The sequence below is a fragment of the Malania oleifera genome, chromosome 5 (genome assembly GCF_029873635.1).
Source record: "Malania oleifera isolate guangnan ecotype guangnan chromosome 5, ASM2987363v1, whole genome shotgun sequence".
Lineage (NCBI taxonomy): Eukaryota > Viridiplantae > Streptophyta > Magnoliopsida > Santalales > Ximeniaceae > Malania > Malania oleifera.
Window position 1 is genome coordinate 48,071,709 of NC_080421.1, and position 72,089 is coordinate 48,143,797.

The following is a 72,089-nucleotide window of genomic DNA, read 5'->3' on the forward strand; positions in this document are numbered from 1 at the left end:
GCAATTGTGAAATATTGAAATGTGGAAATGAGAACCCTGATGGATAGATATATTGTTGAAAAGAGCACGGTATTGCTGCTATTGGTGATTAAGTGCAACCACATGGACTTGTGGTGCGTGTGGCGTGAGAGTTTGAATAAGCCAGTGTGAAGGGTAGTTTTGCCTCCTGAGTTTGAATCTGGGTATATGGAAGGTCATTCGTACTACAGACGAGTATATGGTATGATTATTTTGATCTAACCGGATAGGCCAACAGCGGTTAGGTCCAACCTTCGGGCCGTACAACCTTGACCATGTGGGGAAGCATGGCATGGAGTATGGAGAGTGACCTTGACCATGGGGTGAAGCATGGTGTGGAAAATATCCTCAAGGTAGCCATGAGTTATAGTCGTGGATGTATTGGTTATCGAGGATACTCATGAGCTAGATGTGAAATGGAAATGGAAATGAAATGGAAATGGAAATGAAAATGGAAATGAGAAATGATATAGCATGAGTTAATAATATAAATAATAAAATTGAAGTAAAACACTTCACCTGACGGCTTACTAAATAAGGTGAGTGCCCTGATGAGTATCAGTAGTAGTCGAACCCAAGTTATTTGGGCAAGGATACAGACAAGATCAGAGCAAATGGGAGCTACATGTTTGGGTGTGTATTCTCCCCTATTCTCAGGAACTTCGTTCGTAAACATAGGTGGCATGGGAATGAATTTGGAAATGGAATTAAAAGCTTATGAAAGCTTGTGTTTTATATTTATATGTTTGTGAGTGGAATGGTGTATTTTCTCATAAGATATTATCACCGAAATGAATATTTGTTATGATATAATGAAACTCAAACTGCCACACACTGTAGATAATTTATTCTGTCCTACTGAGATGTGTCTCACTCAAACTTCTAAATGTTTCAGGAAACTGAGATAGGCTAGGTGATTGGGGTCCATGATGGAGGGGGGGCTGATACCCTGAGTGGACAAGGTGAGTGTTCTGAGCTAGGGATGGAGGATTCCCCTCGAGTATTTTGTGTTTCTTTTTGGAAATGTGTTAGAAATGTATATATGGATGGTTTAGTATTATGGTATGTGTATTCACTGTGGTATGTATAAATACAATGACTTCCGCTCTTAGAGTTGTATATATGAGAATGGCTGTGTACCTGGTACCCACTTCGGGTCAGGTTATATATAAATGGTATCAGAGGTGTTGACGTGGCCGATATATGGTTTGAATATTGGTTATTTATTTATTTTTAAATGGTAAGAAAAATTAGGGCATCACAGTTTGGAATTTAGGGTTCTATCTTGTGACCTGGAGGTAGGAGTTCCGTGGTTATTTTTGTGTTTTTCCTGGGGTGACGACTTCTGGAAAACTATGGATACTATCATCGATTATTTTTTCTAAATGGTAGGATTTAATCTTGAATGGGGATTGAGTATGTTAAGAGAAATATATGTAGGATAATATATTATGGGTTTTAGTATACTGGGTGTGTTAGTGAATTATGAGAGTAGTAGTGCTCAGGGTAGAGGGGATGATGCAGGGCCTTCTAGTATGGGTGGCGGAGACCCAGATGTTGTACTACGTAGCGTCACTCGACAAGTGATGGCAAAGATGGCTAATGGTTCAGGGGAGCGGAGATGTACGATTAAGCAGTTCACGCTTATGAGATCCCCATCATTATCTGGAGGAGCTTACCCACTCGTGGCTGATTGGGTCCAAGATATAGAGGATATGTTGGCAGTTCTTCCATGTACAGATGAGCAGAAAATACTGTTTGCGATATTTAAGTTATAGGGGAGGCAAAGCGCTAATGGAGATCAGCAAGATTGTTGGAGGAGCAAAGACCTAACCCTGTAGTGGTGACATGGGGCTGTTTGAGGGAGATATTTTTTGAGAGATATTTTCCTGCTACTGTTAGAAATACGATAGCAATGGAGTTTCTCCATTTGATGCAGGGACCGATGACAGTACGGTAGTATGCAGCTAGATTCATTGAGTTGTCTCGGTTTGCTCCGTATTTGGTACCGAATGAGGAAAGGAAAGTGAGGAAGTTTGAGGAAGGCCTGAGATAGAGTTTATTTGAGCAGTTTATAAGCTTCCTAGCCCAAACATTTGCAGAGGTAATGGATAGAGCTGCAGTGATTTAGAATGGCTTTCAGAGAGCCACCGTAGCACAGAGCCAGGGAAAAAAGGGTCATGCCTTCGGATTTTCAAGCAGGGTCTAGCTGAGGGCCTTGGAGGAGGTAGGATAGCAAAGAAGGGCGGAGATAGGTAGTGGGAGATTAGGCAGTACAGGATAGGCAGATGCCACCTTCTTGTCCCATATGCTACAGGGGACACCTAGGAGAGTGTCGGGTTAGAGAGTTGGTTTGTTATCAATGCCATCAGCTTGCCCATATGGTGAGAGACTGCTGAAAACTGCTAGTTGTTGCGCCTGCTTATAAACCATACCAAGGAGGTCATCAGGCACTTCGAGGTAGACAACAGAGAAATATCTCCTCAGTACAGGTTTATGAGCTGACACCGAGGGATGCTGAGGCAGCAGTAGATGTCGTGATAGGTACCGTTTCAATATTGTCATTTACGGGTATTGTTTTGTTTGATTCAGGGACGACTCATTATTTTATAGACCGAGAGTTTGTCAAATTTTGTGGGTTAAAAACATAGCAGTTGGGTGTCCTTTTGTCAGTGATTACGTCGATAGGGGCTGTGGGGATATGTGAGAAGGTACTCAAGAACTGTTCAGTATGCATTCAATTGAGGTATTTATTAGCTAATATGGTGGTCTTAGATAAACATGGGTTTAAGGTGAGGTTGGGGATGGACTGGCTAGCTGCTGACTACACTAGTATAGACTGTAATTAGAGAGAGGTTGTGTTTAGAGCTCCAGGAGGTGACTCACTCGAAAAATGAGCAGCTCGAAAGCTATCCCAAGTATGGGAGTTCTATCGTGTAATATTAAGCCCAAGGGCTAGATCGTCTCCTTAGGGAATGCATTTTAATTTAAAAATTTACGTTTATCAAATCAAAAAAAAAAATGCACTGAACTTGGTTCACATTCGGGATTTCAAGATTGTTTGATTTCATGCTTAACAAATTAAATAACATGCACATTAAACCCTAAAAACTAGCATTCATTACATTAAAAAGCAAAAATGGAAACCCTAGCCGACTTAAGGAAATACTGGAATACGCACTAATTAAAATGGTAACTTTGGAAACGAAATTAAAACACGCTATTGACCTTATTGGTCATGCCCGATTTTGATTATGACAAATACTCATTGTATAATGAGTGTTTGAGGTTTTGTGCAAGAACTAAAGGTGTTAAGATAAAGATGTGCACAAAGTCAAGAAAAGCCCGAAGACCAAAGTTTTATTTCATAATGTAATATATTTAATTGGTCTGTAATAGTAAGTAGGTACTTGGTTTGTAATAAGCTCACATCACATGTATGATTTACTACGTAAGCTCAAACAAACCATGAATAAGAAAGGACCTTAGAAAGACCTTAGGGTGTCGGTCGACCGACACCGGACTTTTTTGGTGTCTTCAATTTGGACCCCAAGTGCCCATAGGAAACACACATTTACACATATTTTTGTTAGGCACTTGAATAGGACTTGTTTGGTTCAATACGGGACTGAAATGCACACTTGGTGCACTTTCGGTCGACCGGCTAACACAATTCACTTTGGCTTGGTCGATCGAAACAGGCCCTAGGTCAACAGTTTGACCAAGGCCCGGTCAATCGAACTTCATAGTTCATTTCTTGCCGGTCGACCGAACCACATAAAAGTCAACATTTTGACCTCCTGGTCGACCGACCACTTTTGTACTCCAACTACCTAGTCGACCGAAGGGTCCTTAGGAGAATTCCTAGCGGTCTGGTTAACCGAACCATCCAGTTCAAAAAGGCCGGTCGACCGAACCTTGAAATTTGGAAAATCGCCTTGCCCTGGTCTACCGACCATTCGGTTCAAAAGTCCTCTGGTTGACCGAGCCATTTGAGTCCTGGTCGATCGAACCGTTTCAAATGGACTGGACCTCTCGGATTGCCCTGATTTTTTACCGCAGTTAATTTTTTTTAAACAGGATTAAAATGCCTTAAACGTCATTAAACTTTTCTAATAATACCCAATAGGTCCCCAACTGTCATATTTCCTTCCATGGCTATATATATGTGTTCATTTGCAAAGATTAAGGTGATTACCCACTTTGATTAGGGAAAATTCCTTAAAATATCAAAACCCTATAATACTAATTTCCAAGCTCCACACACTCAATCTTACCTTCCCATATTGCCTACATCATTTGTAAGTTGATTTTTAAGTGTTTGTATTGATTGGTTTGCTCTCTTATCTTTGGATTGTTTGACTTATTTTTTGAGAGCTAAACCTTAAGTATTCTTAGGGGACTTTATTAATAAGTCTCTCCTAAGAAGACTTATATAGAACTTCTGAGTATTGCATATTCATTGCAATGTCTTAAGAAGTTTGTATTTGTATTTTGGTTGCAAAATCATTCTCAAATATCTACTGTGTTTTTATCTTGAAAATTTGATGAGATATTTGCTTATGCGATAAAATCTTTGTTGCAATACTCGTTAACTCATATATCCTTAGCTGAATACAAAGATTGAATATCTTTTTGCAAACCAAACTTATACATTGCTAGAGCTTCATATACATATATATTGAGAAAACTTGTTGATTGAAATATATGAAGTTTGGATAATATCTTTGTTTGAGCACTTAGATTGAATATCCTGTGATACAAAGATCATTTACGTTTGCACTCTCACGCACTCATTACAACGATAGTAAATCTATTTGAGAGTTGACATCTTAGACCACATTGAGCTTACATATTGCATCATATTGTGGTGTATGTTATTGCGCGCATCTGGGTACATATCTGCTTTACACGAAAGCACAATCACTGTACCATTTGATTGTAATACACTTTGGTTGTATTTCCAGGCATGGGCTTGAAGAGGGAGACTAGCCCTAGAATAGTCCCGGATTGGCTTAGACCAGGTTAAGAAAGTTAGGTGCGTCGTCCTGTTAAGGCGTGTAGGTTGAGGTCAGCCCCGCTAATTGACCTGGCTAAGGTTGAGGTCAACCCTGTGTTAATTTGACCTGATTGTAAATGGTGACGCTCCACCTTTAAGTGAGCTATTAGTGGAATCCTCTAGCTTGCAAGCTTGAGGCGGGGACGTAGGCACAGTTGGCCGAACCCCAATAACATATCGTGTGTTCAATTACATTTCCGCACTTTATATTTACCGCACATGTATGTTATGGGTGAATGATGCGTATGACTTAAATTCCATATTATATTTATCTATACATTCAGAAATTGAATAGACTGACCCTAGGTTTTGTATATACTGCTGTTCATTTGGTTTAAGCTAGGCGATAAATTTTAAATTCCAATTCACCCCCCCTCTTGGGAATACACCAATTCTAACACACGCAATGGGAACTTAATCAAACACTCACGCACACAATAAAAACCGGACCCTTACCGAAACTAAGAACTCAAAATAAATTCACAATTTTTTGCAATGGAACACGATAAAAATATAAACTTAAATAAAATGGACCCTAAAAAAAACACTTTTATTTATTTATTTATTTTTATTTCATAACGAACCCAAACTTAATCCGATTAAACAAATAACTTAAACAACAGAAACTAAATACTAAAGCAAAACACGCTAACATCATATTAATATTCACTCAAATACTAATTAAAAAAAATAAAAGATAGAGAAGCAAAATTGCATAACTTGATAACTTAAAAATTAGAATAACAATCAACTACATAAAAAATTAAGAGAGAGAGAAACATAGAGTAAGGAAAACAAAAGATAAAATAAAAGAGAGAGAGAGAGAGTAGGGGAGGCTGGCTGTGTCTAGTGCAGAGGATGACTGCTCGGGTGGTTACTGGAGTTGCAGAGCTGCTAGTGTGCTGTGTTCGGGAACTGCTACTATGCTGTGTTCGGAGGGAAACTGGTATAGCAGCAAGGGGGCTGCTGTTTGGAGGCTTCTGCAGAAGAGAGCAGCTGCTGGCTGGAACAGGGGCTGCCATAGCTGCTGTTTATGCTCTGATGGGTGGCGGGTAGTTTGCTGCTGCAGCCATCAAGCTTTGGCTATGGCTGTGCAGAGTGGATCTTGGTGGAGGCAAGCTATGTTGCTGTGTGGACTAGCCGAGGGGTGACTTGCAGAAGTGCCATGGAAGAGCTCAGTTGTTTGCAAGAAGAGCTGTGGCAGTAAGAGGTCTGAATTTGAAGCTAAACAGGAGAGTTAGAGAGAGTTCGGGGGAAAGCAGGGGGAGTTTAGGGAAAAAACTTGAGTGAGAGAGAGAAAGAGAAGGGAAAAAAACTAATTGAGAAAGAGGGAGAGAATCGGGAAGGAGGGGCTGAGTGAGTGAGGAAGGGAGAGAGGGTAAAAGCAGTAAAGAAAAGAACAAAAAAAACAAACTAAAGAAGAAGAAGAAGAAGAAGAAGAAGAAGAAGAGGAGAATGGGGCCCCGGGGGCTGCCTGCGCAAAGGGAAGAAGCAGGGGAATAAAAAGGGAAATTGGGTGCCCTAGGATCCGTTAAGCCACGACCCGACCCGTTTGGAAAGGGTTGACCCGACAACTTGATTTTTTTCATTTTTTTTATTCTCTGTTCATCGCAAATATAACTCTTTTGGAGCCCGTATCTCACAAAATGCAAAACATAAAAGTTGTAGATAATCCTTTCTTATTTCTCTAGGAATTTGAATTGTCTCGATTGGAGTTTAGACGGAAAAGTTATGCATGAAATACGAATAGGTGTTGGTTTTAGTTTCTGAGATTTTTCCTGCGACAAAAAATTACTAAAACCTCATAAATAGTGCAATAAAGTTCAAGAATGACGATTTTGGCACTTCATTAAAATATTGGACAATTTTAGACATTTAATTAAAAATATAAATCGTAAAGCCCGGGTTAAGATGCCCAATTACGCAGTTTCGGCGCGTAATCACACCCCCCAACTAACGTTTTTCTAGTCTCTAGCAAATGACGTGAATGAATCTCAGGGTGGTATCTACAACTACAAACTCCAATAATCATGAAATTAATGCACATGCGACAATATTATACCACTTCACATACAAGAACATAACTGAATTTCACATAAGTTTGTTCATATTCAATGCACACGACTCCAAAGCACCTTATTCATGCAAGTTTCATCGTTTATATGTGATTTGAAAGTAGTATACTCATATGAAGTTAATCAGTGGCACATTCAGAGTTAATGCAATCATATAAGTTCGAGTATAAACAGGTAAACTCTCGAGGTGTGTGTGATGTGTATGACTTAGTACATCTAGGATACCAGTGGACACCTACAGAACGGTCGCTTTGACTCGGCCTAACTGGTATACCCTTAAGAACACTCAAAGAAAATGGGTTCACTCATCATATGTAAGGAGCAGTGTCGCGACCAAACATCCCACATATTAAAAGGAACAACGCTAAGTATATGGAGTGGACTAGTCTGGAAAGGATCTAGCCTATCTATGAGGTGTCGGGTCCTTCACCCTAGCATCTTCTCACCTACTCGCCATATCCAACTGAGACCACCCTAGATCAACTCATTCACAAACTTGTCGTGAATACATCTGAGGCATTAATCGGTTGAAGAATCTTCATACGTGGAAAATATGTGTCGTCCTTGACTTTTTGTGATATGTATGTAGACCAGCATTGACATTTCATTTCATGTGCATGTGTATTGCTTATTCTTTTTTCTGCTCATTCTTTATTTTCTGTTTTTTCTTGATCAATTAGGACAATCATAACACTTCTTTTATAATCTTCATACCATCAATGGGAATGAGCTCGAATAGTGGTCTATGAACTAAGTCTATCTCTAGGGGTGGCTCAACCTTCACATTTTTAGTAGGCTACAAGACCTAGGTTTTTATCTCCCCACTAGGTGTCACCTCTAGGCTAGCAAATCAAAAACAAAGACTAGTGTACAAAGGAATCATCTAGAAAAAGAGAATTGAGTTCTATGAACTCTGATTTGATATTAACGCTCAAAAGGATGATAAATAGCTCAAGGATATCTCACAAGGTGTCATAGTCACCACGGGTGCTCTCTCAATGCTCACAGGAAATCCTAAGTGCAATGAATCACATGAATGTGTTTATTCAGCCTCGTGAGATGCCGTGTAAAAACAGGAAATTGTATAGCCAAATTAACACGAATGTACTACCAATCGATTCTTCATAGAGTCATAAAATCATATAAAGAGAAACTATGCATGATTGACTCAAATGTGTCATTCTTAAGTTATATGCAAGTATGTGAAAGGTATGAGCCAGTGTTAAACATGGCATAATGCAATGTAATTCCTCAGTGCTCCTCTTTCCTTCTCTTTTTATTTTTGATTTATTTTTTATTTTTTTTGTTTTTTTTGTTTTTTTGTTTTTTTTAAACCCAGTACGTGTACGTGCACAGTGTCACATGCAAATGCTCATCCCCCCCCCCAACTTAAGTGGAACATTGTCCTCAATGTGAAAGCATAAGGGAAATAGAAAAGACTGTGCACGGGAAAAGTAAAGCATACCTAAGTGGCGAAATAACAAAAATCAAACTACGAGAAAATGGTCCTGAAAACTAACTAAAAATAAAATAAGATAAAATAAAAGGAAAATAAGGGAAAGAAAAACATCACAATTGTTTGGCGGAGGCTCAGGAGGAATTTCGTCTGGTGGCCGCAGGTCTATAAATTGCATCGGCGGTTCTCCAAATTTGAGCCGCCACAATCGATCAGTCGTCATATCTGCATGAAAATCAACCTCAAATGAATTAATGCGTGTCAAAATACCAAACAATTTGTGTGCAGGTCAACCCTTGTGTGTGGACAAGAAAGGGTCTTTATTCAACATCGTTTCCAGGAAATGTGCTTCTTTACGAACTAACGGTTGAGAGAAAGTGATTAAAATAATTACCTAGCAGTTCTTCAGAAGCATTAACATTAAAGGTTTTACTTGATTCTTTGAAAATTATATGCTCACCAGACTAGTCACCCTCTTTATCGGGTGTACATATCATCATACCACTGCAAAAGTCTGCCTCCACATTAGGCTCCTTAACATCTGATTCAGGCGGGAGTGGCGGTTTCACGATTTCTGTGCTCGGAGTATGAGGTACCACAGGTTGGTACTTCGTATGAGTATCATTCTCCTCATCAACTAACTGCTCTGCTTCTGGCCCCATTTCCTCTAATTTTTCTTTGACCTCTTCTGGTTCAGCCGTGACTTCTAGTGCTAGGACAATTGGTTGTCTGACGATAAGCATCTCAGGTTGGGGAAATTCTTTCTCGCTTCTCAAAGTAGTGGTGGCCTCTGCTGTCTCAATAGAAACATCATGTATTTGTTGGTGTGGCTGCTGGTACTCTTGAGGACTAGGCTGAGGTTTCACGGGCAATTCTTCATTTTCTAAGATGTCCAACTGTGTGCTTATCGCATTAATAGTATCCCGTAATTCATTATATTGATCGACTTGAGTTTGCATGAATTGTTGGAGCATGTTTGCCATCTGAGTTATGCTATCCTCGAAAAGGTCTGACGACGTACAACTTGGAGAGATCTGTTGTGGCTGATATTGAGGCGAATGGTTGTTTGGGCAGTTTGGTGGCTTGTATACATCTCCACCACTAATTATGCTGGTAGGATGTGCAGTCATGGGTGCTTGAGTGTATCGAGTATTGCACTGTGGGAGATTGTCAGCTAAGTAATCAAAGAATGATAATACCTGATCTGGATCCTCACTGACGAGCTCTCCATTAGACATAGTCTGGACAAAACACTTGCAATCAGGGGTAAGAGCAGTATAAAAACAATCACCTAACTTCCATGAGTCAAACCCGTGATGTGGACAAGTGCTTAGTAGATCCTTGAATCGCTTCCAGCAAGCCCGAAATGTCTCGTCATCCTAATGCACAAAATTAAGAATCTGTTCCTGCAAAAATAGAGTTCTCTGCGAGGAACAAAACGCATGCAGGAATTCACGCTCCATATCAGACCAATTAGTGATAGAATAAGGTCTCATAGAATGAAACCAAATCAGTGCCCTATCCTGCAAAATAGTAAGAAATAAATTCAGTCTAGTAGATTCATCAGCTCTAGCATGAGAGAAAAACATGTTGCAGGTCAACTCAAACTCTGTTAGGTGCTGATAGGGGCACTCAGATTCCAACCCGTAGAATTCAGGTAGCAATGACATCCTCCCGCGTTGCATCATGAAATTAAGCTCATCATAAGGCAAAACAGTAGAAGAGGATGCAGTGGCATATTCAAGCTGCAAAAATTTCATTATCGTACGCGGTGCAGGTGCAGCCATTCTTTAAAACTCGATTTTTTTTTCTATTTTTTTTCTATTTTTTTTTCTTTTTCATAAAACTAATAAAAATGATGGGAAAAACATAAATTTGAGACTAATAACGACATTTCCTGGCAACGGCGCCAAAAACTTGACTCACTCGAAAATTGAGCAGCTCGAAAGCTATCCCAAGTATAGGAGTTCTGTCGTGTAATATTAAGCCCAAGGGCTAGATCGTCTCCTCAGGGAATGCGTTTTAATTTCAAAATTTACGTTCGTCCAATTGAAAACAAAAATGCACTGAACTTGGTTCAGATTCGAGATTTCAAGATTGTTTGATTTCATGCTTAACAAATTAAATAACATGCACATTAAACCCTAAAAACTAGCATTCATTACATTAAAAAGCAAAAATGGAAACCCTAGCCGACTTAAGGAAATACCGGAATACGCACTAATTAAAGATGGTAACTTTGGACACCGAATTAAAACACGCAATGGAAACTTAATCAAACACACACGCACACAATAAAAACTGGACCCTTACCGAAACTAAGAACTCAAAATAAATTCACAATTTTACGCAACGGAACATGATAAAAATATAAACTTAAATAAAATGGACCCTAAAAAAAACACTTTTATTTATTTATTTATTTTTATTTCATAACGAACCCAAACTTAATCCGATTAAACAAATAACTTAAACATTGAAAACTAAATACTAAAGCAAAACACGCTAACATCATATTAATATTCACTCAAATACTAATTAAAAAAAATAAAAAATAGAGAAGCAAAATTGCATAACTTGATAACTTAAAAATTAGAATAACAATCAACCATATAAAAAATTAAGAGAGAAAGAAATAGAGAGTGGGGAAAACAAAAGATAAAATAAAAGAGAGAGAGAGAGAGAGAGAGAGAGAGAGAGAGAGAGAGAGAGAGAGAGAGAGAGAGCAGGGGAGGCTAGCTGTGTCTGGTGCGGAGGATGACTGCTCGGGTGGTTGCCGGAGTTGTAGAGCTGCTGGTGTGCTGTGTTCGGGAACTGCTGCTATGCTGTGTTCGGAGGGAAACTGGTATAGCAGCAGGGGGGCTGCTGTTTGGAGGCTTCTGTAGAAGAGAGCAGCTGCTGGCTGCTGGCTGCTGGCTGGAACAGGGGCTGCCATGGCTGCTGTTTATGCTCGGATGGGTGGCGGGTAGTTTGCTGCTATGGCCATCAAGCTTTGGCTACGGCTATGCATGGTGGATCTTGTTGGAGGCAAGCTATGTTGCTGTGTGGACTAGCCGAGGGGTGACTTGCAGAAGTGCCATGGAAGAGCTCAGTTGTTTGCAAGAAGAGCTGTGGTAGCAAGAGGTCTGAATTTGAAGCTGAGCATGAGAGTTAGAGAGAGTTCGGGGGAAAGCAAGGGGATTTTAGGGAAAAAAACTGAGTGAGAGAGAGGAAGAGAAGGGAAAAAAACTAATTGAGAAAGAGGGAGAGAATCGGGAAGGAGGGGCTGAGTGAGTAAGGAAGGGAGAGAAGGTAAAAGCAGTAAAGAAAAGAACAAAAAAAACAAACTAAAGAAGAAGAAGAAGAAGAAGAAGAAGAAGAAGAAGAAGAAGAGGAGAATGGGGAGCCCTGGGGGCTGCCTGCGCAGGGGGAAGAAGCAGGGGAATAAAAAGGGAAATTGGGTGCCCTAGGATCCGTGAAGCCACTACCCGACCCATTTGGAAAGGGTTGACCCGGCAACTTGATTTTTTTCATTTCTTTCATTCTCTATTCATCGCAAATATGACTCTTCTGGAGCCCGTATCTCACAAAACTCAAAACACAAAAGTTGTAGATAATCTTTTCCTCTTTCTCCAAAAATTTGAACTGTCTCGATCGGAGCTCAGACAAAAAAGTTATGCGTGAAATACGAATAGGTGTCGGTTTTGGTTTCTGAGATTTTTCCTGCGACAAAAAATTACCAAAACTTCATAAATAGTGCAATAAAGTTCAAGAATGATGATATTGGCACTTTATTAAAATATTGGACAATTTTGGACATTTAATTAAAAATATAAATTGTAAAGCCCTGGTTAAGATGCTCAATTACGTAGTTTCGGCGCGTAATCAAGAGGGTAGGAGTACAGATTCACGGGGTCTTGTGTGCGCACCCAACCACAATCGTTATCCATCATTCAGGTTAGGCGATTTTTGTTAGAGGGTTGTCAAGGATATCTGGCATATGTGAAGGAGATATCTGAAAGGGAGTGGAGCTTAGAAGACATCTAGATAGTGAGGATTTTTCCTAATGTTTTTCTCGAGGATTTTTTGGGACTACCTCCTGATCGTGAGGTAGAGTTTATTATTGATCTAGTTCTGGGAACAACGCCAATTTCGAAAGCGCCATACAAAATAGCATTGGCGAAATTAAAAGAATTGAAGGACCAGTTGCAAGAACTATTAGGCAAGGGATTTATTCAGCCCAACGTGTCGCCCTGGGGAGCTTCAGTATTGTTTGTGAAAAAGAAAGATGGGTCGATGAGAATGTGCATCCACTACCGAGAAATTAATAAAGTGACTATCAAGAAAAAATACCCGCTCCCCTGCATTGATGATTTATTTGATTAGTTACAGGGGATACAGATTTTCTCAAAGATAGATCTGCGGTCTGGGTACCATCAGGTGAAAGTCAGAGTAGAGGATGTTCTAGAAACAGCATAAAGCACTCAGTATGGCCATTACGAATTCTTGGTTATGTCGCTTGGACTAACCAATGCTTCTACAGTTTTTATGGATTTACTGAATAGGGTATTTCGCCAGTATCTGGACCAGTTTATGGTGGTATTCATTGATGATATATTGGTGTATCAAAGAGCCTAGAGGAGCATGAGGAACATCTGAGGATAGTACTTCAAGTGCTGAGAGAAATAAAATTGTATGCTAAACTCAAAAAGTGCAAGTTTTGGCTAGAGCAGATTACCTTCCTTGGACACGGGGTGTCCAAGGGTGGTATTTCAGTAGATCCAAGCAAGATTGAGGCAATAGTAGATTGGGTGCAATCAAATAATATGCAAGAAATCATAAGTTTCCTATGATTGGCTGAGTACTACCACAAGTTTGTTGATGTTTTTATTATATTATCGGGTCCTTTGACTAAATTGACCAGGAAAGGTGTGAAATTTAAGTGGACTGATGAATGTGAACAGAACTTTCAAGAGCTAAAGCAGCGACTCATTACTGCACATGTGTTGACATTTCCTTTAGGAGAAGAAGGTTTTATAATTTACAGTGATGCGTCATATAAAAGACTTGGTTGTGTTCTGATGCAGTAGGAGAGAGTGATAGTGTATATCTCTCGATAGTTGAAAGAATATGAGAAGAATTACCCTACCCATGATCTAGAGTTAGCAGCGGTGGTCTATGCGCTAAAAATTTTGGAGACATTATCTTTATAGGGGTAGGTGTGAAATTTTCATTGATCATAAGATCTGAAGTACTTTTTCACGTAGAAAGAATTAAACATGAGGCAGAGGAGATGGCTGGAGCTGATAAAAGATTATGACTACACCATCAGTTGCCACCTTGGAAAGGCTAATGTGGTAGATGATGCCTTGAACCAAAAATCAGTGGGAGCATGAGTGTCTGCAGTGGCGATTCAGCATCAGTCCAGATGGATTTGGAGAGACTTGGGATAGAACTCATAGAGGGCAATCACCAGGCATTTATTGCCAATCTGGTGCTGCAACCGACTCTACAAGAAAGCATTAAAGTGGCTCAAATAAGTGATGCAGAGTTGGTAGAGCTTATGGAGAATGTACAAGATGGTTAGGAGGCAGATTTCAGTATCTCAGATGATGGAGCCTTGAGGTTCTGTACTAGGCTGTGTGTACCTGCCGACCCTGAGATTAAGAAAGTTATACTGGAAGAAGCGCACTAATCCTTATATATGGTACATCTATGTAGCACTAAAATATACAAGGATCTTAGGGACTCTTTTTGGTGGAACAGTATAAAAAGAGAGATCACCAAGTTTATAGCGCAGTGTTTGACATGCCAACAGGTGAAAGCTGAGCATCAGAGACTGGAGGGGTCATTGCAGCCGTTGTACATTCCTGAGTAGAAGTGGGAACATATAGCGATGAATTTTGTCACAGGATTACTGCCGACACTACATGGACAAGATGCCATTTAGGTAGTTGTAGATAGACTTACGAAGACTACCCATTTCCTGCCTATCAGAGTCAATTACCCCTTAAACCAATTGGCAGAGTTGTATATATAGAAGATAGTTAGAATGCATGGCATGCTAGTGTCTCTCGTTTCAGACTGAGACCCACGGTTCACATCCTATTTTAGGAAGAGTTTGCAAGAATCCATGGGTTCTCAGTTGTTGTTTAGCATAACATTTCATCCTCAGACAGATGGGCGGATAGAGAGGATGATACAAATATTGGATGTTGACTTTGGTGTATTCCTAAGAGGGAGGGTGAATTGGAAATTTAAAAATTTATCAACTAGGTTAAACTATCCAGCAGTAGTATATGCACAACCTAGGGTCTATCTATGCAATTCCAATTGCACAGATAAATATAATGTGCGGAAATTAAATTAAATACAACATTCACCGACAATTGAGAATAACATACACGTGCAGTAAATATAAAGTTTGAAAATTTAAAATGCACACACGATATGTTATCGGGGTTCGGCCAATACTGCCTACATCCCCGCCTTTAGCTCGCAAGCTCAAGGATTCCACTATGGCTCACTTAATGGGTGGAGCGGCACCGATTACAACTAGGTCAATTAACGGGGCTCACCTCAACCTATAACCATACCTTACCAGGATGGTGCTCCTAACTTTCCTAACCAAGTCTAAGCCAATCGAGGACTATTCAACAGTACTAGTCTCCCTCTTCAGGCCCATGCCTGGAATATTACAAACAATATAATATTTGCGTACATGGAAATATGCTTCTCAACAAAGCATACTATGTATTGATTCAGCACAATATAATCAATGAACTTCAACACAATATAGAAACTATAAGCTCTGTGCAATGTGTTCAACTACACTCTTACAAATGTCAATGTGCAATAACCTTAATGAGTGTGCAAACAATCTACCTTTAAAGCTAACAATTAATATTAATCAATCATAGCAAGTGTTTCAAAGAGTTTCAACAAGGGTGTACAAAAATAACTTAAATGATTTTCTCAAAATGTAGCTCAATAGATGAAAAGAATGCCTGTGAAAATATTTGCACAATCAAAAAACACAAACCAAGTAAGTCTTGCAATGGGGATGCAAAGACCCACTAGCTACAATTTTTCCCCCACAAATAATATTAGTTAAACCGGGGGAAAACTTTAGCTAAAACTCACCAATAAAATCAAACAATCAAGATATATCAAAGAGAGTTTTGAGCAAGAGTAGCTAATCTAGATCACACACTAACACTCTTTTGGAAACTAGGTTTGTTAAGGGAATCACAAAGAAAGAGTGTATTTGGCTTGGTATATGAAATATGAGCACTCAAATTTCAGAGGTTTTTTTCAAGATAATCTAGGTGCTAATCTCATTTTAATTGTGCAAATGAACTAGTATATATAGGCATTGACAAAAATATAACCGTTAGGAACACGCAGGGGATTATTAGAAATGTTTTAAGTGAGGATTAAAAACTTAACGCTGATTTACCCCTTTTAACCCATAGTAAAAATATGCCAAATCGAGATTTTCGGTCGATCGAGCCCAAGGTTCAGTTGCCCGAATAGACACATGAGAAAAAGCAAATTTTCAATGTTCGGGTGCCTGAAAATACATTTGGTTGGCTGAACTAGGCAATTTTCCGAACGCTTAAGGTTTGGTCGCCCGAGGGTATTTTGAACGAAGAGTTCGAGCGCCCAAGTTGTTGAACCAAGTCTTAGTATATGTTCGCTCGACCGAAGGCACTACAACCAATTCAATTCAGTCGCCCAAACTAAAGTCAACTTATTGACTTAATCTAACGTTCGGTCGACCGAGGAAAAATGTACTGCCAAGTTCGGTCGCCCTAATCCATAGGATTTTGCACATTTAAGTTCAATTTAAAACATAAGATTCCCTAGATAATATATGTGATAGTGGGGACTTTCATAGGTGCAAGTGCTGGGATGTAGGGTCGTTTTAAACTCGTTTTGCTTGCCGAAAAAATCCGGCGTCAATCAACCATCCCTAAGGTCTTTCTAAGGTCTTGAGCTTATAGTCCTACATGCGTGATATGTAGATTATTACAAACCTTTTTGAATTTAAATATTACAAACCCGAATATGAAAATACAACAAGTAAATATGTCGGGGTCTTCATTCTTCTTGAAGTTGCCACATGCTATCAATGTGATCCAGTTAGTATGATCCTGCACACAAACTTGAAAGTCAACGAATACAAAGAGTATTTGTCATTATCAAAACCGGGAATTTCCTATAAGGTCAACATTCTCCCTCTTTTTGATGATGACAAATACAACATGCAAAAATGGGTTATAGCCTTGAAAGGCTCCCCCTAACCATGTGCGCAATGAGAATTTTGAAAGTTTTATTAGTTAAAATATTTTCATAAGTTTTCATAAGTACCCAATTTTACCCAATTTTGCCCTCTTTGGGTTGTAGGAAACATAAAGCACATAGGCATAGGCATTGAGTATGAAACATTTGAATACAAGAAATGTTTGGGAAAGATTTTAGAAATTTCGGCAGCATGCCGTTTGAAAATAAAGCATTTTCCCAAAGACTTGTATAAAAATGACCTGATTGAGTTTTAAATTAACAGTTTATCCATAACTACTTAACTCAAACCGTCCAGTATGATCAAGACATAAATAGAAGTGTAACTTTCAATCATTCAAGAGATAGAATAGCCATACAATGCAAAATGAATGACAAAGATAACCTCACCAATTAAGCATACAAACAATAAAATTGGTCATTTAAATGATTTAAATTATATGAAAAAAAGGTTAGACTATAAGTATACACAAATCATTGCAATTGAAACATATCATAAGACCCATGGAAGATTTGAGTTTAAAGCACATGGCATAAGATAACAAATAGTTGGTTTGAGCACAAACACAATCTAACAAGTTCGCATGCATTTACATATGAAGTTATCAAACTAATTATGCAATTAAAAATATATGTATATATATAATAATAAATATATATCCCCCTTTGATATTTGCAAAAAAGTACTGGGGGTGATGCATTGTTGAAAAGGAAACTTTAAAATAGGTCACAAGCAAGCATCAATATTTTGGTTTATCATTTAAACACACAAACTGTAACCAAAAAAATACACCCACAATGATCCTATAGATATCAGAAAAATTACAACAAGGATCATATGGTAAACACAAATAACATGTGGCAAAACAATATATATCAACTTAAGATTTTCAATATAATCATTTTATTTTAGCACAAGCCACGCTTGATTCAAAACAGATCTAAGCTAAAAGTATTTGAGAGCATAACAAGATGAATATTCAATTTTAGATGCTCCCTCTATCTACTGGAATCCTAGCTTGGATGCAATAAACTTCTTACACAAGATAGGGAAATATTTTATTATGCCCAGTAGTATAAACCATCATTTTAAAGCTTTTAAACCAACCATACTGATTATTAATCAACTATATTTATCCTTATCAGTATAGTTGTCTCTATAGACCGTAGTTGCATCAGAGAATATATATTAAGGCATTCTATGTAGTTCATGACTCAAGAACATTCCATATCAAATCACAGAATTGATGCATATGAGTTATTTAAGCCTTTTCTATAGGAATGGAAATGAGCTCCTCTAAATACCTGATGATTATATAAGGATAAAATTTAATTATTCAATTGATTTTCACTCATCCTTTTCAAAAATGTTTTATCATTTATCATATCACAATCATCTGTGCACAAGGTTTTATTTTAGGATTTTTTTTTTTTGAAATTTTGGCAGCATGCTGTCTTTAAATTGGAAATTTTCCCATAAAACCTATACCTAATATATTCAAGCAAGCAATATATAATTCAATTTAAGCATGCAAGAACCTATAAATCACTACCAACATGCAATTCACATCAACTGCATCCGCCATGCAGGAGGCATTATAGATTAAGCATGCATTCCAGTAGTATAATCAACTCAAGATATTCAATATAGCTCAATAGTAGTTCACGCTAGGAAAGTACATGAACTATTCATCAAAGAAATTTTAACCGTTTATTGAATCATGGATAGTGGTGCAATGCTATACACTTATAGGCATAAAAACATAACCAATATAGGAATATGAGAGCATTTTATTTTATATAAATATGAAGGATGAATGCTCCCCCTGAGTTATGTACTTAATCATTTTATGCCTTTTCTTATCATTCAAGTTCTTTAGCCATGTGTTTTAAGTTTCTATGATTGTATCTTGGCTTTAAATGCTTTCGACTTAGAGGACCAAAAAGTCGTAATAGATATTTCTTTAAGTGAACTAAGCCAATATTTGCCTCTTCTCTTGTGAATCTCAATATGTGTGAGAGGCACAAGTTCGAATGGCTTTGAATGATAATTACATGTGCATAGGTCACTTTAAGATATACGCATTCATTAAGATTAGGACCTAGTGCGATCATATTAGCCATTCAAAACAAACAAGGAATATAGAGCTCTAATGGGTTTGATTTAAAAGTTGAGAGCCTGAGAAGTGAATTTGGATAAATACTCTTATCAATTTAAATTTTTTTTAGTTTTAAAAGAGTATTCATAAGGAGCAGGACATTATTTAAGATAAACAAGTCAAAAATTATGTCCTGACAATTTCAGCAAATAGCATTTATGAGTATATGAATTTTCTTGAAAAATTCTCTTCAAAGAATGGAAAGTATCCTTTGAATATGATTACAATATTGAGCAAGGATACAAACCAAGGAATAGGTAAAATCTTTACTGAATGTGATCATGGCATGGTAAAGATTTTCTATGGAGGAGATGGTGAACCGAAATAGAGGATTTTTATATTTCAAGTACGAAGGGAATAATTTTATCACAACTAGATGAAGACTTAATTCCCTTAGTGGATGCCCCTAATTTTGTTGAGAAGGGATGTCTTTTAAATAAGCACTTGATGGAATAGGCATTTATCATCATTAGTGCTTTAGACCAGAGTGATGACTCAATTTTGATTAAGGAGCTTAGGGTAAAATAATATATGGCAAGATGAATTCCCTAAAATTTAGTTTTGTGTAATGGACCAAAGTATGTTTGTTAGGATTTTCAATCTTGTTTTGATGATAACAAAATGAAGGATGCTTTAACATGTTGTGTTGAGTGATTTAATTTAGGTAAAAAGGTACTCACGGTCGATAAGTTGAAGTTCAATGTCAATCTAGTGGAAGCTCCTCAGAATATTGAGATCAATGAAGAACAAATGAAGAGGTTAAAGGTCAAACAATTCTTAAAGTCAAAAGTGAATCTCAAGAGGCTGAAGAACTTAGTGTTTTAGGAAAACCATAATTAGAAGGATTGTTGTAAGTACTTCAAAGCCACATACTATCTAGATACATATGAAGCTCTTATAAATCAAAACAAACTAAGAAACACTTTTTTTGAAAGACCTTAAAATATGTCTTTGATTAAAAGGTCTCAAAGGAAGAAAATTTTCAAAGTAAAAAAGGAAAATAATGAGAGCCAGGCGACTGCCACAATTTAAAAGAAATAATTTATGAGGCAGTAGGATTCTTGGCAATTACCTGAGCACTGAAAGATGCCTAGGTGGTCAAGTCAGACAACAGCCAAGTCTTGGCAGGCGACTGCCAACCTTTTGGGTTTTTTAAATTGTTCTTTGAAAAATTTTGAATTTCAAAATTAATTCAATAATTTAATTAAATATGGAAATTGTTCTTTGGAAAAATTTTGAATTTCAAAATTAATTCAATAATTTAATTAAATGTGGAAATTGCTATTTGGAAAAATTTTGAATTTCAAAATTAATTCAATAATTTAATTAAATGAGGAAATTGTTCTTTGGAAAAATTTTGAATTTCAAAATTAATTCAATAATTTAATGCTATCTAATTAAATGAGAAAATTATTTTTTGAAAAATTTTGAATTTCAAAATTAATTCAATAATTTAATGCTACCTAATTAAACGAGAAAATTGTTCTTTAGAAAAATCTATAAATACCTCCTTTGGGGAATGAAAAAGAGAGAAATAGACTAGCAAGATAAGCCTAGGAGATCAAACAGTCAATACGCTGAAATTCTTCCTACGCTAAAATTCTCCTTAAGTTCCTTTGCTCACATCATTTTGCTGGAGAAAAACTCTACGTTTTTTAGTGGATTGAAAAGTCAAAAGCTTGGTTCCAAGTTGCACTCAATTCTTTTTAGAGAACCATTGGTGACTTCTAAAACTTTAGAGCTTCTCATGTTTTATTTAGTTTTGGTGTTTTGAAGTACAATTTAGAACTCAATTTGTACAACCTGCTCTGAATTTTGAGAGTATTTTTTGTACGCAAATCTACTTCTATCTTCTTGTACTTTGAATGATTCAAAGGTTTGTTAGATTGTTGGACCAAGCACAGGTCGGTGCTTGGAAAGGTTTCTCTTCTTGAAAAAGAGGGTAAATTGTGTAAGATTTTTGTTCCACCCGGAAGAACAAGATATAGTAAATTCCTTGGATGGTTGACCTAAGGCGAGGACGTAGGTTGGGTATAAGCCGAGCCTTGTAAAAGTGATGGTGTCACTCTCTTATCCTTACTCTCTTTTAATTTCAACAACGATATACCCTGCGTTAATGTTTAATACTTTTAATTATAAAGCAAACACATATTAGAAATTAAGTAAACCCAAAAACTAATTTGTTCTTGGGCTTGCGGAAACCGAAAGGGAGTACGTTGATTAATCGATCTTTTGCGGAAACCGAAAGGAAGTGCGTTGATTGGTTAACATCCAAAAACTTATTCGCTGAACGTTTAATTAAGTTCTGATATTGAAAAAGTGTTTGAATGTCGTTGTAATATTCAAATTCAAAAGACAACAATAGGAGTTGTATATTCATATATAGGGACCCTAAAGATTCAAATTGATTTTTGTTGGGTGGTTGTTGTGTTTGAATAGTAAGTTAATTGATTGTACTAGTTGATTGTGGATTAATTAGAAAATAGGAATTTGTGTGGATTGCCTCATTAACAAAAATACAAGTAATCCTTAAGAAATTGTGAAAAGGAACAAGAGTTCTCAAAAAGAATTAAAGAAATTTTAAATAACCCAATTCACCCCCCCCCCCCCTTCTTGAGACTGCACCTTAGGCTTCAATTGGTATCAGAGCCCAGTTATAGCAAAACCTAACAAGTAGCTATTCAAAGATCAATATGGCACAAATAGGAGTCGATCCCTTTGGTGGGGGTCAATCCTCAACTGGGCCACCCATCTTTTGTGGATTAAATTACACCTTTTGGAAGCAACGAATGAGAATCTACCTTCAAATAATGGACTGTAAGGCATGGAATGTTGTCACAAATGGAAATTTAATCCCCACGCTTGTTGATGGAAAAGAAGTACCTAAAGATGATAAAGAACTAAATGACTCAGATTACAAAATGTTACAAATTAACTCAAGTGCAATAAATGCCTTATTGAAGTAGAATTGATAAATTGGAAGTAACCTATGAAGGCATGGTAGATGTTAGGTAAAGTAGAATTGATATCTTAACCGGTGAATATGAAGCTTTTAGGATGAACTCTGAAGAAAGTATAACAAGCATGTACACTAGGTTTACCCATATCATAAACTCCCTAAGTGCCTTAGGAAAAACTTATTCCACCCATGAGATGATCCAAAAGCCATAGCCATTACGGAAGGAAGAAATCCTAAACCAACTTCCTTAGATGAACTCAAAGGATCTCTTCTAACCTATGAAATGATGTTAAAAGAAAGAAGCACTGAAAACAAAAATAAGAAGTCCATAGCTCTAAAAGCTTTGAAAGAATATTCGAGTGAGGAAGATAATGAATCTAGTGAATTAGAAGATGAGGACCTAGCCCTCATAACTAAAAGACTTGGAAAATTCTTAAGAAGAAACAAAAAAATTCACCAAAAAATTTAATGGATCAAAAGATGAAAATGGAGAAAACAATAAAAAATAATACAAAAACAAAATTGATCCATCCACTTGCTATCATTGTAAAAAAGTCAGGCACATCAAACCGGAATGCCCACAACTCAAGAAGGAAAAGAAGAAAAAGAAACCTGTGATGAAGGCAATTTGGGATGACACAAGTTCGAGTGAATCGGAAAGTGAGCCAAGTGATCAAGAAGTAGCAAACATGTGCTTCATGGTGCATAACGAAGAGGTAAACTCTTATTATTCTCTCTCTGAAGATTCATGTAATGAATTTTGTAGTAATTCATGTGAAAGTATGCCTTCTTACAAAGAACTTCAAGATAAATTACTCTTTCTACATAACAAGTTTATTAAAATCTCAAAAAGGAACACAAGCTTGAAACAACAAAACGAAGCACTTAGAAATCAACTTGAATCTTCGAAACTTGTTGAAGAAGAAAAAGACTTAAAGATTGAAGAACTTGAAACGAAAGTAGATAACTTATCTCAAGAATTAGCTAAGTCTCAAGTAAATGAAGATTTTAAGAAAGTGCAAGAAATAAATGATCTTAAAAATCAAATTCAAGAGAAAGAAAATATCATCTACAACTTTACCAAAGGTAGGGATAACTTTGAAAAGATGGTAGGAGCACAAAGAATGGCAAACAAAAAAGAAAGAATTAGTTATAATGGAGCACCAAACAAAAGAAAGAAAAACTTGTTTATGGGATATTTTGTAAATCAATCTAGACATTATGCAAGCACTTCATCAAAAAATATTCATGAGCACACCACTTAATACATGTGTAAAAATAAAAGGGCACATAATGTTTAATTGTCCATTTAGGAAAAAGTACATTAAAGTAAAAGATGAGAGGAAGATAAATGTCAAAACTAGACAAGATTTAAGGAAAGCTAAGAAGGTTTGGGTTCCAAAAGTAACAACTTAAATCCTTTCTTGTAGGTTTGCTTTAGGACCACACTGTCAAAGGATAAATGGTACTTGGACAGCGGATGTTCAAGCCATATGATGGGAGATAAATCTAAGCTCACCTCTCTTACACAAAAAGGATGGAGGATTTGTTATCTTTGGTGACAATGCAAAAGGCAAGACCATCGGAATAGGTAAAATCGGTAAAAACTCTTCACTTACTATAGATGATGTCTTGTTGGTAGATGGTCTAAAATATAATTTACTAAGCATTAGTCAAATTAGAGACAAAGGATTTGAAATAATATTTAAGAAAGACAAATGTGTAATTCAAGATTCTAAGGATCAAAAGACACTTTTCACTGCACTTAGAATGAATAATGTATATTGCATAAACCTTGATAACATAATCTCTCAAGACATAACTTGCTTAGCAGCCATGAGCGAGAATAGTTGGCTTTGGCATAGGAGGTTAGGACATGCAAGCATGGATCTTATATCCAAGCTCTCTAAAAATAATTTTGTTAAAGGCTTGCCTAACACCAAATTTGTTAAAGATAAAGTGTGTGATGCTTGTCAATTAGGAAAACAAATCAAGAAAAGCTTCAAAAAGAAGAATCATATATCAACTAGTAGACCCCTAGAACTCATACACTTAGACTTGTTTGGTCCTACTAGAACCTTAATTTTAGGAGGAAAACAATACGCCTTCGTAATCATTGATGATTACTTAAGATACACATCGGTGTTGTTCCTAGCTAACAAAGAAGAAGCTTACAACTCATTAATCACTTTATCTAAGAATCTTCAAAATGAGAAAGGGTATAATGTCTCAAATATTAGAAGTGACCAAGGAAGAGAATTTAAGAATCAAAGTGTTGAAAAATTTTGTAATGAACACGGTATAAATCACAATTTTTTAGCACCTAGAACAACACAACAAAATGGAGTTGTGGAAAGGAAAAAAAGAACCCTCCAAGAAATGGCAAGGACTATGCTTAATGAAAATGACCTACCCAAATATTTTTGGGCCGAAGCTATAAATACAGCTAGCTATATAATTAATAGGGTTTTCATTAGATCAAACCTAAACAAGACACCCTATAAATTGTGGAAAGGAAGAAGGCCTAACATAAATTACTTTCATGTCTTTGGATGTAAGTGTTTCATTCTAAATAACAAAGACAACTTAGGAAAATTTGATGCTAAATCGGATTAAGGCATTTTCCTAGGATACTCTCCAAATAGTAAAGCCTATAGAGCCTACAACAAAAGAACACTCACCATAGTTGAATCAATTCACGTAGACTTTGATGAATCTAACCGTTTTTCAAGAGAAGTCAAAAATGAAGAAAAAGATGATATGTTCAAAAAGGAGGATGAGATAGAAAGTAAGGAAGAAAAGGAAATAAACGAAGAAAAATAAAAAATGAATTCATAGAAAATATGGAATTACCAAGAGAATGGAAGCATAAGAAAGATCACCCTTAAGAACAAATTATAGGTGAACCATCTAGAGGTGTGACTACTAGATCTTCACTAAAGAACGTTCGCAATCATTATGCATTCCTATCCCAAAATGAACCTAAAGATGTTGAAGAAGCCCTTAAGGATGAATCTTGGATAGTTTCAATACAAGAATAATTAAACCAATTTGAAAGAAGCCAAGTATGAAAATTAGTACCCAAACCGAAAAATCATTCGATCATAGGAACTAAATGGGTATTTAGAAATAAAAAGGATGAAAATGGTATAATCACTAGAAACAAATCTAGACTTGTAGCAAAGGGTTACAATCAAGAAGAAGGAATAGACTATGATGAAACCTTTGCCCTCGTAGCTAGAATAGAAGCTATTAGAATGTTGTTAGTCTATGTTTCCTACAAAGAATTTAAGTTATACCAAATGGATGTCAAAAGTACATTCTTGAATGGGTATATTAATGAAGAGGTATATGTTGAACAACCCCCTGGTTTGGAGGATATTGAAAATCCTAACCATGTATTTAGACTAACTAGGGCTTTATATGGACTAAAGCAGGCCTCTAGGGCTTGGTATGAAAGATTTAGTGGATTTCTAATTGAGAAGGGATTTTCAAGAAGAAAAATTGATAGTGCCTTGTTCATTAAAAATAAAAAAGATGACATACGTTTAGTTCAAATCTAAGTAGATGATATAATATTTGGTGCTACAAATGAACATCTATGTAAAGAGTTTGCAAAATGTATGCAAGAAGAATTTGAAATGAGCATGATGGAAGAGTTAAACTATTTCCTTGGACTGCAAATTAAACAAGCAAAGAATGGGACTTTTATAAATCAATCCAAATACATAAAAGATATGATACAAAAATTTGGTATGGAAAATAGTAAACCCATTAGCACACCTATGAGTACCACCATCAGCCTAGACAAAGATGAAAAGTGAAAATCCATAGACACAAAGCACTATAAAGGCATGTTTGGAAGTTTACTATATCTAACAGTTAGTAGACTCGATATAATGTTTAATGTATGTATGTGTTCATATTTTCAATCAGCACCTAAGGAATCACACCAACTAGCTATTAAAAGAATCCTAAGATACTTAATAGGCACAATGGACTTAGGACTATGGTACCCTAAAGACACCGGTTTTGAAATGATAAGCTATTCAGATGTGGACTATGCCGGTTGTAAGATAGATAGAAAAAACACAAGTGGCACATGCCACTTCTTAGGAAGATCTTTAGTTTCTTGGTTTTCTAAGAAACCAAATTTTGTGGCTTTGTCAACTGCTGAGGCCGAATATGTAGCAGTTGGTAGTTGTTGTGCACAAAGTCTTTACATGAAACAACCATTAAGAGATTTCAATTTGAAATACACAACTGTACCAATTAAGTGTGATAATACGAGTGCGATTAACATATCTAAAAATCTTATTTCACACTTAAGAACAAAACACATTGACATAAGACACCACTTCCTAAGAGATCATTTTCAAAAAGAAGACATCATTCTAGAATTCATTAATACAAACAACCAATAGGCTGATATCTTTACTAAACCACTTTCAGAAGATAGATTTATAACCATTAGATGAGAGTTTGGTCTACTACATAGTAGAGAAGTAAACTAAAAGGACAAGGCATGATCTAAGTTTGTTTTGGGCATGTACTTTGATGTGTTGTATAATACAATACTAAGCTTGGATTGCTTTCCTTGCCTACTTAAAAAAAAAAAATAGGCTCATGATATGTGATATGCAGCAAGTTACATGTGGATGTTTGAAAAATTGGCTTTTGAAATTGGTATTTTGAAAATCTAAGTTATTAAGTATGAAACATGTTTTTTTTTTCTTGTCCATTTATGCTTATGATCACATGAATAAATGAAAATTCAGCATCTATGAGAACTGGATGATAAAACTTCAACATGAATATCTAAGATGTATATTGGTATTCATGAATATATCACTTGATTTTTAAACAATACAACATAATTATGAGCATTAGTAATATTGTCATGATCTTGGTATTTGAATGATGCATTATGCATGACAAATGTTTTTTTTTTTAAGTTTTTTTTTTTCACAAATATGAATGTTAAGCACTATATGCATGATTGAAAATTCCTAGATGTCACAACACATATGAAATAAGAATGCCCAATATGAAATATGATATTGAATTTTGGCATGATTGAGAAGTGTGTGATCATATGTTCATTTAAATGTTTACCCTTTTTTATTGATGTCAAAAGGGGGAGTAGTATTTAGAGCAAAAATTTTGGCTTGATTGAGAGCATGATATTGAATGTTGAGCATGTTGAACATGATAGTATTTGAGCATGTTGAGCATGTTGAGCATGACAGCATGATAGTGAAAAATCATATTTGAGCATGTTAAGCATGATAAGAATGAAAAATTGAGCAATGAGCATAATTGGTCTTGGATCTATAAATTGTTAAAATAATGCTTATTATAAGGGGGAGTAGAATAATGCTAGTTGTAAGGGGGAGATTTTTTTTATGCTTATTCGTATCTTTTTCTCCTCATTTGTCATCATCAAAAAGGGGGAGATTGTTGGCCTAACTGGGCTTTTCAATCTTGTTTAATGATAAAAAAATGAAGGATGCTTTAACATGTTGTGTTGAGTGATCTGATTTAGGTAAAAGGGCACTCACGGTTGATAAGCTAAAGTTCAATGTCAATCTAGTGGAAGGTCCTAAGAATATTGAGATCAATGAAGAACAAATGAAGAGGTTAAAGGCCAAACAATTCTTAAAGTCAAAAGTGACTCTCGAGAGGCTGAAGGAGGTTGAAGAATTCAGTGTTTTGGGAAAACCATGATTAGAAGGATTGTTGTAAGTATTTCAAAAGTCACATACTATCTAGATACATGTGAAGCTCTTATAAATCAAAACAAACTAAGAAACACTTTTTTTTAAAGACCTTAAAATATGTCTTTGCTTAAAAGGTTTCAAAGGAAGAAAGTTTCAAAGTAAAAAAGGAAAATACTGAGAGCCAGGTGACTGCCCTATATAAGCAGGCGACTGCCATAATTTAAAAGAAATAATTTAGGAGGCAGTGAGGTTTCACGCGACTTCTTGAGCACTGATAAGTGCCTGGGTGGTCAAGTTAGACGACTGCCAATCTTCTGGGTTTTCAAAATTATTCTTTGAAAAAATTTTGAATTTCAAAATTAATTCAATAATTTAATTAAATGAGGAAATTTTTCCTTGGAAAAATTTTGAATTTCAAAATTAATTCAATAATTTAATTAAATAAGGAAATTGCTCTTTGGAAAAATTTTGAATTTCAAAATTAATTCAATAATTTAATTAAATGAGGAAATTGTTCTTTAGAAAAATTTTGAATTTTAAAAATTAATTCAATAATTTAATGCTACCTAAATAAATGAGCAAATTATTTTTTGAAAAATTTTGAATTTCAAAATTCATTCAATAATTTAATGCTACCTAATTAAATGAGGAAATTGTTCTTTCAAAAAATCTATAAATACCTCCTTTGGGCAATGAAAAAGAGAGAAATAGACAAGCAAGATAAGCCTACGAGATCAAATAGTCAATACGTTGAAATTCTTCCTACGCTGAAATTCTCCTTAAGTTCCTTTGCTCACATCATTTTGCTGGAGAAAAACTCTACGTTTTTTGGTGGATTGAAAAATCAAAAGCTTGGTTCCAAGTTGCACTCAATTCTTTTTAAAGAACCATTGGTGACTTCTAAAACTTTAGACCTTCTCATGTTCTATTTAGCTTTGGTGTTTTGAAGTACAATTTAGAACTCAATTTGTACAACCTGCTCTAAATTTTGAGAGTATTTTTTGTACGCAGATCTACTTCTATCTTCTTTACTTTGAATGATTCAAAGGTTTGTTGGATCGTTGGACCAAGCACAGGTCGGTGCTTGGAGAGGTTTCTCTTCCTGAAAAAATGGTAAATTGTGTAAGGTTTTTGTTCCACCCGGAAGGAACAAGATATAGTAAATTCCTTGGGTAGTTGACCTAAGGCGAGGACGTAGGCTAGGTATAAGCCAAACCTCGTAAAAGTGGTGGTGTCACTCTCTTATCCTTACTCTCTTTTAATTTCAGCAACGATATACCCTACGTGGATGTTTAATGCTTTTAATTATAAAGCAAACACATATTAGAAATTAAGTAAACCCAAAAGCTAATTTGTTCAAGGGCTTGCAGAAACCGAAAGGTCGTACATTGGTTAATCAATCTTTTGCGGAAATCGAAAGGAAGTACGTTGATTTGTTAACATCCAAAAACTTATTAGCTGAAGGTTAAATTAAGTTCTGATATTGAAAATGTCTTTGAATGTCATTGTAATGTTCAAATTCAAAAGACAACAACAAGAGTTGTATATTCATATATAGGGACTCTAAAGATTCAAATTGATTTTTGTTGGGTGGTTGTTGTGTTTGAATAGTAAGTTAATTGATTGTATTAGTTTATTGTGGATTAATTAAAAAATAGGAATTTGTGTGGATTGCCTCATTAAAAAAAATACAAGTAATCCTTAAGAGATTGTGAAAAGGGAAAAGAGTTCTCAAAAAGAATCAAAGAAATTTTAAATAACCTAATTCACACCCCCCCCCCCTCTGGGGACTACACCTTAGGTTTCATTGTTTAACTTTAGATTTTTAATATTCAAGTATGGATTAAGCATAAAGAAATATATATACCTAGTAAAGATGCCTTGTCTAATTGGAAGTGGATTTTCTAGATCATGCTTTAGCCAATTTTCACATTTTATCCAGCCATCATGATATATATACATATTAAGTTCAGGTTGGATATATTACTTGAATACTCATATTGGCTTAATCATTTAAGATTCTTAGTATTCAATATAGTGTATAGTGAATGCATATACTAAGATTTTCATTTTAAGCACCAACCACTTCCCAAGCCTACAGTCATCACTACCCCCTAAACCGAATCCTAGGATCTAAGAAGGAATAAAACAATTTTGTACTTTCTACTAGATCCCAATCTTCCTTTGGTCCTACGGGGTTTGCTTTTAGATCACCCACATCATCTCTCTTTCTAAGCCTCTAGCACTTATGGATGAGCAAGTAAATCGACTGTGCCCTTTTCTATTACAATGTAAACAAGTTTTGTAAACACATGAAAGATTATGCTTACAACTCGTATGGTTACTTGTTGAGGCATGAGAGTGGGAATCATATGATAATCCTAAATCATTTTTGAAAAGATTTTTCTTTTTAATTTCTAAGGATTTATTATGATTATTTTTTATATTCAAAAATTTGAGTGTAGCTTTAGAGTAATCGTCCATTTCTTCTTCTAAGTAGATCATTTTCAATATCTTCTTAATCTTTCTCTTTTCTAATATGGCATGATAATCTTTTAAATCGTCTAATTGTGTTGCCACCTTTTTATTTTCTTTCTTCATGAATGTTTTTTGCTTAGACATCCAAACTAGAAGCTTATGCATTTTAAGTTAATCCTTTTCTAGTTCTTCGTAACATGGCATGCTTTCATTTATCAAATTAGCACGTGATTCATCACACAATTTAACACAAGAATTATCATATGAATCAATAAATGAATTGTCATCCAAAACATCACATAAGCCATTAGATGATTCATCACAAGATACGTCACAATATTTGTTACAAGAATCATCACACACATCATCATTAGATTTATCATTAGATTCAGTAAATGTTATATGGTAGCATTCACAACAAGAGTCATCAAAAGAGATTGAGTGAGAATCATATACCTCACTGACTACAAATGCTACATACTCATGATATGCCACTACCTGATCGTTTGAGCTTGGAGCTTCCACAGTGGCAATCTCCTTTTCCTAGGTCTCTTCATATCTCTTTTCTAGCTCAACTCAGATATCCTGTGCACTACTACCTGCCATAATCTCATAAAGAATATTAGTATCTAAAGCATAGCACAATAAACCCATCGTATGTGAATTTTCATGCATCAAATTAATATCATTTTCTACTGGCATACAAATTCCTTTGACAATCACCTGTCAGGCCTTCCAATCCATTGATTTTATAAACATGCTTATTCTAATTTTTTAGACGGTGTAATCCACACCACAAAATAATGGAGGACTGGAAGGTGACCGTCCCTCTCCAAATGGGGATACACCAATTTGAGTCATCACGATCTTTTGCAAAAGCTGTGAAGCCTAGTGCAACGAGGCTCTGATACCAATTGTTGACTTTGGTGTATTCCCAATGGGGGGTGAATTGAAAATTTAAAAATTTATCTCCTCGGTTAAACTATCCAGTAGCAGTATATACACAACCTTGGGTCTGTCTATGCAATTCCAAGTGCGCAGATAAATATAATGTGCAAAAATAAAATCAAACGCAATATTCACCGACAATTAAAAATAACATACATGTATAGTAAATATAAAGTGCAGAAATTTAAAATGCACAGACGATATAGTACCGGAGTTCGGCCAATACTGCCTACGTCCCCACCTCTAGCTCGCAATCCCGAGGATTCCATTATGGCTCACTTAACAGGTGGAGCGGCACCGATTACAACCAGGTCAATTAACGGGGCTGACCTCAACCTATAACCATACCTTACCAGGATGGTGCACCTAGCTTTCCTAACCGGGTCTAAGCCAATCCAGTACTATTCAATAAGGCTAGTCTCCCTCTTCAAGCCCACGCCTAGAATACAACAAACAATATAATTTTTGCGTACACGGAAATATGCTTCTCAACAAAGCAGACTATGTACCGATTCAACATAATATAATCAATGCACTTCAAAACAATATAGAAACTATAAGCTCTGTGCAATGTGTTCAACTACACTCTTACAAATGTCAATGTGCAATAACCTCAAAGAGTGTGCAAACAATCTATCTTTGAAACTAACAATTAATGTTAATCAATCCCAGCAAGTGTTTCAAAGAGTTGCAACAAGGGTGTACAAAAATCTCTTAAATTATTTTCTCAAAAATGTAGCTCAAGGGATGTTTAAAAAGAATGCATGTAAAAATATTCACAGAATCAAAAAAAAACAAGCGAAGTGAGTCTTGCAATGGGGATGCAAAGAACCACTAGCTAATATTTTTCCCACAAAAAAAAAAAAAATATTAGTTAAACTAGGGGAAAACTTTAGCTAAAACTCTCCAATAAAATCAAACAATCAATATATATCAAAGAGAGTTTTGAGCAAGAGTAGCTAATCTAGATCACACACTAACACTCTTTTGGAAACTAGGTTTGTCAAGGGAATCACAAAGAAAGAGTGTACTTGGCTTGGTATATGAAATATGAGCACTCAAATTCCAGAGGCTTTTTTCAAGATAATCAAGGTGCTAATCTCATTTTAATTGTACAAATGAACTAGTATATATAGGCATTGACAAAAATATTACCGTTAGGAACATGCAGGGGATTATTAAAAATGTTTTAAGTGAGGATTAAAAACTTAACCCTGATTTACCCCTTGTAACCCATAGTAAAAATATGCCAACCTGAGACTTTCAATCGACCGAGCCCAAGGTTCGGTAGCCCCAATAGACACGTGAGAAAAAGCAATTTTTCAATGTTCGAGTGCTCGAAAATACATTTGGTTAGCTGAACTAGGCGATTTTCCAAATTTTTGAGGCTTGGTCGACCGTTTGTATGTTCGGTAGCCCGAACTTGTCAATTCAGTCACCCAAGGGTATTTTGAACAAAGATTTCGGGTGCCCAAGTTGTTGAACCAAGTCTTAGTATATGTTCAGTCGAGCAAAGGCACGATGACCAATTCGGTTTGGTCACCCAAACTTAAGTCAACTTATTGTTTTAGTCCATCGTTCGGTCGACTAAGGAAAAATGTACTGCCAGGTTCAATCACCCGAATCCATAGGATTTTGCACAATTAAGTTCAATTTAAAACATAAGATTCCCTAGATAATATATGTGATAGTGGGGACATTCCTAGGTGCAAGTGCTGGGACCTAAGGTCTTTCTAAAGTCGTTTTGCTTGTCAAAAAAATTTGGCATCGATTGACCATCCCTAAGGTCTTTCTAAGGTTTTGAGCATATAGTCCTACATGCGTGATATGCATATTATTACAGACATTTTTGAATTTAAATATTACAGACCCGAATATGAAAATACAACAAGTAATTATGTTAGGGTCTTCATTCTTCTTGAAGTTGCCGCATGCTATCGATGTGATCCCGTTAGTATGATCCTGGACACAAACTTGAAACCCATCAAGTACAAAGAGTATTTGTCATTATCAAAATTGGGAATGACCTATAAGGCCAACACTGAAGGATATGCTATGAGCTTGTGTGCTGGACTTTAGAGGCAGTTGGATACGGTTTATGCCACTAGTCAAGTTTGCGTATAATAATAGTTATCATACCAGCATTGGGATGGCACCATTTGAGGCATTATCTGGCAAGAGGTGCCGATCTCCATTGTACTGGGATGAAATTAGGGAAAGACAGATATTGGGGCCAAAGCTAATACAGTAGACTCAGGATAAAGTCAGACTCATTAGAGACAGGATCAGAACAGTTAAAGTCAGCAAAAGAGTTATATAGATACTTGCTGATGAGAGTTATATTTTGACATTGGGGATCACATGTTTCTAAGGGTGGCACCGTTGAAAGTAGTTATGAGTTTTTGGAGAAAGGATAAGTTGAGCCCTAAGTATATCGGACCATTTGAGATTCTAGAAAGATTGGGTCCAGTTGCCTATAGGTTGGCATTACCACCAGTTTTGACTAGAATTCATGACATATTTCATGTTTTTATGTTGAGAAAATACGTCTCAGATCTCTCCCATGTGATTAGTTTTGAGGTACTAGAGCTTGATGATGCTTTGTCTTATGAAGAAATACTAGTGCAGATTTTGGATCGGAAAAAAGCAGGAGCTGCGCACGAAAAATGTTCCATTTGTACAAGTGTTATGGCGCAGTCATACAATAGAGGAAGCTTCTTGGGAATTAAAGGAACAGATACGGTGGAGATACCCAGACCTGTTTAGTGGGAACCAGGTCTAAAGGTATGTATTTTGATTTGTATAATATAGGAATGGTAGTTTTTTTATTTTTAATTGAAAATGGTTTTGGGGAGAATTTTTTTTCAATGGTTGAAATCTCCCAGAACCCATCTTTGTAACCACAGTATTCCTCCGCAATAAATGAGGGTAATTAATAAAATGATGGTATTTCTTCTTAAGAATGAAAATGTGATAAATGGCAAATTTCGAGGACGAAATTTTATAAGAAGAGGAGAATGTAGAAACCCAAAAAAATTAAATTAATAAAAGTAATAAAAGAAAGAGAGAGGAAAAGAAAATAAATGAAAGAGAAGGAAAAAGGGAAAGAGAGCTTCAGTAGGGGTTCGTCGATGAACCTAGAGTCTTCATTGATGAATGTCCCTATAGTTCTGGTTGACGAAGTACACGTGTCTCGTCGACGAGAAGGTACTGAGAGTTTAGGGAATTTCAGGAAAATTTCAAGTTCGTCGATAAACAAGCCTCCTTATCAAAGAAGTGCCTTCATGGGTTCATTGATGAATTACTTGAACTCGCCGACGAACGCCGAATTATAAATGGCGAAACCCTCATTTTCAATGCCATTTTCTCTCTCTCTCTCTCTCTCTCTCTCTCTCTCTCTCTCTCTCTCTCTCTCTCTCCCTCTTCGATTTTGGATCCATTAAATCCCGGATTGATGATCAAGTACCACCACAAGGTTCCTGGGAAGATTCTCTGCAACTTAGTCGGAGCATATTTTAAGTTTGGGGTTCCGGGGCATCATCCCAAAATTAGGGTAAGTAAGATATTTTAGGGTTTAATGGGTTATTTGGAGTGTTCGAAACCTAGGAAGTATTAAACAAAAGTTGTTTTGGGAAATGAGTTGCTTAACTTCTGAAAAATGTGATTTTTAGGGTTTTGAGCTACAAACGCCGAGGAGCGTATGTTTTAGGGTGTTAGTGAACCTCTGAGTAAGTCAGGTAAGGGGAACAAATTATAGCAGTCTTTTTTGAAAACTATTAGTTGAGAAATATGAGAAATGGAAATATGATATTTTATCTGAAATTTATTATGATATGAATAACAAATGAAAAATTTGTTTGACATATGATTTATACTGAAATATATTTGAAATTGAGTAAAATGATTTACATCGAGAACAATGAAGTTATGAAATGTGAATTGAGATATGAGATTTGGAATGTCGAAAATGATGAAAAGTGATTTGCACTGAAAAGTATCTTCTGATAAATGAAGAAATATGAAATATGGAAATGTTTTATTGAGAAATGTGAATAATGTGAAATGATGAAATGAGTTGAGAATGCTAAAAATGAAACATTGTAATGTTAAAGCTGCAATGAGAATACTGAAATGTGAATAAGGCAATATGGATATTAAAATGTGAATATGAGAATGTGAATATCGCAATGTGAATATTGCAATATGGATATTGAATTGTGAATATGAAAATGTGAATATTGCAACGTGAATACTGCAATATGAATGTGAAATGAGAATACTAAAAATGTGAAAAATTGTAGTGTGAAATACTGCAATTTTGAAATATTGAAATGTGGAAATGAGAACCCTAATGGATGGATGTATTGTTGAAATGAGCACGGTACCATTTATAGTGGTGATTAAGTGCAACCACATGGACTCATGGAGCATATGGCGTGAGAGCTTGAATAAGCCAGTGTGAAGGGTAGTTTTGTCCCCTGAGTCTGGATCAGGATATATGGTAGGTCATTCGTACTACAGATGAGTATATGGTATGATTATTTTGATCTAACTGTGTAGGCCAACCGCAGTTAGGTCCAGCCTTTGGACCGCACAACCCTGACCATGGGGGGAAGCATGGCATGGAGTATAGAGAGTTACCTCGACCATCGGGTGAAGCATAGCATGGAAAATATCCTCAGGGCAGCCATGAGTTACAGACACGGATGTATTGGTTACTGAGGACACTCATGAGCTAGATGTGAAATGGAAATGGAAATGAAAATGAGAAATGATATAGCATGAGTTAATAATATAAATAATTAAAGCAAAGTAAAACACTCTGCCTGAGGGCTTACTGAGTAAGGTGAGTTCCCTGATGAGTATTAGTTGTAGCCAAACTCGAGTAATTTGGGCAAGGATACAAACGATATCAGAGCAGAGGGGAACTACATGTATGGGTGTGTATTCTCCCCTATTCTTGGGAACTTCATTGGTAAACATGGATGACATGTAAATGAATTTGGAAATGGAATTAAAAACTTATGAAAGCTGGTGTTTTATATTTATATGTTTATGAGTAGAATGGTATATTTTCTCATAAGATATTATCATCGAAATGAATATTTGTTATGATATAATGAAACTCATACTGCCACACACTATAGATAATTTATTCCGTCTTACTGAGATGTGTCTCACCCAAACTTCTAAATATTTCAGGAAACCAAGATAGGTCAGGTGATAGAGCTCTGTGATAGAGGGGAGTTGATACCCTGAGTAGACAGGGTGAGTGTTCTAAGCTAGGGATGGAGGATTTCCCTAAAGTATTTTGTGTTTCTTTTTGGAAATGAGTTAGACATGTATATATGGATGGTTTGGTTTTTGGTATGTGTATTCACTGTGGTATGTATAAATATAATGACTTCCACTTTTAGGTTTGTGTATATGAGAATGGTTGTGTACTCGGTACCCACTTCGAGTTGGGTTATGTATAAATAGTATCAGAGGTGTTGATGTGGCCGATATGTGGTTTGAATATTGGTTATTTTTTTTTTTAAATGGTAAGAAAAATTAGGGTGTCACAATTTCAATATACTCCATAGATATACATAAATACGTCACTTAGAATTAAATAAATCTATTGCTTGCCTCAAAACATAAACATATTACCTGCTGCTGCGTCATCAGCAATGTCTGCATTAGTTGTGGTAAGTGTGTTAACACGTGCCTGGCCCCCTTAGGGTGCCTCATTATTCCCCCAAGTCTAATAAGAAGTGGATGTTGCATTGTTCGGAGGCCCACGACACTCTCGAGCTATGTGGCCATACTTGTTGCACCTAAAACACACCGTATTACCTTGATAGCCTCAATTATCCAATCCTTGCCTCTGGCCTCCAGTATTATAATCTCTCTTCCATGAACCCTATCTGGTGTCCGCATGTAAACTGGGAAGCATGGATCGCTTTCTCTGATCTGACATTTCTGCACCTATCTGCAGGCTCATCTCTGTTATGAGGGTTTTTTCCACCAGCTCTGAGAAACTCTACACCTGAAGGACTGCCACCTATTCTAAGATCCTCTGTCCCAAGACCCTCTTAAACCTCATAGCCTTTTTGAATTCATTTGGGACCGTGTATGGGGCAAAGCGAGATAGCTCCATGAACCTGGCAGCGTACTTTTGCACAGTGAGGTGCCCCTAGGTCAGGTTCAAGAATTCCTCGGCCTTTACATCTGGGGTGGTGGCGGGAAAGTACTAATCAAATAATAGCTCTCTGAAGCAATTCTAGGTCAACGGAGCAGGTACTAGCCTTTGCTCCTCCAGTAATTTACTGCTAGCCACCACTGCTTGACCTCTCCCAACATCTTGAACATGGCATAAAGAAATTTCTCTTCATCCGTGCAATGCAACACTGTCAATATTTTCTCCATCTCCTGCATCCAATTCTCAACCATGATTGGGTCAGCACCTCTCGCAAAAGTAGAGGGTTTCAAGTGAGTAAATTGCTCGATCGAATAGCCCTGGCCTGCAAGTGGGTAGTTTTGCCCCCCAGAGTCCTGTCTAATCTCTGCCCTGACCTGTCAAATTGAACTTCACAGCAGTGTGGAGGTATCAATATCATCCTCTCTAGAAGTCCCCAAGTTATTACTCCCTTCGGCATCTACATTATTAGCTCTAGGATCCATCATGAAGATAGGACAGAGGTGAGTTTATAATTTCCATATCTTAACATAACTGGTACAGTTATAAAGCAAAGAAATAGGTTTAACATTCAAATCCTCAATTTAAACATCAAACACCCAACTTGACCTCAAAATGTCAAATCACAACACCTAAATTACCAAAATTCTTTTTCAGAGACTTATCCCCATAAATCAGCTAACCTAACCTTCGAGTTCTAATTTCAAGTTCCAATCTCTCTGCTTGGAAATATCACCATTGATGGATATACCGTGGTTTCCTGAATCTGTCGACTAATTCAGAAAATCACAGAAGTCTATCAAGGGATTTCTGCCTCCAGGCTATGAAAAAAACTCAAAATTCCTATCAATATCCTAATCTACCCATTCCTATCCCCATCTTAACTCAAACCTATACACTAGTAAAATCATCTGTTAAATTCTGCAGAATCGCTAGGCTCTAATACCACCTTGTAATGCCCTGAACCCGCCAAGTGGGGTTCGGGGTGTTATGTGTTCCATTCACCTATTTCTAATACTATAAATATCATCCAAGCAACAGAATATAATTAAACATCCTTAAATAAAATACCAGAGTACTATATTACACGAACAAAAAGGATTTTCCATCTGTCCATATTACATAACCAGAATTTTAAAACAACATAAACTTAAAGACTTTAAAGTTCTTAGAAACACTCCCACTACACTACGCTAACCAACCCTGCCCTGAGCTTGCTAAGCTCGATCATTCAAAGGACCTGAAAAACGAGTGGCATATTGGGGTGAGATACTTCTCAGTAAGGATGGAATAAATTATTATCAGTGTATGGCAACATGAGTTTTAGTGTATGCAAAATATACTCATTTATTAATTAACAGCAACAGTAAGGACACTTGTAACTATACTCACACACATTCAACCTCTATCATACCACATAATCTGTATACATATACACCACAGCAGATCCACATTTACCATACATTCAATCCACATTCATGCACTCACACCCATAATTGAAAATGCACATTTACTTCACAACTCATGGTTCTTAGGGCATCCCTCCCCTTCCTTCCCCCCCGCCCCCCACGTTCTTACTTCACACACTTTCACAGTCACAACACACAACCCTATTCATAGTAAAATAGTAAGACGACCTCCTCATGCCTACCAACGCCTTACTTCATCTATATAAATGACAATATAACGACCTCTTTAAATCCTACCAATGTTATATTGTGATTTATAACAGGTACAATGTAACGAACTCCTCACTCCTGCCAATGTTATATTGAAATTTACATGAATAACAACATAACACCATAACATATTAGTTAAATGCATCACAACAATCACAACCAGTTTATTTAAATTAATAATCTCATGCCACATGATTTAAGCATTCAACCATAATATAATAACCAAAAATCATTGTTTCCATATGCCTAAATAATTCAAAAAAAATCATATATAGTATTTCAGTATCCAAATTCTCAATTTAATTGGTTAATCTTTAAAATAACAATTATTATAAAATCTCTAGGCTCACAAATGCCAGTTTAATCATTTCATAATAATAATAATAATAATCCAAAATCCAATTTCCATATATCTAAATACCCAAAAAACATATATATCAATTTTTGTAATCACGTATTAAAATTTAATCGGTTAGTTTATAAAAATTCCTGAAATAATTTATTCCCCTTACCTTAACCTTGGAGTGCTTCCTAGGAAACCCAAACCTAAAATTCGTTCCAATTAACTTTCTAAGGATCGAAGTTAGGACCTCTTGGTGGTGTTCGTTTTTCGATTTGGTCGAGAGAACATTGTGAAATCTAGAGAGAGAGAGCATTTGGCCCCAGGGGGGAATGCTTCTGTTTGCAATTTGGAATTGGAATTGAACTTCTTCAGGAAGATTCAGTCCCTTTATGTATATATATAACATATAATCATTATTATATTATATTAATATTATATATATATATATATACCATATTATTTATTTAATGAATTCAATTTAATAATATTTTATTAATTAATAATCTTTTTTTCCCATGTTACTACATGCGCATCGAGCATCCGCGTTGTACCATTGTGGCAGGGGATGTTGTACGGCTACTCTGGGGATAACCGAGATGAGCTTTCTTTTGAGAAATTGGAGGAACAATTCCGAATAGTACATAGGAATTGGTTCCACCCTATTAGGACCCCTTCCCTGCGTTTGAACATTTTTCTGGGCGAGCGTAGGCCCAGAGGGAAGAAACTAAGGTCTTGCGTCTGCATGTGCTATCTGATTAATGGTGGGTTAAAAAACAAAATTTTTCTTGGGCCACCGGTCCCAACTGCCTTGGCAATAATGCCCCTAAATCATGTGGGCTTCCTCATCTTTCTTTTTAGTAGTCCATTTCTTGTTTGAACCTGAGTCTGAATCCACACCTTTGGCTTTTCCTGTCTTCATGAATATCTCAATTCTTTCTCTGGTAGAAACAACATCCATAAAGTCATGGGGGTTTGCCCTTAAGAGATACCCAAAGTAGGGATCTTTCAATGTATTCATAAAGAGCGAGATAGCCTCCCTGTCTTCCATCGGAGGGCTCACCTGGATGGCCATATCCCTCCATCTATATGTGTACTCCTGGAATGTTTCAGTGGACCTCTTCTCCATTCCTTACAGGGCCATACAAGTTTGCCCCATTTCAGTCACATGGCGATATTAGGCTATGAAGGCACTATGTTGGCTTTGGTGCATTACCAAGAGGGGGATGAATTGGGTATTTAAAAATTCTTCCCCCTAGGTTAAACCAGATCAAGTATTACACAACCTAAGGTCTGTCTATGTAATTATAAACCCAATCATTCACAATAAAACATACACGTGCAGTAAATAAATTATGAAAATGTAAAGTACACGCACGATATGTTATTGGGGTTCGGCCAACTGTGCCTACGTTCCTGCCTCAACTCGCAAGCCAAAAAATTACCACTAATGCTCACTTAATGGGTGGAGCGACACTGATTACAACCAAATCAAATTCCCAGGGCCGGCCTCAACCTTTACACACTCTCTTTACGAGGAAAAGAAGGCCCTAAAACAACACCTTAACAGGATGGTGCACCTAACTTTCCTAACCGGGTCTAAGTCAATTCGAGACTATTCAACAGCGCTAGTCTCCCTCTACAAACCCACGTCTAGAATACAACGAATGTGAAAATTTTCATACAAACAAATGCTTCTTACACAAGCAGATATGTACCACTATGTACAATATAATCAATGCATCTCAAACAAATAGGAATTATAAGCTCTGTTCTATACGTGTGCTTAATACTCAATCTTATGTCAATATTCAATCAAGCACAAGAGTGTATAATCTAAGCAGTCTTTGAAACAAGTAATCAATGTAAATCAATCACCCCAGGTTTCAAAGTGTTTTAACAAAATTATTCAAAATATCTAGAATATGATTTTTCTCACAAATAATAGCTCAAGAGATATTTAAGAATATATAATCTTGTGAAAAAAATTTTTGCAAATCAAAAACACACAAGCTTGATGAGTCTTGCAACGATGATGCAAAGACTCACTAGCTATGAAGATTTTTCCCACACAAAGATTTATTGAATAAAACCGAGGGAAAAATCTTTGCTTAACCCTCAAAAGAAAATCACATGCACAAAAGCAAGTGAGGGTTTCTAGCATTATAGAACAATCAACAAACGCTCACAAGGCTTTGATTTCTCAAGAGAATGGAAATATTAGAGTGTATGAAGTTTGTAAAAGAAAATAGGGCTTAATATTTTTCAGAGAATTTTGTTTTATCTATTTTGCTAATCCTATGCTAATCCTTGAAAATGAGCCCCTATATACAGAAGAGGGCTAAATTATGATCATTAAGGACATAGAGGTAATAATTAAAATTGTTTAAAATCATTTAAGGAAATTAACCCCGTTTAACCATTCTTAACTACAGTAAAAAATAAAACAACCTGAGAGTTTTGGGTGTCCAATCCACAGTTCGGTCGCTCGAATAGACACACTCAAAATATTTATTTTGGAAGTTTGGATGCCCGAATATGGGCACAATTTGCTGAACCGAGGCAATTCTCCAGAAGTCCGTGATTTGATTGACCGGTCCTACGTTCGATTTTCTGAACTCATGTGTTCAGTAGCCTGAGGCAAATTTAAACGTGAAGTTCGGGCTGTCGAGTTGGTGGGAAAAGTCACAATCAAGGTTCGGTCATCCATGGACGTTACGGTCATTTAGGTTCGACTACCCGAAACCAAGTCAACATTCTGGCTGGTCAAGGGTTCGGTCGCCTGAGGTGTTTTGAACACTAGGGGTTTGATCACCCAAAGCCTCACAAATTTGGACTTTCATATCCTATTTAATTCAACTATCACAGACCCAAATTAAACATAATATAAATTACAAATATGACTATTCTGGGTCTTTATTCTTCAAGTCACCTCACACCATCATGTGATCTTGCCAATATTAACCTACACACAAACTTGGCAGACATTAAGTACCAAAGTATTTGTCATGATCAAAACAAGATATGACCCATAAGGTCAACACATTAGTCAAATTTCTCCAAGTGCGAATATGTGCTCTATTTTACTGAATGTACCACCTAATGGCTACACCAGTTAAACTATGTTGAAAGTAGTGCATCATTAATTTCTCATCATCGGAGTATGCTACTATCATATGACAGTATAACCGTAGATGGATTCGAGGACACCGGGTTCCATCAAACTTTTCGAAGTACGAGACCTTAAATTTTGGTGGTAGAACTATCTTCGGCACCAAGCAAAGATCTGCAAGATCTATGGAGCTGAATGTGTTGGTCCCTTTAATGGCTCTCAGGCACTCTTCGAGTACATCACAGTGATGCTCGGTCTCAGATCTGTTCACTCCCACATCTATCATCATCGTCGGAGGTACTCCAATTGCTGGAAATTCCAATACTAGCGTAATAGGAACGAATGGGGGAATGCTCAGAAGTAGCCCTTTTGCAACAACAGGCGGCGGTGCCGATGTTTTCCTCTAAATCGAGGTGAAGCCCAGAGCGTGGGCGGGATCTATGTCTGCCTCGTCATCCTGTGCTTGTAAAATCTTTCCCTTTAGCAAATCCAATATTTTGTTTATCTTATCACTTAATTCCTCATTTCCCTATTCTATACCCAGGACCCTGCTTTCTAGTTGTTCCGCCATAATCCTTGCCTTTATCCTGGTATTGTAAGGGTGAGTAGGGGTTGTCTTACTGTGCTCAATGTTGGAATCCCAGACTTTGATTCTAACTCCTTGGTGTACTAGTTTTATAGACAATTGGAATGTGATTACCGACCCATTAGAGAAGAAATCTCATGCATGGTCGCATGTCAATTTATGAATGAAAGCATGCAATGCAACCTAGGTAATCATTTTTCCAGAGTTCTGAGAAAAATCTTATTCACTAATGATGTAACGACCGGAAGAACAATGATATTTAAATAATAAAGAGGGAGGAAAATGGAAATAGTAATAGAAGGAGGTAGCCAACTTCTGGAATTATCACCTCCATGGTTGCATTTTGGAGGTGATAATTCCAAGAAATTTCCTAGGCCTCGTCGACGAACACAGGGGTTTCATCAACGAGGGTTCTTCAGGATCTCGTCAATGAGAAGATACCGCAAAAGGATCTCGTCGACGAGGGTGCAAGTTCATCAATAAAATTTCTACAGGACTCGTCAACGAGGTGACGTGTCTCGTCGATGAATCTGGCTCTATAAATAGCTGAAAGTTGGATTTTTACGTAAAAAAATTACATAAATTGATTCCCTCTCTCTCTTCTACGGCTCCACCTCTAGCTCTCTTCGATTTGGCCTTGTCGCTCACCAAATCAATGATTTGAGGCCACCACAACACTCCTGGGGAAGTTCTCTCCAAGTCTACTAAAGCGGATCATCGATGGGATAAAATTAGATTTCATCCCAAATTCAGGGTAAGGTTTTTTAAGAAAAATTTGGTTTAGTAGCAGTTGTAGGAAATGTAATAGACATAGAAATAATGATTTTTTGTTTTGGGATTTATGGTTTTCAAGGTATTGAGTGGAGAACCCTGCGGGTGTAGGACCCTTCATAGTAGGGAGATTTTAGCAGAAATTAGGTAAGGAAAATATGCTATGCTAGTTAATACTAGTATGACTTCAGTATGAATTATATGTTTTTACCATATTATTATTTCACAACAAAAATTTATACAGTTTATCAAATACGTTTGAAATGTTTTAAATTTCTATGTGGCATGAGAATATGGATATAGTACAAAAACATGTTTTACAGTATTTTCAGGATTATGTTTTACAGATTATACAGACAGAGAATATGTTTTATAGTATTTTCAGAATACCATGATTATACAGTTTTCAGTACCATAACATACATTTTTTCAATTCATTTCAAAAATACAGTTGATAGAGATACAGTTTATCACAGCGTCATGGTTAATACAGATATTACAAAATCATGGTAAAACATATAGATTGTACATAGTAATGTATTATTTAGTATCAGACCCTAATGGATCAGACAGTAGAGCATGGTATCATTGTTATATACAGATATTCAGTACAGAGTGCAACCACTTATTAAGATAATATGTGGCATGCAGGTTGATCAAATGTCCAGGAGCGGATAGGCTCCCCATCAAATATAGGTTAAGGAGGGCTGATCACACTAATGGAGTATAGTGGTTTATTCTTGGTTGGCCAGTCATGGTAGATCCCGCCTTCAGGCCGCACAACCTTGTCATAAGGGGTTAAATCATGACATACAACAATCCAAGGAAGTTTTCAGCTATTATATGTATATAAAGTTTTACAGTAATAGAGGGCGTACTTATGTATAGGAGAACTATTATGTATAGAAACCTAAAAATGCAGTTATGTTAAGCAACATGGGATGATGGTTATTATATTATTTGTACTATATTTTCAGATTCAATTATATGTGTTTATATAGAAACATATCTTCTTAGTATTGTAACTCATTTGCCACACACTAGCAATAGCATATTTCTTCTTACTGAGCATTGGCTCATCTCATTACTTTAACATTTTTTATGTGATCCAGGTAGGCGAGTAGATCAGGCTCGCAGATAGAGGGGCTTCAGTACTGTCCTGTTAGTAGAGTAAGTATTTTTTAGAGTAATTATGTATTGCCCTAGCCCAATTGAGGGTATATTGGGGTAACAGTCTTATATGTATATTTTGAGGAACCTTTTAGCACTCCGGTATTGTATATTTTCTTGGTTGTGTGTATATGAATTCCTTTTCTTACTGCTTAGGTTGATGGATTGGTTCGATCTAGTAGGTATCAGATCATTATAAATTTTGCAATATAAAAAAAACCCCCCCAATTAAATAGTAGGTTGTTACAATTTGGTATTAGAGCTTAGGTTGCTAGGTTCTGTAGACTTTAGAGTGTAGCAGAAGCAATACTAGAGTATAGGAAAAGGATTTGAGGTTTGTATGTGTCTGGGTATAGGATTACTGTGGTGGTTTCTGTGTTTTTCTTGGGGTGACGATTTTAGGAAAACCATAGTAAACTATTGTCGGGTTATGTGTCTAGATGACGGAACTGGATATTGAGTTAAGGTCAAGGAAGATAGTTAATTTTGAATTGGTATAGGATAGGTCTGTGTAGGAGATAAGGTGCTTAAGTGTGTTTCTAGTTTTCAGGATGGACCCGGGAAGCAGCAACACGAATGCTGGGGAGGATAGACTAGGACCTTCCAACATTGGTGGAGGAGATACAAATGTTGTGTTATGCAGCGTCACTCAACAGGTGATGGTTGAGATGGCCAGGAGCTCTGGGGAGCGTGGTTGTTCGATCGAGCAGTTTATGTGGATGAAACCCCCATCCTTTTTGGAGGGGATGACCCGATTGTAGCTGAGAATTGGGTCTAGGACATTGAAGAGATGTTGGTTGTGCTTCCTTCTTCAGGTGATCATAAGGTAGTATTTGCAGCATTTAAGCTGACAAGGGAGGCGAAGCACTGGTGGAGATCAACACGATTCATAGAGGAGCAGAGGCTGGTTCCAGTACCAGTGAGGTGAGATCGATTCAAGAAGTTGTTCTTCGAGTGATATTTCCCTGCTATCGTTTAGAGAGCAAAGGCAGCAAAGTTTTTGCATCTAGTACAGGGGCAGATGACTGTATCCCAGTACGCAGCTCGGTTTATCGAGTTGTCACGTTTTGTTCCACATCTGGCACCTGATGAAGAGAAAAGGCAAGGAAGTTTAAGGAAGGACTGAGGTAGAATTTGTTTGAGTAGGTGATTGGCTCCAGAGCTCAGACATTTACGGAGGTTGTAGATAGAGCTGTGATCATTGATAGTGGTATACAGAGGGGTATAGCGGCTTAGAGTAAGAGGAAGACGCCTACCCCTCAGGGCTTTCAGGATGGCTCCAGTAGGGGTCCATGGAGAGAAGGTCGTGATAGGGGAGATCAGACACAAATGACAGGACCTCGTGGGAATCAGGGTGTGCCAAATGTCTCGATATGTCAGACGTGTGGGGGACGTCACTTAGGGGAGTGCCTGGTAAGGAGAGGAGTATGCTATCGTTGTGGGAGACCCAACCACATAGCACGTGCATGCCCAGGGCCATAGGACCAGGTTATAGCTCCCAGGTCCTATCAAGGAGGACATCAGGTAACTTGGGGAGGATATCAGGTGCCTCATGGAGGCCAGCAGAGAAATGTAGCCTTAGCGCGAGTTTACGCTCTGATGCCAAGTGATGCTGAGACTACTACGGATGTGGTGACAGGTACTTTTACTATTTTATCACATTCCGTTATTATTTTATTTGATTCAGGTGCTACTCATTCCTTTGTCTCAGCATCGTACGTTAAATTATATGGAAGTGAGACTTAATTATTAGGTATGGAATTGTCAGTAGCTACACCATCAAGGTCAGTGATACGGTGTTAAAGGGTGCTCAGAGGTTTTCCTATAGAAATTGAGGGGAGAGTGCTACCAGCAGACCTGATTGTGTTTGAGATGTGCAGGTTTGATGTAATACTGGGTATGGATTGTGTGGCTATTAATCGCACCAGTATTGATTGTTCTCAAAAGTAAGTAATTTTCATACCCCCTAGTGAGTAAGAATTTTGGTTTGTTGGTTCACGTGTACATACTCCGTTGCAAATAGTATCAACTATATAGGTATGTAGATTACTTCGGGATGGAAGTCAGGGGTCTTTGGCTTTTGTAAAGGAAGCGTCAGAGAATTAATTGAAGCTTGATAGTACCCCGATCATACGAGAATTTCCAGATGTTTTTCCAGAGGAGCTACCAGGGTTGCCTCTTGAAGGCGAGGTGGACTTTCCAATAGATTTTCCTCCAAGGACAGCACCGATTTCTAAGGTTCCCTATCATATGGCTCCAGCTGAATTAGGAGAATTGAAGAATCAGTCGCAAGACTTGCTGAATAGGGGATTTATACGAGCTAGTGTATCACCACGGGGAGCTCCAGTATTCTTTGTAAAGAAGAAAGACGGGTCTATGAGGATGTGTATTGATTATAGAGAAATCAATAAGGTTACTATTAAGAATAAATATCCTCTACCCCGTATAGATGATCCAGGGTACATGAGTGTATTCTAAGATCGACCTCAGATCAGGTTATCATCAGGTGAGAGTAAAGGCAGAGGACGTTGCAAAGACAGCCTTCAGGACCAGGTACGGGCACAATGAATTTCTTGTTATGCCTTTTGGTCTGACGAATGCCCCAGTTGTGTTCATGGATTTGATTAATAGAGTTTTTCACCAGTATCTAGATCAGTTTGTAGTAGTTTTTATTGATAATATACTGGTGTACTCGAGGAATGTTGAGGATCACGAAGTGCATTTGAGGCAGGTTCTGCAGACACTCAGGGAAAAGAAAATCTATGCCAATTTTAGTAAGTGTGAGTTCTGACTTGAGAAAGTTACATTTTTAGGCCACGTGATCTCAGGAGATGGTATTTTAGTGGATCCCAGCAAGATTGACGCGGTAGTGAATTGGGTCAAGATGAAGAACGTGCAGGAAGTCAGAAGTTTCTTGCAACTGGCAAGTTATTAGCAACGATTTGTAGAGGGATTTTCGGCTTTGTCAGGACCTCTCACACATTTGACCAAGAAGAATGCCAGATTTGTGTGGGATGAGGAATGCGAGCAGAGTTTCCAGGAATTAAAGTAGAGGCTCATCACTACACCAGTACTGACGATTCCATCAGGAGGTGATGGTTATGTGATTTACAGTGACGCGTCTTTGAGAGGACTTGGGTGTGTACTGATGCAGCATGGTAAGATGGTGGCGTATACATCCAGGAAGTTGAAAGAATATGAAAAGAACTACCTAACTCACAATTTGGAATTGGCTGCGGTTCTATATGCACTGAAATCTAGAGACATTACTTATATGGTGAGAAATGTGAAATATTTTCTGATCACAAGAGCCTAAAGTACATATTTACACTGAAAGAGTTGAATATGCACCAGAGGAGATGGTTAGAACTCATCAAGGATTACGACTGCACCATTAGTTACCACCCGGGAAAAGTGAATGTGGTAGTTGACGCTCTGAGTAGGAAATCAGTGGGTCCAGTGTTAGCAGTCATGGAGATTCAGCACTCAATTCTAATGGTTTTAGAGATACTTAGTATAGAATTGGTATAAGATAATCCTTAAGCGATTGTTGTCAGCCTAGTAGTTTAGCCTAAGCTGTATGGGAGGATTAAAGCAACTCAATGTGATGATGCAAAGTTAGTAGAGGTAATGGCTAGGGTGCAAGATGGTCTGGGTGAGAAATTCAGCATATTAGATGACGAATCCCAGCGATTCTATACTAGACTCTGTGTTCCTATGGACACCAAAATCAGGAGAACTATATTGGAGGAGGCTCACAGATCCCTATACCCTATACATCCAGGTAGCACTAAAATGCACTGGGATCTGTGAGAGTACTTCTGGTGGAGTAGGATGAAGAGAGAGATAGCTAAATTTGTATGACATTGCTTTACATGCCAGAAGGTTAAGGCTAAGCACCAGAGGCCAACAGGACAGTTGTAGCCACTTTTCATTCCTGAATGGAAGTGAGATCACGTATCCATGGATTTTGTTACAGGGCTACCGTCGGCGTTGTATGGTCAAAATGCCATCTGGGTAATTGTTGATAGGTTGACGAAGACAGTACACTTTATGCCCATTAACTTTAGCTACCCTATGAACAAGTTAGCAGAGATTTACATATAGAAGATTGTTCGACCCTATGGAGTGCCAGAATCCATAGTCTTGGACCGTAATCCACATTTTACATCACGATTCTGGAGAAGTTTGTAGGAGACATTGGGGACTCAACTAGCATTCAGCACTGTATTCCATCCTCAAATAGATGGTCAGATAGAGAGAACTATTTAGATACTTGAGGATATGTTACGAGCGTGTGTATTGGATTTTGGGGGTAACTGGACTCAGTATATGCCATTGATGGAATTTGCTTACAATAACAGCTACCAGGCTAGCATTGGCATGGCTCCTTATGTGGCACTTTATGGTAGGAAGTGTCGTTCCCCTTTATACTGGAGTGAGTTGGGTGAGAGGTGAGTTTTGGGGCCAGAGATAGTTTAACAGGCGTACGATAAAGTTTGACTTATTCAAGATCGAATTAGTGCAACACAAAGTCGGTAGAAAAGCTACGTCGATACTCACGACCGGGAACTGAAATTTGAAGTGGGTGATCATGTATTTATGAAAATAACACCATTGAAGGGAATCATGAGGTTTGGGAAGAAGGGTAAATTGAGCCCTAGGTTCATTGGCCCATTTGAGATACTCAAGAAGATTGGGTCAGTTGCCTATCAGCTGGCTTTACCACCATCTCTATTCAAGATTCATGACGTGTTTCATGTTTCTATGTTGAGGAAATACATCCCAGATCCTTCCCATATCATCAGCTATGCGAAATTGGAACTCAGTGGTGATTTGGCATACAAGGAAGCTCCAGTACAGATCTTAGATAAAAAGGAACAGGAATTACGTAATAAGAAGATACCATTGGTAAAAGTCCTGTGGAGGAATCACGCGATAGAAGAAGCTTCGTGGGAACTTGAAAGTGATTACATAGAAATACCCCCACTTGTTTAGTGGGTAATGGTAGTGATGTGTAATTTAAGTAGTGATAATTTTGTTTTCTACAATGTAATTATAATGTAGAGTATAGGATAGGTAGTATTTTGGTTTTGGGACAATTTTCTTTTATACTTATAATCTCCTAGAACTACCCATGTAACCACAGTATTCCTACACCATAAGTAAGGGCAGGTAATAAAATAAGTAGACCGTTTTTCCTTTAAGGGATAATCAGCTATATGAATAGTAAATTTCGAGGACAAATTTTATAAGGAGGGGAGAATATAATGACCCGATGAATAATGATATTTAAATAATAAAGAGCGAGGAAAATGGAAACAGTAATAGAAGAAGGCAGCCGACTTCGTCGACGAACGCATTTTGGAGGTGATAATTCCAAGAAAATTCCCAAGCCTCGTCGACGAACACAGGGGTTTCGTCGACGAGGGTTCTTCAGGATCTCATCGACGAAGTTTCGTTTTGTCGATGAGAAGATACCAAGAAAAGATTTTTGGAAGTTTGAAATTTGTCAACAAGGGTGCAGGTTCATCGACGAACTTTCTATAGGACTCGTCGATGAGGTGACGTGTCTCCTCGACGAATCCAGCTCTATAAATAGCTGAAAGTTGGATTTTTACGCAAAAAATTTATATAAATTCACTCCCTCTTTCTCTCTCTCCTAATGCTCCACCTCCTTCTCTCTTCGATTCGACCCCATCGTTCACCAAATCGACAATCTGAGGCCACCACGACGCTCTTGGGGAAGTTTTCTTTAAGTCTGCTAGAGCGGATCATCAGTCGGACGGAGTTGGATTTCATCCCAAATTCAGAGTAAGGTCTTTTAAGCAAAATTTGGTTTAGTAGCGGTTGTAGGAAATGTAATAGACGTAGAAATAATGATGTTTTGTTCTGAGATTTATGGTTTTTAGGGTGTTGAGTGGAGAACCCTGCGAGTGTAGGACCCTTCATAGTAGGGAGATTTTAGCAAAAATCAGGTAAGGGAAATATGTTATGCTAGGTAATACTAGTATGATTTTAGTATGAATTATATATTTTTACCAGATTATTATTTCATAACAGGAATTTATACAGTTTATCAAATACTTTTAAAATGTTTTAAATTTCTGTGTGGTATGCGAATATGGATATAGTACAGAAACATGTTTTATAGTATTTTTAGGATTATGTTTTACAGATTATACAGACAGGGAATATGTTTAATAGTATTTTTAGAATACCATGATTATACAGTTTACAGTACCATGACATACAGTTTTACCGTTCATTTCAAAAATATAGTTGATACAGATACAGTTTATCACAACATCATGGTTAATACAGATATTACAGAATCATGGTAAAACAGATAGATTGTATGTAGTAATGTATTATTTAGTATCAAACCCTGATGGATCAGACAGTAGAGCACGGTACCATTGCTATATACAGATATTCAGTATAGAGTGCAACCACCTATTCAGATAAAACGTGGTATGTAGGTCGATCAAATGCCCAGGAGCGGACAGGCTCCCCATCTAATATGGGTTGAGGAGGGTTGATTAGACTAATGGAGTATAGTGGTTTATTCCTAGTTGGCCTGCCAGGGTAGATCCCACCTTCGGGCCGCACAACCCTATTATGAGGGGTTAAATCATGACATATAACCATCTAGAAAAGTTTTCAGCTATTATATGTATATTAAGTTTTACACTAATAGAGGGCGTACTTATGTATAGTAGAAGTATTATGTATAGAAACTTAAAAAAACAGTTATGTTAAGCAACATAGGATGATGATTATTATATTATTTGTACTATATTTTCATATTCAATTATATGTGTTTATATAAGCAACATGGGATGATGGTTATTATATTATTTGTACTATATTTTCAGATTCAATTATATGTGTTTATATAGATACAGATCTTCTCAGTATTGTAACTCATTTGCCACACACTAGCAATAGCATATTTCATCTTACTGAGCATTGGCTCATCCCATTACTTTAACATTTTTCAAGTGATCCAGGTAGGCGAGCAGATCAGGCTCGCAGATAGAGGAGCTTCAGTACTGCCCTATCAGTAGAGTGAGTATTTTTTAGAGTAATTATGTATAGCCCTAGCCCAATTGAGGGTAACAGTCTTATATGTATATTTTGAGGAACCTTTTAGCACTCTAGTATTGTATATTTTCTTCGTTGTGTTTATATGAATTCCACTTCTTGCTACTTAGGTTAATGGATTGGTTTGATCTAGTAGGTATCAGAGCATTGTAAATTTTGCAACATAAAAAAAAAAAAAAAACTGAGTTAAATAGTAGGTTGTTACAAATGATCTCCAAACTGATCTATTTGTCCCTTTGTAGGGTGTCTTGGGAGATAAAATTTGAATCTTTTATGAATGAATTGGGCTTTTTCTAGAATTCTAGATAAGAGATATGGATGCAAAATGTATGACACAACACAAAGCATTTCAAAACATATATACAAAAGACCGGGTTAAATTATGTGGAGAACGATGAGGCTCATGTCCCAACCCGAGGTAGGTATATCCATTTGATAAGGTTTTTTTTTTTTTTAGGCTCTACCCTAGGGAGGGTATCTAGGATAATTGTGTGTGGTTAGACTCTAATCCTTATTGACAAAAGGTTCCCAAATTAAACCTTAATCCTCCCCATAGGGGTCTGGACAAAGCCCGCACTGAGCAGAGTGGTTCACAGGTCCCATCAAAATCTGCCACAAAGGGACTAATGCTAGTACACTCCTCCCAAGTGTAGAGCATGTGAGAGTGTGTAAACTCATCTTTTAGCCTAATTTCCCTACCCCACATTCATCCACATTTAAACAAGATACTCACAATTAATCACATACTTATTCGAACAAAAATGGAAACAAAGTATTCACAATTAGTCACATGCTTAACATGAAAACAAGGTAGTCACAACTAAATCTCATGCTTAATAAACAACAAAGTATTCACAAAGTATTCAAACTTATTCAATTTGTATAACAATATTTACAAAATGAAAGGGAGTAATCAAAAGATCTGTTAAATTTGAATTTTGAAATAATTGACAATTAATCATTGGCTCGACTCTCAAGGTTCCCCAGTAGAGTCGCCATACTGTCGTGATGTTCCCGAGGTGAACTTAGACAAGGTGGTTATAAAATATTTTCATGAAAAACATGGGGTGATGGAGTCGCCACTAACGTTTTAGTGTGGTTAGAACACTTGATTACTACCTAATTAAGGGTAGAATTGGTCTGCATTACCAAAGCAAGGATCAGGAGTTCGGTTACACGAGGGAAAGGTATGAGCACCCTCTACACGCCCATTCTTACGAACGGTACCTAATTAATCAAAAATTATCTCATCAATCAAATTTAATAAGCCTTTAAAATTACCCCTTTTCAAAAATTGTAAAGAAATGCACAATAAAAATACTATATAAGTAATCCATCATAACCAAGGCATATCGTACTCCGAAGAGCTCGTGCCTCCCTTTAAAATCATTGGGATAGGAAAATTAAGAAAAATAGGCTACAAAATACGCTACCAATATTTTGAAATCTCATAAGATTTCTCTAAGTACGGAAATACTATTTCGGGAGGTTTGGGAACTCATTTGGGATAGAAAAGAATGTTAAAAATTATTTTTAAGTCTCAAAGTCTTTTTCTTGATTTCTCTTCTATTTTTTCTGAATGCTTTTCCCAAATTTTGAAATAACAAAAGGACCATTAAAGAAAAATGATGAAAATCAAGTCCAAAAATTATTTTGGATTTTTTTTTTGAATTTTTTATGATTTTACAAAGTGTGAAAACATTTTTTGGTTGCAAAAATATTTTCGTGAATTTTTTTGGTATTTTTCTTGATTTTTATGATTTTTAACATTTTTATAAATTTAAAATCAAGTTTATAATATGAAAACAAGTAAGAAAACAAATCAAAAATATTTTTGTTATTCTAAAGATTTCTTCTAAATATTTTTTTTTTTTTGTGAGTTTTTTAGAAATTTTATGATTTTTTGTGAGTTTTTGTGAATTTTAAAACATTAAAATGATTAAAAACCAAAAACAAGTAGGAACCAGTCCAAGACGAGTTCCATAGACCCAAATTGGCTTGGGGAAAATCGGTCAAATGAAGGGGCATCAACCGATTTAAGGTCTGGTCAAGACCATGCCACGCGTCACCCCATGAGCAGCTTAAAGCAAATGGATAGAATCAGCGACGTGGTTTCATCACAGTCGTTCCCACGAAGCAGCAATCGGGCAGTCATCAGGAGACCACGTCATGCGCTATGTGCATGGACATAAACGAGCCACGTGTCGGTCAAAGGGGGATGGAACGGGCATCAAAGAGACATTTGGTACGGCGTGATCGTGTTCGTCAATGCTCTGCAGAGATCGGACGGTCGAGGGGAGGGCACCGTGTATGGTGAAGATGAGGATGCCACATGTCAGGTCCTCGATGTATGCAATCGGGGATTGGCAACATGGCTTCATCCAAAACGTTTGTGGAAAGCTGGGATCCTATGACGGAGGTGAGAAGCACATGGATTGCCTATGTGGCTTCAATCTGGTGCATTGGCTGAAAGCACATGATGGACGGTGATAAAGGGGGTTATGCAATCTTCTAATCAAATGGCCAAAGACATGACACGTGCTACAATCCTATGAATCTGAGGTGGCTGATACTTAAACTCAATTTTTTTATCTCTCTCTCTTATTTTCATTCTCTCACTCAAAACCTTTTATCCTTTCTCTCTTCCTTATTTCTTCCCTCTCTGTGTCTGAAACCCTAAATCCTTGTCTCAATGTCTTTAATCTATCCTCTCTGCAAATGGAGATCAGATCCCAAAACCCTAGCCCCTAGTCCAACTTATCCTCGCCCTCTCAAACCTCCCTTTCTCAAACCATTTTCTCTTCTCGAGTCCTACGAACCTGTGAGCACCCCTCTTTCTTCATTCTCTGCTTTCCTTATTCTCTCTAAATTTCTATCGTCTACGAATGAAGACCCTAAAACCTTAGCCTATCTACAACTCTCTCTTACTCTCACTCTCGTCTCTATTTCCTCGAACCCTAAGGTTCTCAGAGATCCAAGTTCTTTTGTTTGTCCTCTATCCCGAGCTCTCTCTCCTTAAGCCTCCTTCGATTCTCTCTGTCTAAACCTTCTTTTTCAAACCCCTTTGAGATTTCAAGCATCTTATGGTCTGAGCTTTAGACACCAAATGAAAGTAGGGCAAATGGTAAACGTCCTGAGGGTGCTTCGAAGGAGGGGAAGTTCATGTGAACCTCAGGGTGACCTTTCCAGCTTCCGAGAACAATCAAAAAGACAAATAAGTTTCCTTCTTTCTTTTACTTTGATTGTTTTTTTTTTCACTGTATGTGCACGATTACTGGCATTGCTTGTGATTTATTCATGGCTATCTTGGTGATCCTAGGTTTCAAACCTAGGATCTATTGGATTAGGGTTTCGTTGCAGGGCAAGGGTTGAAGACAAGTCATCTCATCTCAACCCAGTGAGTGATGCTGGGTTGACTCACACGAGCTAGCTCAGGTGAGTTGTGTGACTCGGTTAAGCACAAGTCAGGCTTAGGACATGTGTGGGCCTCAAATCAAAATTTGAAAATGGGCCTAAGTTTTAAGTTTTGAAAATGGGCTAGGGCTGGTTTTTACAAATAGGAACTAGGTTGATGGGAGTTTTAAAAAATTGCTATGGGTTGGTTGTTTTAAAAAAGTTATGGGCCTGGTGTTTTAAAAAATGTCTACAGGCCGGTTGTTTTAAAAATGGCTATGGTTCAAGTGTTTGAAAAATGGTTATGGGTATGGTTGTTTTAAAAATGGCTATGGGCTGGGTGTTTTTAAAAAATTGGCTATGGGCTGGTTTAAGTCTTAAAATGGGCTTAAGTTAGTTTTTTTTTATGAGCCCGGGATAAAATTTTAAAGTGAGCTTGAGTCAATTTTAAAAACAGACCAGGATTTTGGTTGAAATGGGGTTCAAGATTTGGGAGATTTTAGAATAGAACTTAGCCCTGGGAGAGTTAAAATGAATTTAGGGCTTTTGTTTTAATTGGGTGATTCAAACCTAAATCCGGGTTTGGGTGCAAGAATTCGGATCTGGGTCTAAGCAGGTTTAGTTCGGGTTCAAGTGAGAACCTGAATACTGAGAGGGATACATCTACATTCACACACACATGCAGCTAGCAATACTTAGGGATTCAAACGAGACAATAAGGAGAGCTACATTTTTACCTTCTTTTCTTCTCTTCTCCGGTCTTCTCGTCCGGTGGGTAAGCCTCAGTTCTTCCGCCTTTGTGTCTATCTAGATTGGTTAGTCAGGAGACTTTGAATGGTGATCTCTGAATTGGCTTCGAGTACTAAACAGGGAGGCACCATGGAGTGCCTCTCAGCTTCTATCGATTTTCAACCTCCTCCCTCCTCTAGCTCTTGATCTTAGAGAGCTTACTCTATATCTTCTCAATTTCTTTTCTGTTGACCTTATAGGTTACGCCCGGTTTTGATAATGACAAATACTCATTATATCTAGTGGGTGTTTGAGATTATGCGCAGGAACTCAAATTGATAGATCTCAATACACATAGAGCAAATGAAGATTGAAGACCAATTTATATTCAATGTTGTAATATATAATTCATCTGTGTAATTTGTCTATAATAGTAAATAGGTTCTATGGCTTGTAATAATTGCATGCATCACCTGCATGATTTAATAAGTAAGCTCAAAATGAAAATGACCTTAGGGTTTGGGTCGACCGATATAGGATTTTTTTGGTGTCTTCAAAAAGAAAAAGACCTAGAAATGACCCTAGGACACTCACCTTCACACTTATATTTGACAGGCACTTGAGTAGGGTGATTGTGTGATGAAACAGGACCGAAATGCGCACATTGTGCACTTTCGGTCGACCGTCCTTGGCAGTTAATTCTGCCTCGGTCGACCGAATCAGTACCGGGTCAACATTTTGACCATGGCCCGGTCAACCGAGCTCCGCAGTTCATTTTCTGTCGGTCGACCGAACCTTGATTGGGTCAACAGTTTCACCATAGCTCGGTCGACCGAACTTATACAATTCATTTATACCCGGTCAACCAAACCACCTGGGAGTCAACACTTTGACCTCCCGGTCGACCGAGTCTATTTTGTATTGCAACTGTCTAGTCGACCGAGGGTTCTCGGGAGAAGTCCCAACGGTCTGGTCGACTGAACAACTCAGTACAAAATGGCCTGGTTGACCGAAACTTGAAGAAATGAAAAATCGCCCTCTCACGGTCGATCGACCATTCAGTTCATTTCTTGCCCAGTCGACCGAACTTGTTCTGGTCGACCGAGCCTCTCTGGTTGCCCTAATTTTTACCGCAATTAAATATTTTTTAAACAAGGTTAAAATATTTAAAAAGATCATTAAACTTTCCTAATTATTCCCAATAGGTCCCTAACGGTTATATTTCAAGGGGGTCTATAAATACCCTCTCATTTGGGATAATTAGCATGAGATTAAAAATATTGATTAAGAGAAATTCTCCAAAAATCCCAAAACCTATAATACTCATATCCAATCCCCATTCACTCATGCTTACCTTCTTTAGTCTCTTAAATCTTCTATAAGTTGATTGACTGTTTATATTTAATAATTTTGCTCTCCATTTATATTTGATTTATTTATTTTCATTAAGAGCTAAACCTAAGTATTCTTAGGAGACTTTGTTAATAAATCTATCCTAAGAAGACTTTCATTTGATCTTCTAAGACTGCACCTTCATTGCAACATCTTGAGAAGATTGTATTTGTTTTTTTTTTTTTTTTTGGTTGCAAAATATTTTCAAAATGCTTTCAAATATCTAGTGTGTTTTATCTTAATAAATCTTTGAAGAGATATTTGTTTGTGTGAGAAAAATCTTTGTTACAATATTCATTGATTTATATCTTTAGTTGGATACAAAGATTAAACTCTTTTTTGCAAACCAAACTTATACATTGCTGGAGCTTCATATATATATTGTTTGTTAATATCTTTGTTTGAGCTATTAGATTGAACACATATTGTGATACAAAGATCATACTGGTTGACACTCTCACGTACTCATTACACTAATAGCAAATATTTTGAGAGTTGATATATTGGACCACACTGAGCTTACATATTATGTCATTTGTGGTATATGCAATTGCGCAAATTTGGGTACACATCTGCTTTACTTGAAAGCATATTCATTGTACCATTTGATTGTAATACACATTTGTTGTATTTCTGAGCACGGGCCTGAAGAGGGAGACTTAGCCATAGAATAGTCCCAGATTGGCTTAGACCCGATTAGGAAAGCTAGGTGCGCCATCCTGTTAAAGTGTGTAAGTTGAGGTCAGCCCCGCTAATTGACTTGGTTAAGGTTAAGGTCAGCCCTGTGCTAATTGACCTGGTTGTCATTAGTGCTGCTCCACCCTTAAGTGAGCTATTAGTGGAATCCTCCAGCTTGTGAGCTAGAGGCGGGGACGTAGGCACGATTGGCCGAACCCCGATAACATATCGTGTGTTTTTTTATATTTCCGCACTTTATATTTTTCGCACGTGTATGTTATTATGTGGATGATGCGCTTGATTTAAATTTCCTTATATTATATTTATCGGCATATTTGGAACTACATAGAAAGACCCTAGGTTGTAATATTTTGCCAACATCTAGTTCAACCTAGGAGAAAAGTTTAAAATTCCAATTCACCCCCCTCGTGGGAATACACCAATTATAACATTTTCCCTCTCTCTAATTCTACAGAGTTTCTCTCTAAAGCTCAACAATTTTTCCCTTTCAATTTCTGCAGGTCTTTTCTAGTGCTCTGTAATTTCAATTGTCTCCCCATTTGCTACAGTGCTATACTCCCTATTTATAGGGAGTCACGAGCTTTGATTTGGCACCAAAAACCCTCGCAACAGAAATCCTTCCTACTTCACTCTTCAGTGCCCATGTAATTTCATATTTTGCCTTTATTTTATTTTATTTTTTTCTTGAATTTCCTGTTAACAGATTGCTTTGCTGCTTTCTTTGTGCGCAGATGAAATGGGAGGTCTAGTAGGCAAACACAGAGTGGAGGGCTTGCATTTTCCTCTGTTTTTATTTGTTTTTGTGTAAAAAATTTTTATGTATAAAAGATGTATCCCTATGCCTTTTTCTTGCAACTTAACATTGTAACCTGTAATAGTCTTATTTCCCTGTAAATTTTTTTGGTACTTTAATTTCCCTGTATGCTCTTGTTTATTTTTATTTTCTTTTGCATTTTATTGCATGTGCTTGGAAGTATGCACACTCACCTGTACTTGGGATACATGCACCCTCCCTCATTTTGCAATAAAATATGGCCTTAAGTTTTTTTCAATTTTGACCAAGACTCCATGTCACAAATGACCAATCTTTTTCAAAAGAAAAACCTGGTAACAAGAAAGATGACTTTGAGACTTTCCTAAAACCCGATTTCCAAAATTTGGAAGACTTACTCTATAATTTGTTAGACTTAGCTTGAAAAAGAAAAACTCAATTTAAAAATCTACAAACTAAATTTAGAAGTCTGAATGACTCACTTGAAAATGACTCACTTAAAAATTCCTAAACTCAAATAAGGGGACAACATTTTAAAACTTAAAGAACTTGACTAAAAGTTTTGAAGACTTCAACTATGAGGACTCAATTTTGAAACCCTAATAAAAGAAAACTAATTTTGGTATCAACAAATGTTCGAGATCCTAAGTTTAAAAGGACTTAATTCTTTGAAAATGGTGGACTTGATTTCGCACTTCTAGACTCACTTTGACAAATAAAATCAATCTTGAAATTAAAGGGCCCGGTTAAAGGTGATTGGTACTAGGATTAAATTTTGAAACTTAGGACCTATTTCATAATCCTTGGTCTAAGAAAAAGATTAATTTTGCAACTAAAGACAACTCTACTAAAGTTGTGAAAGCTCACTCAAACTCCCAATATTTGCACTCATTTTTAAAATAAAATAAAATTAATTTTAAAATCAAAGGATCCCTAATAGGACTCAATTTAAAACTCAATACTCAAAGGACTTAATTTCGAAACTCGAGATCATTCAGGACTCGAAGTCAACCTTTATTGCGCCAGGTTTCCTCAAGACGACCTGATTAAAATTGGGGTGTTTTTCGTGACGTTCCCAGCATGAACTAGACGAGATGGTTTTAAAAACATTCGAGCGGAAAATATGGTGTAATGGAATTGCCATTAACCTTTTAGTGTGGTTAGAATACTTGATTACTACCAAATTAAGGGTAGAATCGGTCTGCGTTACCAAAGCAGGGGTCGGGAGTTCAATTATGTTAGGGGAAGGTATGAGCACCCCCTACATGCCTGTTCTTACGAACGGTACCTAATTACTCCCTTTCAAAAATTACAAAGAGATGCACTATAAAAATACTATATAAGTAATCCCTCAAAACTAGGGCATATCATAATCTGAAGAGCTCGTATCTCCCTTTAAAATCATCAGGATGGGAAAATCAAGAAAAATAGGCTACAAAATACGCTCCCAATATTTTGAAATCTCATAAGATTTTCTAAGTATGGAAATACTATTTCGGGAGATTTTGAAACTCATTTAGGACAAAAAAGAATGTTAAAAATGATTTTTAAGTCTTGAAATCTTTTTCTTGATTTCTCTTCTATATTTTCTGAATACTTTTCCCAATTTTGAAATAACAAAAGGACCATTAAATAAAAATAATGAAAATGAAGTCCAAAAATTATTCGTGATTTTTTTTAATTTTTTATAATCTTACAAAGTGTGAAAACATTTTTTGGTTACAAAAATATTTTTGTGAATTTTTTTTTATTTTTCTTGATTTTTATGATTTTTAATGTTTTTCTAAATTTAAAATCAAGCTTATAATATGAAAATAAGTAAGACAAATCAAAAATATTTTTGTTTTTCTGAAGATTTCTTGTAAATTTTTTTTTTATTTTTTTTCCAGAAATTTTATGATTTTTTGTGAGCTTTATATGAAATTTTAAAACATTAAAATGATTAATACCTAAAACAAGTAAGAATCGGTCCAGGATCAGTTCCATAAACCCAAACCAACTTGGGGAAATCCAAGATTCCCCAGCGAAAAATTGATAATTAATTATTGGCTCGACTCTCAAAAATTGACAATTAATTGACAATTCCCCATTACACATATGTATACCATTCTCAGGTCAAACTTATATTAATTCTATGGTTACAAACATAATTTCAAAATATTAAATCCTAATAATAGAGAAAGTTTCTAAATATTTAAAGCCTAATCATAAATTGAGATCATTTCGAAACATTAAAGGTCTTGAGAAGTAAGGTGTACTCCAAGAGGGAGGGTGAATTGGGTTTTAAAATTTACTTTGTAAACTCTTTAGTTAAGTATAACCCTTTTTAATTTTTAATTCAGTTATACAATCCCTTTTCAATTTACCAATCAATCAATCCAATGTAAAGATTATATTATGAATTTCAACTTACTTTTACAAGTAATAATTCAGATCAGATTTTCTTTTCAAAATATATCAAAGATAAAATTTTATAAGATTGATGTAGAGACCTGGAAAAACGATAATAATAAAAATAATATGGAAAAAGGAGAATTTGGTTTGGTGTAGGCCCAAACCGTTAACAATTTGAGGGAGCCTCAGGAAAATCATCGACGGTTTTGTGTGTGTATGGTTTAGTGAGGCCAAACCATCGATGGTTTTATCAAGTTTAGGAAAACCATCAGTTTGGTTAAAAACCAAATCGTCAACGGTTTCAAGAAAACCATCAACGGTTTCCCCTTGGACAATAGCTTATAAATAGGGCTTAAGCTCATTTTTTTTTCACAGAAAATTAAAACACACACTCTCTCTCTCCTAGGGCTGTGGTGCCCTCTCTCTCCCTCTTCAAAATTTCACCTGGATTTAGCTCGAATTGAAGGAAAAACATCGTCTCGAGATCCTGGCATCTATTCTCCGCGGTTTATTTGGAGTGGTTTCCTTGTATAGGCATCCTAGGCACCACTCCAAAGTTAGGGTATGGAAGATGAATTGTAACAGTTGTTTTTAAAGTTTAACCAATTATTGGGGGTATGTGGGCCTATGAATGTTAATATGGTTATCATTCCGAGGTTGAGCTGATTAGACTAAGGTATATGAATAGAAGGTTTTGTGCAAACGCCATAGGCACTGTTTTAGGATCCTTGAAGGTATTTCTCCAGGAATTAGATAAGGGGATAGATTATGTCAAGTGTTTTTAGAAAATTTACCAATTAAAATGCAGTATTTGATTACAGAAATTATATGTATGATTTTTTGGATAATCAAGTATATGGAAATGGTGTTTATTAATTAATGTGTATTTTTGGGAAACCATGTATTTGAGTTGAGTAAACCCTAGAAGTTGATTTAATATTATTTTTCAGCAAAATATGTTTATCCTAGGTAGATAATATATTATAGAGCAATACTCACTTGTGTGGCGTGAGTATGAATATTTCACAGTATATATATATAAGCAGGCCGGATTATTTTATGATTACATAAAACAAGTACGGTTTGATAATTATTTTTAGAAAATGTTATAAACAGTACAGAAAGTATGATATTATTCAGTATAATGTGATAGTTCAGCCGGCCCAATGTCGTGATAGTTCAGTCGGCCCAGTACTTTGATAGTTCAAGTGGGCTAGTGCCATGACAGTTCAGCCGGCCCAGTGCCGTGATAGTTCATCCAGCTTAGTGCCGTGATAGTTCATCCGGCTTTATGTCATGATCAATTATGATATAACAATTTATTCAGAAATTATGATATAACCGTTTATTCAAAAATTATGATATGTCAGTTTATGCAAAAATTATGATATGATAGTTTAGTCCGAAATTATAATATAATAGTTTTTACTTAGAAATATGAAAATGAGATATGTTATAGTTATATTATGTATTATATAGTAGTAGAACACTGATGGATTAGTTTAAATTCAGAGCACGATACCGTAGCTATTATTTCATATTAGCATCACCACACGTCTTAGATAGAGTGTTGGTGTATGTTAGACGACTGGGCCATTGAAGAGTAGTATATCCCTTATCGAAGTTCGAACCAGGTTGGGGTGGCCAATCGTGCTTACAAACGAGTCAGTTTTGGCTTACCGCGGTAGATAAGTCATTGCTAAGTCCCACCTACGGGTTGCACAACCCAATCATGTGGGGGTAATAGATGATATCAGTTCGCTAAATCCGTCTAGGGTAAAATTTCAATAGATATAGTAGACGATTTAAATATTTTAGGACCATGAGGGGATCGAGCCTAGAGCTACAGGACATGACATGGATAGTATTATTTAAAGTAAGTGCTTGTCACGCCCCGAACCCGAAAATGGGACCCAAGGGTGAATTTAAGAACCTAACTTATCTCTGTATCAATTAAAACATACATGAAACAACATACAATGAGGGTCCAACCCCGTGGGGTACACGGTTGCCCTATATACATACATACAATCATCCATACTCATCAACATACGCAGCGGAATATGGTCTTTTATACAATAACAGTATCATACCAGAATCTATACAACTAGGACATACATTCCCATAATACAAAACATACCCCAGGTGTCTACAACTATTTCGACAACCTGGATACCAAAACTCGTACCTAGCAGGTACTAGCAGTAGCTACGACACCCTTGCTTCCACCTGCTAGGATGCTACTTACCGCTACTTGAAGGCCCTGAAAAAATATTGTACGTACATTTGGGGTGAGACACCTCTAAATAAGGAAGAAAACAGTTTATATCAGTGTGTGGCATACCAGTGTTATTTTACATACGTCATAACACTATACATACGATACAGTTTGAAACAATTCATACAGTTTCATACTTTTCCATACAGTTCCAGTATTTTCACAAAAATCATTCCAGTTCATACGATACCCAACATACATACATACATACATACATACATACGGTCAGTGTCATTACACTAGTTCGCAACTACACCAAGTCACCTTGTCTCACAGCGATTACATTGCTACATACGCAACTACACTGCGACGATCAAGGCCCAATGGTGAATCCATTGCATCATATGCAACTACACAAGGTCACCCAATCTCACAGTGGTTACGTTTCTACACATGCAACTACGAAGATCTACGACTCAAGCCCACTAGTGAATCCATTGCTACATACGCAACTACACAACGTCACCTAGTCTCACCCCGATTACATTGCCATGTGACAACTACGCTGCGACGACCCTGGCCCACTGTGAATCCATTGCTACAAATGGTGTAGATCACACCTTCGGTGATCAGCCGAATCATACCGGTGATATTTCACACCCCGGTTATAGAGCCGACCACTCTCGGCGTATGGTAATTAGCCGTCCCTAGCCGATTTCACAAAGCCTAGAATCATTTTGGAACTCACGTTCCTATACATTTCAGCATACGATATTTAGCCGTCACATAGCTGTTTTGCAAATACCTCAAACAATTACATACATCCATACGTACCACACTTATTTGGTTTACGGCAAATCATATCATTTACAATTTCAAGTATACAGTTTATTCAAGTATGAATTACAGTCATCTCAATAATACAGTTTTAACAAAACAAACATATTTCCAAACAAAGTAGAGATGATACCCGAAATCCCCAAATTTTTTGAAAAATTGTAACCCAAAAATCCTGCATTTTTACCCGATAGATTTCCCCAAATAAGTAGTCAAAACATACATATGATCGTAGCCTACAAGCTCATCGATCCTGATTTCAAAAATGGACTGATATAAACAGAATCTCCTTACCTTAACCTGAAATCTACTACAAACTCTACAGTCCTCAAAACTACGAACTGAGACTCCGAAATCTACAAACCACAATATTAAACATACTTACAATTCATACTACTATACATATATCGAATTAGAAATGAAAACCGAGCCTTACCTTGATTTTAACCCGAAACCTGAAATCGCTCGAACCGAGATTCCGATCCACTAGAAATGTAGAGAATCCTTCGTTGATCCTCGCTATCACTTTGGATTTGTGAATCTGGCGACAAACGGGGTGAAGGAATCGAAGAAAAAGAGAGAGAGAGAGAGAGAGAGAGAGAGAGAGAGAGAGAGAGAGAGAGAGAGAGAATATCCATAACTTAGCCAAGAAGAAACCCAAATATCTCTTTTATAGACCTTTGACCAGAGGGATTTCGTCGACGAATTGGTCTTCTCATCGACGAAGTGTTCACAAAATTCATCGACGAATCGGTGGCCTTGTCGACGAACCCTGATATTCTAATTTTTATCGCCTCTCGGCTTTTTCTTGTCAACGAGGCTCTAAATTTCATCGACGAGAAATCCACTACCTTTGTCAACGAATTATGGCCTCGTTGACAAAGTCTGCAGAATTCCCATTTTATCCCTCTTTTACATACTTAACATGTACAATACAAATTCGGGTTCTTACAGTGCTGGTGAGATTGGTTATGTATATAGTGATATTTTGTATACATTTGGGGGTCGTATTTTAATATTATTTTTTAGAGAGTAACTTATGTAATTATGATGACAATAGTGCTCTAGTATTGTATCTAGGATATTATGTGTATGATTCCACTGCATGGTAGAAATATGTGATGAATAGGTCAGCCTAGTACCCACTTAAGGTTCAGGATGTTATAGCATCGTATCAGAGAGTTGAATTATCGAGTCTTGACAATTGATCTTAGCTGTGTTTCCAAAAACTTAGTATTCAAAATTCTTAAATTAAATAATCAACTAATTTCTTGATTTCTATATTGATTAAAATCAAAATTTAAGAGAGTTGCAAAATTCAGTAGTAGTTCAATATTCAAGTATAATTTGATTTTACAACCAACCAATCAATATAGTTCCTTTAGCCAATGTTCTAGAAATTTCAAATAATCAATCAGTTCTTCATCAATCAATTAAACATACACACAGTTAATAAACTAGCCATAAATTAAAAAGAATAAAGGGGAAGAGTTGTAGACCAGATTTTTACAAGGTTCGGCCAACAGCCTATGTCCTTGCCCCAAACAACCGCTGTAAGGATTTTACTTTCCAACTTTCTTTCTAGGTAAAGTTACAACCTCTCTCCTTATCAGGTGGAAGACCCCTCTCTAACAAGAATACCTCTTCTTTCTAGCCAATGATCCAATATCCCGGAATTGTTAAAATAAAAATAAGAACAACCTTGGTTTGTACAAGAGAAACTCTTAGTTGGAGCAAATTTTGTACAAGTGAAATACAAGATACATAAACAATAATCAATATGAATGAATGAAGCTTAGACTAATATCATTGGTGTAACAACCTGCTTTTTCATGCCATTTTTTTCCACTTAAACATATATAGAAAATCTCTCTATATTATCTGCTAAAAACATCTCAGGTCCCCAAGGAAGCGCTGAGGAAACTCTGATCATATTACATTTCTAAGCAATGGTAAACATAAAACTGTAAACTATATTTACAATACCAGAAATCTAGATAGTCCCAAAATATACATCACAAAAGACTCAATGACATTAATCAAAAACCCTGAGATCTACCCCAAACAACCAACACCCAGGAAACACTCACCCTTCCAAAAAGGGCATAATTGAAATAATCATAACATCTTTAAACTGATATGCATAATCTGAATTTCTAACTGAATAACTGAACAGTTGAGTGTTATGGTTCTAAAGTCAAGGCATTCTAAATAATACTATAAATCATATTTTCTGAAAAACTGCATATCAATATTTTCTACTAAAAAATTGTAAAACATGATATTTGTAAAACTGTATAAATACTATACTAAACTGTAATAAACTCATGCCACACAATTGAGTAATTAAATCCCATGCTCTAAAATTTGCATCTCCTGATATAATAATAATATTCTCGAAAACTAAATAATAATACTGATATATACATAATTTTCTAGTAAACTTCCTAAAATTCCTAGCATAGCATATTTTTCTTACCTATCTGACTGGGAGGCTGGCCTCCTCTCAACTCTCACATCCTCGGTGTACCAACCCCAAAAACCTGCATTTACATATACAATTCTCCAGTAAATCAATACACTTATATTTTTGGAGATTTCCTATTCGTAATTTCTTAAACTATGATTACCTGGCCTCTCGAACAAATACTTGCTGGGGTCCTCAACCCATGACTATAAGGGCCCAAAACACCCTATTCTTGAAAATATAACACCCCAAATTTATTCCATAAAATACCAGTATATTCTCATTGTATACTAAATCTGGCCCTAAATAATACTGGAAATACTAAAAATACCTAAAAATTCACTTACGCAAATTTTAGGATGGTTTCCAAACTGCTCATATTGAATTTTCGCTCTAGCTAGGTTGTAGATAATCTCCCTAAGATCACCATGGTAGCTTCTGATCAACAAACCGGGGAGAATCGGAGCCAGAAATTTATAGAGAAGTGAGAGGGTGCATTTTCTAGAGAGAGAGAGAGTGAGAGAGAGAGAGAGAGAGAGTGAGTGAATAGGATCTAAAATTCTCACAAGAAAAACAATTTTCAGCTTTATATAGAAAGCTGGTCCACGTGGCCTCGTCGACGAGTTCAAGTTGTAGTCTCGTCGATGAACGTCTACTCCTTGTCGACAAGATTTAGGCCCTGAAAATGCCCTCTCGGTAACTTCTCTTCGACAAGGCACATTTCCACATCGACGAGCCCAAGAAAACTTTTCGTCGATGAATGCGAATTCTTTTTCCCCCTCTTTTCTTTATTATCTAAGTCGAATAATTATCTGGGTTATTACAACTGGGATTCTGATTTGATTTTAAAATCTTCGTTGAACCGATCAGAAATTGTGAGTTGTATAAGCACAAGCACAGCAACAACTTCAGAAAATACTTCAGCAATAGAGCTTTGAGTTTGCAAGATATGTACACTTGATTGTTGTGAATGTTTTTTTATTATTATTATTTGTGAAAATAACATGTATTGATAGAGTAATAAAGTATGTATTTGTGTTCCACAAGTTTCTTGTAGTGTTTCCCAAGTTTTCTCCAAGTTTGGAGTTCAAGAAATAAATTTTGGAAACTTCCCCTTCGCTGTTTAAAAAATTAAATTACGAAGGTCAGTTGACTATGACCTGAGGGTCAATCACCTGAGCCTTATGTAGAGACTCAAAAAATTTATATAATAAGAAAAACCAAGAAAATATGGAAGATGGTTTGGTGTAGCCCAAACCGTTGACGGTTTGGTGGGAGGCTAGAAAACTGTCGACGGTTCTATGTAACCGCGGCCCAATAACAGTAAAAAAGTGCAAAACGGAAGGGTTAATGTAACGCCCCTAACTCGCCAAGTGGGCCCCGAAGGTTACGTGTTTCATTCACCTATTTCCCATACCATAAACTACAATCACACAGCGGAAATAAATAACAATCTCAATTTAAATACCAAAGTTTATCTATAAATCTCAAATAAAACAACAGCATCCATATGTTTATATTACATCCCAGTATTAAAAAACGTAAACTATACATAAACTGTTCTTACAATCACCCCAAAATTTAGCAAAAATACTACCCTGCCCGGAGCTCTAAGCTCGATCACCTAAAGGACCTAAAAATGTAATCATTCGCTAGGGTGAGACACATCTCAGTAAGGAAGAATAAACCTTAACAGTGTGTGGTAGAGAATTTAATAAATACAAAATATAACCATTTGCTATTCAACATCAACAGAGGAAGCACATACAGATTACACTCACACATACATAATTATTTTTAGTGATAGTTCCCGATAATAGGGAATATTACCTGCCCATACAAGTAGCTTCCTTTTGTGTTAATACCAATACCAGGACACTCACCTTACTCAGTAAGCCCTCGAGTTATGTGTATAGGAAAAGTCTCCAAGAATAGGGAAGATTACCAGCCCAAACAAGTTGTTTCCCTCTGCTCTAGTACTAGACTGAAAATTACCAAGGCACTCGCCTTTCTTAGCAAGCCCTCAGGCGAAGAGTTTTACTTTGCCATAAATATTTATGTAATTAAGTTCACACACATCCATTATAAACCATTTCACTGAGACCCATGTACACTCATAACCACACACATCCACACAGGATACCATTCACTTTAATCACATCCAGACAGGGTTCGTATCCACACAAGAATACCGTCACAAGACTCACATCCATATAGGATTCTACACAAGTTCTTCCCCACCAACCATCACTGTCACATTTTCACAATGACCTATCCATAGTATATCAGTAGAACAACCTCCTCAGGCCTGCCAATGTTCTACCCCAATATATAATGACAATATAGTCAACTCCTCTGGCCTACCAACGTTATATCGTGATTATATCTAGGCAATATAACGAACTCCTCAGGCCTGCCGATGTTATATTGTGATACACATGAATAACCACACAAAATGACCCATTCACACACATCAAAGTATTTATCACCAATCGGTATTCACAATAGCCAACATTCGTAACCAGTTAAATTATGAAAGTTATATTCATGCCACACAATTTTTTCCCATTTATGATAAATAATCAAAAATCATTATTTTCCAAATGCCTAAACTATTCAGAAAATCATACCTAAGTATATAAATTTGTATAATCAAATTTAACCGGCTTAAACTTAGTAAAAACTACTATAATTAATTCCCCTTACCTGATTCCTAAAGAAACTACTTGAAATAAATGGAAAACTCGAAACCTTAGGCTCCAAACCCGCCGACGAATGGAAATCAATGAGCTACAACATGAACCTACGTTCGGGAGCGATCAAGAATCCCCAAATAGGCTTAGAAACACTTGCAATATCCTAAAACCCCCAAAGATCCGAAACCCTAGCTGAGAGAGTAAAGGAGAAGAGAATTTTCTAAAAAAAATGAGCTAGGATCTATTTATAGGTATTTTGTCCCCGAAGAAAACCATCGACGATTTTCCTGCACTTGACAAAACCATCGACGGTTTGGTTCTTAAAATGCCCGCTGAAGAGAAAATCGTAGACAATTTTTCTGAGAGATCCTCAAACTGTAGATGATTTGGTGCTGAACCAAACCATCTTCTTCTTTTTTTTCTTTTTTCTTTTTCCTTTCCTTTATTTATTTACCTTTTCTTTTATTCATTTTTATTTTATTTTTTGAGTTTGAGTTACTACAGTTAAAATCCCAAACCGTCAACGGTTTCATCTAGCAATGCTTAATAAAAGGAAAATCATGCAGGTTGTTTTGATTTAAAAAAAAAAAAAAAATCTCTCTATCTCTCTCTCTAAACCTGCAGAACCCTCTCCCTTATCTCTTCGATTTCTCTTTTGATTTCACTCCGATTCAACGATCAAACATCACCCGAGGTTCTAGGAGTGACCCTTAGCAAGTTAATCAGAGCAGTTTTGTGTTTTGGGGTTTCCAGGCAACACTCCAAAATTGAGGTAAGGATGATGAATGTGTTAACTGTTTAGATTTAATGGATTAAATGGAGTGTATGGACCTAGGGATGTTTAAATGATTATAATTTTGGGGTTGAGCTGATTGAACTAGAAAATGTGGTTTCAGGGTTTTGAGCTCCGATCGCTGCAGTCATCGATTTGGGGATCCTAGCAGACACCTTCTCAGCAAGAAGGTAAGGGGAATAAATTATAACAGATTTTTTGGGAAATTAATTGGTTGATTTAAAGTATGTGAAAATGAGAATATTGTATATGTTTTGGAAAAACTATGTTATGGATATTTTTCTTGTGATTATTATGCTATGATTATTAGTCTAAAATTGTGTGGCATTAGGAATATAAAATAACAGTTTTATACTAGGAATGTGATTGATACTGAGATATATGAATTGCACTAAGAAATGATGTATGAGAAACACAAATATGATTTTACATGGTAAAGAAGTTATGGGATATACAAAGATATGTTTTTATATAGATATAATTATATGAGATATATTGATATGTCTTATACAGATTTGAAAGATATGAGAAACCCAGATATGTTTTATATAAAAATGATGATATGAGAAAATATAGATATGTTTTATACTGAAATGATGATAAGTGATATACATAGAGATGTTTTATACAGAAATGATGAAATGAGATATATACAGATATGATGAGATATACTGCAACAACTCGAAAAATTTTAACTATTAAAACAATAAAGAAAATAATAAATGGAATAGGTGAAAATAAAAGAAAGGGAAAATAGATTTTAAAAGGGTAGCAAGCAAGGACTCATTGACAAATTTGTTCTCCTCGTCAACAAGCATCCTTCTAGGTTTTGTCGACGATTACACGTGTCTCGTCGATGAGGAATTACCGAGAGTAAGGGAAATTCAGGTTTCTAAATGTTTCATTGACGAACATTTTGACCTCATTGACAAATGTTCTTCTTGGCTTCGTTGCCGAATCGACGTGTCTCGTCGATGAAGGCCTAGTTATAAAAAGGCTGTGGAACCCCTTTTCCGCAAATTTCTCTCTCCTTTCTCATTCTCTCTTTCTAGGTTTTAGTTTCTATACTTATTTTCCTTGATTCTAGTCCGGACTTAGCCTGAATCGACGATCGGAAACTACCACAAGATCCCTGGGAAAATTCTTTGCAACATAGGCAGAGTAGATTTTCAATTTTGAGTACTTGAGCACCACTCCAAAACCAGGGTAAGTACGGCATTTTAATAATATGGGGTATATAGGGCTTAGGGAATGATAAAATAGCATTTTATTGAAGTTTGGTTTTATACAATAGGAATATTGTCTGTATATCTTATGTGGATCGGTTATGGTATGCGTATACATGTGGATCTCTGTGAAATGATTAACATTTGGATGTGTGTAACTTTAATGACATAAATATTTATGGTAAAGTAAAATTCTCCACCGAGGACTTGCTGAGAAAGGTGAGTCTTCTATTAATTATCTGTTGGTACCAGAGCAGAGGGAAGCTACTTTTATAAGCGGGTAAGCTTCCCTATTCTCGGGGACTTCACCTGAATACATAACTCGAGGGCTTATTGAGTAAGGTGAATGCCCTAGCATTAGTGTTAGAGCAG